Source organism: Colossoma macropomum, unplaced genomic scaffold (genome assembly GCF_904425465.1).
Source record: "Colossoma macropomum unplaced genomic scaffold, Colossoma_macropomum, whole genome shotgun sequence".
NCBI classification, from domain to species: Eukaryota; Metazoa; Chordata; class Actinopteri; order Characiformes; family Serrasalmidae; genus Colossoma; species Colossoma macropomum.
The window spans coordinates 3,491,620-3,563,708 of NW_023496051.1; the positions used below are offsets into that span (position 1 = coordinate 3,491,620).

Genomic DNA, 72,089 nt, shown 5'->3' on the forward strand with positions numbered 1-72,089 from the left:
TAGTTTTTAATCATTTTTTTCTTGATGCCAGGAATTCAATTTACACTTGAAAATTTAATTCTTACTAGTAAAAACTGATTTTTACACATGTAGAAATTTAATATTTGATATCAAAAATTACATTTTTACTAGTAAAAATGTAATTCTTGATATCAAAAATTGAATTTTTACTAGTGAAAAGTGTAATTCTTGACATCAAGAATGTAATTCTTACTAGTTAAAATTTTATTTTTGATGTCATGAATTGAATTTCTACATGTGAAAATAAAATTTTTACTGGTAAAATTTCAATTCTTACTAGTCAAAATTTAATTTTTACTAGTGATAACTCATTTACACACAGTAGCACAGTAACAAAAACAACCTGTTTAACTCCAAAGAGGTAAAGAGAGGTCAAATGAATTATGACTGTTTTATACATAAAATCACACAAATGTCATAAATGGACCTCAGAAAAAAATAAAATGTGGAAAAATGTAGGATATGGGCTCTTTTAACTCAAGTATTGGAGCAATACTTTTATTTCATCAGGATTTTTTTCTCCATGCTATGAAGACATACAGTCAAGCAAACTTTCCCACTGGTTAGGCCTTCAGGAGCTGGACAGGAGGCCTGCAAATTAGATTAACTACCAGCATAATAAGGAAGTGACAGTTTTCCAATGGGTGGAACCAATTTTGTGAGAAAAATCCAGAACTTCTGGAAGTTCTAGATACATCTATAGCCTATCAATAGTCCAAAATTATAATGCTTTCCGCAAAACATACCTTAGTTTTGATAAAATCACTGTATTTTTTCTATTTTCTGCATCTTGTGTCTAACTGCTTCATTCTATTTTGCTACCTGTATGAACAGCTGTATTTACAGGTACCCTGAGTAACATATTCTCGCATTTCGTGTGACGTCACACCGTACAGTGGCCGCCATTTTGAGGACCGAATCAGGGAGTGACTGCGCTGCACGATGCCTTCAATCTGCTTTGTGAATGATTCACCTGCGAGACACGACAGAAGCCGAGAGACGAGAGACACACAGACCTTTAATTCAGTGTTTTCACTCCAGGTTTGGAGCCGCTGCACTGTATAGTTTCAGTGTTTCTCTCTGCTGTTCACCTCGTTCAGCTCAAGAAGGGATTAATTAGCTAATAATATCAGGTATTTTAACCAGGAAACCACAGTTATGCAGTGCAGGGGTTTCAGGACTGGAGCTGAACTCTGAACTAACTGCACTAGCGAACTTACAGAATCACGTCTGTCGAAACACGACGTCGTTTTCAGACCCACGACATTCAGTCTGATATTTAACGTTAATGTTTCTCCATTCGAACGTCATTTAAATCTCCAGAAACAGAGTGTAAAGTTATACCGGCTGTCTGCAGCTCCGTTAGGGGACGACTGTTTATCTCTCGGCTGTTAACGTTAGCTAACGTTATCTACGTTGCATTAACACATCAAGATTCTGATCGTTGGGATTGGTGTGCATTTAGTTGCATTTAAAGGCCTTTACTAAATATGACAGATAAACGACCAATGGAAAGGGAAATGTGGACATTCCTACCTTCTGTGTCTTTGTCTTGTGGCTGGATCTGGACTCTAATCTGGGAAGTAAATGTTATGCAGTCGGGTTTGTCCCATTTCCCCAAATTGCATTAAAATATGAGCCGTGTTGAATGTGATGGCTTTTTATGTGTTAAATGTATTTTAAAGTTATACAGTCAGTCAGTGTCTCTCTCTCTCTCTCTCTGTCTCTCTCTCTCTCTTTCTCTCTCTCTCTCTCTTCTCTCTCTGTCTCTCTCTCTCTCTCTCTCTTCTCTCTCTCTCTCTCTCTCTCTCTCTCTCTCTCTCTCTCTAAGTACACATCACACTAGCTTTTAATGGCTTTGAGGATGATGAGAAACAGCAGGATTAAATCCAAATGTGAACACACTGGAGTCTTCACAAAGAATCGGCCTGTAATCCCTAAATGGTGTGTGTGTGTGTGTGTGTGTGTGTGTGCGTGTGTGTGTGTGTGTAAAATAGGTTGCGGGTGATCGAGGTAGTTATGGAGCGCTGTGGATTACTGCACGCACGAAGAGCAGATCAAGAACACTTACTTTCCTGTTTCTGATAGAGCGGTCCCTCCTCCTCTCTCTCCTTTCTTTATTTCTCTCTGGCCCCAGGCTGTTTGACTGGCAGACACAATCAAACGATCACGGAGAATTCATCAAAAGCACGCCAGTGTATCCTCTCTCTGTACTTCAGAGATATTGGTGTTACATAACAGAAACGAGTGACCAATGACGGTAGGGAAAGGATGGATGGAGGGATGAACAGACAGAAGATTCTTGGATGGATGCATTAACAGGACAGATGAATAGATGGAGGGATAAATGGAACATGAATGGATGGATGGGGTGAATTGAGGGACAGATGGAAGGATGAATGGATGGACAAACTGATACATGGGTGTATGAATGGATGGACGGTCAATGAATGGATGGATGGGTGGGTGGATGGATGGATGGATGGATGGATAAATAGAGGAATAGAGGGAGGATGAATGGATAGATGGGATGAATTAAGGGACAGATGGATGGATGGCTTGGCTTGGATTGATACATGGGTATATGAATGGATGGATGGTCAATGAATGGATGGATGGATGGATGTATGAATGGATGGATCAGTGAATAAATGGACAGATGGATGGATGGATGGATGCACAGGTGAAGAAATGGACGTATGGATGGCTAGATGGATGGAAGGGATGGATGGTCAATGAACAGATGGATGGATACCTAGGTGAAGAACTGGACATGGATGGGTGGACGATTGGGAGGATGGATGAATGGAAGGATAAATAGATGGATATATGGATCAAGTGGAGTGATAGAGGAAGAATGCGCGGATGAATGCACTGACAGACGAATGGATGGAGAAATGGATGGATGAATGTATGGATAACTGAATAAATCGATGGATAGGTGAGTGGATGATGTGTGGATGAAATGTGATTAAATGGATAGAGGGAAGATGGATGGATGGATGGAAGGAAGAATGGATGGAGAGAGGGGGGTGGAAAGCTGGATCAACAGGATGGATACAGTTGTGTGCTAAAGTTTGAACACCCTTGGTCAAACGATGTTTGGTTGACACACCTATACAAACTTAAATATGGCATTTTTCTGCAAATTTTAGTGCACAATTACTATTATTTGCCGAATTTTATAAAATAGAATAAAAACATAAAATATAATTATAATTTTATATTAAAAACATAAATATAATTTTGCTTTAGACCCCATTCCTGACCAGCAGGTCTCCACTATTTTCAATCTGCTTCTCTAGATTTCGACCCTGTCTTGGTGGGTATTAACATGCTCTTCTCTATAATGGCAGGTAAAAGCTACTGCGCTACACCTAACCCAACCCTGACCTCGACCAAAGGTCCACTCAACATCAACACTTCCACGTTTTCCATGCACTTCATTCATCCATCCATACGTCCATTTCTTCACCTGTGCATCCATCGATCCATCCATCTGTCCATTTATTCACTGATCCATCCATTCATTGGCCATCCATCCATTCATATACCCATGTATCAATCTGCTCATCCATCCACTGTCCCTTAATTCATCCCATCCATCCATTCATCCTCCATCTATTCCTCTATTTATCCACTAGTCCATCCATCCATCCATCCAACCATACATTGACCGTTCTTCCATTCATCCATCCCATCTATCCATTAATCTTCCATCTATCCCTCCATTTATTCATCTGTCCCTTAATGCATCCATCCATGGTCCCCACAAAGAGCTAAATACATCGCCATGCTCACTCAGTCCTACACTCATACGCACTAGTGTTCATTCATGAGTGACCACATTCTTTCACACCTGAGCTAAAATCCCCTATTTATCTTCCACAGTCTTTGCTCGAAGCCTCATGCCAGTTTTTCAAGCGCATCTGGATACAGGTTTCAGCTGAACATGTGTAACTGCTTCTTTCTGATTCACTGAGTTGGGCTAAACTTCCTGAGCAGAAACCAAACAGCTTTGTCATACACATGAACCCAGGACCTTTGTGGTGGAACACTCCGGTGGTTTTCAACCTCATCCCCAGGGACGTGAGAAGGTGTTTTAAGTTTGGGACACCAGTCTTGTTGACAGTACAGCTCCAAGTCTTTAGCCTCTAAACTGGTGTTTTCAAGCATCAGTTTCGCTGGAACTGAGTGTGTATTGTGGTGGGAGGCTTGCATTAGCTTAGCCTATTAGGCTACAGCTTTAAACACTACAGAACAGGTTCAATTTCGGATTCCTGTCACTCCAACTCCAATCAGTCAACTTTGCTCTCGCTTAAATAAGTTTTTATCCTCTACACTGTGATAGCAGAGCACAGATTAGTCAAATCTAACCTGCACTGGGGTGTTTGGACCTCTTTAGCTAAGCTAATTTAGCTATGAGAAAGGAGCCAGCTAGCGTGAGTTTAGGTAGGAGGCTACAGCTCAAAACGCCACAGAACAGGTTTAATTTTAGCTTTCTGTCCCTCCAACACCAGCAACTCGACTTAGCCACCTGGGATTCTATAGCAATGACCTAGCAACACCTTAGGAAGCACCTGGGATTCTATAGCAATGGCCTAGCAACACCTTACCAACCACCTGGGATTCTATAGCAATGGCCTAGCAACACCTTAGGAAGCACCTGGGATTCTATAGCAATGGCCTAGCAACACCTTAGCAACCACCTGGGATTCTACAACAATAGCCTAGCAACACCTTACCAACCACCTGGGATTCTATAGCAATGGCCTAGCAACACCTTAGGAAGCACCTGGGATTCCATAGCTGTGGCCTAGCAACACCTTAGCAACCACCTGGGATTCTATAGCAATGGCCTAGCAACACCTTGACAACCACCTGGGATTCCATAGCAATGGCTTAGCAACACCGTAGCAACCCCCTTGGATTCCATAGCAGTGGCCTAACAATACCTTAACAGCCACCTGGGATTCTACAACAATGGCCTAGCAACACCTTGACAACCACCTGGGATTCCATAGCAATGGCTTAGCAACACCGTAGCAACCACCTGGGATTCCATAGCAGTGGCCTAACAATACCTTAACAGCCACCTGGGATTCTACAACAATGGCCTAGCAACACCTTGGCAACCACCTGGGATTTCATAGCAATGGCCTAGCAACACCGTGGCAACCACCTGGGATTCTGTAGTAATGGCCTAGCAACACCTTAGCAGCCACCTGGGATTCTACAACAATAGCCTAGCAACACCTTACCAACCACCTGGGATTCTATAGCAATGGCCTAGCAACACCTTAGGAAGCACCTGGGATTCCATAGCTGTGGCCTAGCAACACCTTAGCAACCACCTGGGATTCTATAGCAATGGCCTAGCAACACCTTGACAACCACCTGGGATTCCATAGCAATGGCTTAGCAACACCGTAGCAACCACCTGGGATTCCATAGCAGTGGCCTAACAATACCTTAACAGCCACCTGGGATTCTACAACAATGGCCTAGCAACACCTTGACAACCACCTGGGATTCCATAGCAATGGCTTAGCAACACCGTAGCAACCCCCTGGGATTCCATAGCAGTGGCCTAACAATACCTTAACAGCCACCTGGGATTCTACAACAATGGCCTAGCAACACCTTGTCAACCACCTGGGATTTCATAGCAATGGCCTAGCAACACCGTGGCAACCACCTGGGATTCTGTAGTAATGGCCTAGCAACACCTTAGCAGCCACCTGGGATTCTACAACAATGGCCTAGCTACACCATGGCAACCACCTGGGATTCTATAGCAATGGCCTAGCAACACTTTAGCAACCACCTGGGATTATATAACAATGGCCTAGCAACACCTTAGCAACCACCTGGGATTCCATAGCAATGGCCTAGCTACACCTTGGCAACCACCTGGGATTCAACAGCACTGGCCTAACAACCACCTGTGGATTCACTTCACTCATCTAGCAGGAGATTAACATTATTATGGTAGTGGGAGGTAATAATAATAATTACTTTGAAAATACCAATTAAGGCCACTTGATAGCATAGAACTAGTCTACAACTTGTGTTTTAGCAGCATGCCCCCCCAAGTGGTCAGCAGCACCTTTTGTTATTTTTCCAATATTTTGTTCTCAAACAATCCTGAAATCTGGGAATGCTGCAGCCTCCTCAGCCCCCTCTACTTCCCGTGTCCCTGCTAATCTCTATCCGCTGCATCATACAGAAGATGTGCATAGAGACTGTTATTGACACAGTTCAATGTACTTAATTAAAAGAACCGAAAACCTGTCAACACACTTAGAAAACAACAGGCAGGTGTTCCATGTTATGGACATGCAGCCCATAAATTCTAACGTGGACACGAAACCGCCTTTCAAATGTATTTTGGTGGAATGCATTTATTGTCCCATGCGAATCGGTCATTAACATTACAGATGTCCTGTCATGTGTCCGGAAAACGTCTTCTGTCCAAATAGTACTGTTTAACAACGGTTTTCCTCTGAAAATCCAAAAAGCTAGTCTGCTGAGTTTATCCCAGGTGACTGTCTGGAACACCACGATCACCTGCTTCCCTGGTTACAGGAAGCAGGCAGGTGTGAGCCACAGAAACAGGAAATGGACTAACCTGCCCTCAGGCAGGGATCGTATGAAACTCACATCAAGCTTTTATTTTATATTCAGCCCAATCCCATCCTGCCTCAACACCTCCAGCACATTCCAAAGGAAATGTGCGATCGTGCCCCTGAGTAAACCCTCTTCTCTGGATGGCTTCTTTTGTAGGGACTACAAGAGCCATATAGCCTTAGCGACATACGCTAGTTCCAGCTGGTTTCCCAACATGGCTAAAGGAGGATGTTGATCATATTTTTACATAAACCGACAGAAATGTAGTCTATAAACAGGCATTAGCTGGAAAACTATTTCATAAAGTATATTTTTCTTCTGCTGTTTTTGTCCAATGCTGTATCAAGCTAGGTGGTTAGCTTTCCATAAAGACTAGCAATGTATTGCTGTAGAGTGTAAGAGTGTAAGATACACTCTTAAAAGGTGGTTCTTCACTGGTTCTTTAGTAAAGTCAATGGTCCTATATTGAACATCACTCAAAGAACCATTTGCATGCTATATAGTTCCAAAAAGGGTATAATAAGTGCATATATAACAATAGAACCCTTTTCGGTGCTATACAGAACCATTTACAAACTGCTAAAACACATTATTGAGGTGCAAATGCAGAGTTGTAGGCCAGCTTTGAGCCTCAAAAAAATATTGTTTTTGAACTTAAAACAAAAGCATCTAACGTTATAATAACGTTTTAACATCAGCGCTCAGTTCATTAACGTTTGTTTGTAAGCTACATGCCAATAACCTGGAACTCCAGCCCATTGGTTTCTACGTGTGTCAGCAGATACACCAATCAGACATAACATTATGACCACCTCCTTGTTTCTACGCTCATTGTCCATTTTATCAGCTCCACTTACTATATAGGGTCACTTTGTAGTTCTACAGTTACAGACTGTAGTCCATCTGTTTCTCTGATACTTTGTTAGCCCCCTTTTACCCTGTTCTTCAGTGGTCAGGCCCCCATGGACCCTCACAGAGCAGGTACTATTTGGGTGGTGGATCATTCTCAGCACTGCAATGATACTGACATGGTGGTGGTGTGTTAGTGTGTGTTGCACTGGTACGAGTGGATCAGACACAGCAGTGCTGCTCGAGTTTTTAAACAATGTGTCCACTCACTGTCCACTTTATTTGACACACCTGCATTGTTGGTCCACCCTGTAAATATAAAGCCAGAAACGATAGCTCATCTCTTGCTGTTGGCTGGATATTTTTGGCTGGTGGACTATTCTCAGTCCAGCAGTGACACTGAAGAACAGGGTAAAAGGGGGCTGACAAAGTCTGCAGAGAAACAAATGGACTACAGTCTGTAACTGTAGAACTACAAAGTGACCCTATATGGTCAGTGGAGCTGATAAAATGGATGATATATGTAGGTGATTTTAATGTTATGGCTCTTGGTGTAAGTTCCACTGTAGTTCTATAAGACAGTTGATACTTCGGGAGTTTTTTGGTTCATTTTTAGTATCTACTTTAAGTCTTTAGTGAACTAAGTAGCTCCTCTGTGGCTACAATACGTCCACTTAAGAGCGGCCGCTAGCTGTGTAGGCTAGCTGACCTTCAGGGCAAGTTTCTCAACAATGCCGTCATTTCTCCTGCTTGTCTTCACTCTGAGGTAAGCGAAGAAAGAAAGGCAGCAAAAGAGTGTCTTGAAACGTGAGTGTGAGAAACAAATTCTCTGTATCCTGCCTTTTGTCCGGCTCTGTCTGAGGTCAGAAACTGATTCCGGCGCTCGGCCCGGCGCTGACTTATTTACACTGTCTGCTGCATCCAAGTAGCTTTGAAAGTGGATTAACCACAGAATTAAGTTACTTTACTGTAACCCTGCACACCCAGTCAATGCAATAGATCTCTCTCTCTCTCTGTCTCTCTCTCTCTCAGACCTGTGCCCAAGGATGAGGGAAAGAGAAAACCTTTGGGAAAAAAACTGTCCTTGGGAAAAACACATAATGAGTCTCACATACTTGTTTTGCTGTCTTTTTGGGGATATTCTATTGGGGAATATTCTGATATGTACACTGTAAAACCTAACGAGTTCAGTGAACTCTGATGGTTTAAGGAAACCGATTACCTTAACCATTTAAGTAATTCAAATCTGATGAGTTAGGCAAACTCAAATGGTTTAAGGAAACCGATTGCCTTAAACCATTTAAGTAACTCAAGTCTGATGAGTCAGGCGAACTCAAATGGTTTAAGGAAACCGATTGCATTAACCATTTAAGTAACTCAAATCTGAGTATTTTTGGACTTATATAATAATGGTACTAACTCAATACAATTAAGTAATTCTAACTTACATTTACTGCCTTTACACGACTGTAGCCGCTCAGGTTCAGCTAACTCAGTTTCTTCCATTAAAAGCTAAACTAGGCTTTAATTTTAACAAATTTATACTGAATGTCAGAACATTTTTGACAATAATGCTTTAAACAGTTTAACTTAATACTGTTCTGGACCATCAATACTGACAGTTCAGCCCAGAATGCAGAAGTGGTCAGCTTACTCAGCACTGATCTACAGTCAGTACCGACTGAGATTAGTTGAGCTCAAATTTTAGAAATTTACAGCCCAAAATTTGGAAAATAAGTAAGCGCCCAAAGGGAAGGTAGGCTGGGTAGAATGACAACACAGAGATGGGAGGTTAAACAAGGTGGAAAGATGCCCAATATGCCACCAAGAGCCAATAGGAATGATACAAATTTTAACCAAGCTTTCATCAAGTAAAGCTGAAAAGTCTTAACAAACTAAACTGCAAGAGGTTGATTCAGCTCAAAGATCCCATTTGAATGTCCAAAGTTGTCAAAAGTTACATGAAATGCATGAGACGTCCAAATCGTCTGAATGTAAACCCAACCCTGCCTGTACCCACCTCTAAAGTCAACTTAAATTAAAATAGTGAACATAAAACACTTGAATAAGGTTACCTTAACTCAAGATATGCTAACAAATGATTTTACTCAAAAAGTTACTATCTCAACAATTCATTTCTGAGTTGGGTCGAATTTGTCAGATTAAGTTACTTCAACTTTCTGTAGTATTTAAGTTGTGTTAATTTACTTAAAATACTCTTCTGTCTGTAGGACTTATGCAAATTAATTGATCTCAACTAACTTTACCTAAGTAACTAAGGATTATACAAGAAATGCTATGTGTTACTAGATTTGCATTAGTAAGTGTAACAGATGAGTAAAGTAAACCCAAAAAAGTTATTTAGTGCAACTGTTTCATTTCAGTGTGTTACAGCCAAATAGTGCAGTGCCCACACTTAAACGTAACCCTAATATTAATACCCAAATTATTTATTTTTCATGGTGTCATGTTTATCGATAAGTCACAGAACTCACATGTACAGCTGAATGCAAACGTTGGAACACCTTGAGCCAAATTACATGTTTTATTGACTTTCTAAGTGACAATAGGTTAACCCCTTAAAGGCCATTGTAAGGCCCAAAGTTTTATTACACACTCCTATAGCCTAAAAATAGCTAGCCAGTTTGCACTGATGTCCCTGTTACTGAATAAGTCTTAGTATGTAATAAGCCTGGGGTTGACATACAGAACTACAGGGAACTTAAATCTGGCATTTTCTGCAACTTTTATAGCGCAATTTCCATTTATTTGCTGAGTTTGACAGGTTTGCACAGACGACATTTTTTGTTTCCTCAGAAAATCGACAAAATGTACTTTTACCAGGGTCGGCTAAACTTTTGCACTCTACTGGATGTTATTTTACACTCTTGGTGCCTGTACTATTTTAATTTGGAGCCGAGATTTAGGTTGTTTGTATGGATAAATTATTGAGTTGGCTTGACAAAAGCAGGCCACTGTTCTTCGTTGCATTATTTTATGTTTTGTCATTATGGGCCACAGTTTTCAAGCTAGAACCACAAAACTTTACAGGATGGTAGAGCATATATGGGTATTGTGCGCTTGTGCTTTTGGGATCAAACGTATGTAAGGTTTTTATACAACATTCAAAAAACATGATTTTTTTTCATGGAGGAAATGAGAAAAGTTGAGAAAATTTACATCTAACTGCCACATCTGATGTGACAAAGGACACCAATCACACTGCCCCTCACACACATACTAGCCAAACAAAAAACTTAGCAACCAACTGGGGTACCATAGCAATGCCCTAGCAACACCTTACCAACCACCTGGGACACCATAGTGATGGCCTAGCAACACCTTAGCAACCACCGGGGATACCATAGTGACGGCCTAGCAACACCTTAGCAACCACCACAGCAATGGCTTGGCAATACCTTAGCAACCACTTGAGATCCCATAGCAATGGCCTGGCAACACCTTAACAACCACCTGGGATACCATAGCAATGGCCTAGCAACACCTTACCAACCATCTGGAATAGCATAACAGTGGCCTAACAACACCTTAGCAACCACCTGGGATACCATAGTAATGGCCAAACAAAAACCCTAGCAACCACCTGGGATAACACAGCAACAGCCTAACAACACCTTACCAACCACTTGGGATACCATAGCAATGACCTTGCAACACCTTAGTAACCATCTGGAATAACAAAGCAGTGGCCTAGCAACACCTTAGCAAGCACCTGGGATACTCTAGTAATGGCTTAGCAACACCTAAGTAACCATCTGGAATAACATAGCAGTGGCATAGCAACACCTTAGTAACCACCTGGGATACCATAGCAGTGGCTTAGCAACACCCTAGCAAGCACCTGAGATAACACAGCAATGGCCTAGCAACACTTTAGTAACCACCTGTGATAACAAACCAACAGCCTATCAACACCTTAGCAACCACCTGGGATACCATATCAATTAGCCAGCAACATCCTAGCAACCACCTTAAATAACATAGCAAAACTTAGCAGCCACTTGGGATATCATAGCAGCAACACCTTAGTAACCTCCTGTGACTTCATAACAGCAGCTTTTTCAAGCCATTGACAAACTTAAAACTTAAATTTGCTGAAATGCTTTAAAAATTGTTTACCTATAAACAAATTAGTTATTGGCTGGTATTATTTTCGGTGTTTTTAGTCAATTTGCCCTCATGGAAAGCTGCTAAAACTCCATGTTTTCATGTTTTCATCATGGGGACATTTGGTTACACACAAAGACATCGCTGTAGACAGTAGGTCACTAATGTGATGCTGCCGGTGGGAGACTGGGCTTCACACACGTCCCCCATACACTGGCTCTATTGTGCCTTTATAAACACACTCCAGAACAGCATGAGAACACTCCAACAAACACTCTCCAGCACATGGAGTGCTCACTAAACCGCTTACACTTGTCTGTCTGGAGAAAGCGCATTACATTATGTAAGTCAACCTCAAACCGACATGAAGCTGCTCCAGCCGTCGGCTGCGTCGCCGCTAAACCGCACCTACACCCATCAGACATAACATTATGACCACCTCCTTGTTTCTACGCTCGTTGTCCATTTTATCAGCTCCACTTACTATATAGGTGCACTTTGTAGTTCTACAGTTACAGACTGTAGTCCATCTGTTTCTCTGCATACTTTGTTAGCCCCCTTTTACCCTGTTCTTCAGTGGTCAGGACCCCCATGGACCCTCACAGAGCAGGTACTATTTGGGTGGTGGATCATTCTCAGCACTGCAGTAACACTGACACAGTGGTGGTGTGTTAGTGTGTGTTGTGCTGGTATGAGCGGATCAGACACAGCAGTGCTGCTGGAGTTTTTAAAACACTGTGTCCACTCACTGTCCACTCTATTAGACACTCCTACCTTGTCAGTCCACCTTGTAGATGTAAAGTCAGAGACGATAGCTCATCTGCTGCTGCACAGTTTGTGTTGCTCATCCTCTAGTCCTTCATCAGTGGTCACAGGACGCTGTTGGCTGGATAGTTTTGATTGGTGGACTATTCTCAGTCCAGCAGCGACACTGAGGTGTTTAAAAACTCCAGCAGCACTGCTGTGTCTGATCCACTCAGACCAGCACAACACACACTAACACACCACCACCACGTTAGTGTTACTGCAGTGCTGAGAATGATCCACCACCCAAATAGTACCTGCTCTGTGAGGGTCCATGGGGGTCCTGACCACTGAAGAACAGGGTAAAAGGGGGCTAACAAAGTATCAGAGAAACAGATGGACTACAGTCTGTAACTGTAGAACTACAAAGTGCACCTATATAGTAAGTGGAGCTGATAAAATGGACAATGAGTGTAGAAACAAGGAGGTGGTCATAATGTTACGCCTGATTGGTGGAGGCTTTGCTGTAACAGGAATTGGCTGGTGGTGATGTAATAATTGCACTATAATAGGAGTTTTCACTACAAGCTACTGTGTGTGGCTGCAAATATACAGTTCTCATCTTTGTCTTCATGGATCATAAGCCTCGCTGTGTAGCTTCACTGTCGGCAGGCTGTTTTCCCCCTTACCCCAAAAGTCTCTCGGGGTCTGAATTTTGCTTTTTTGGTTTTGCTGTGGAGCTACTAAGCTAACAACTAACACAAGCTTAAACTCCACCAATTAGCATCAGGCAAACTGTAGTTCTACTGTAGTCCATCTGTTTCTCTGCATACTTTGTCAGCCCCCTTTTACCCTGTTCTTTAAAGGTCAGAGCAGGTACTATTTGGGTGGTGGGTCATTCTCAGTACTGCAGTGACAGTGAGTAGAAACAAAGAGGTGCACATTTTGACACATATTTTGAAAACTGTATACATAGTTAGATTAGCTTATGTGTTTTCTGACACTGTATGACAGACAGACAAAATTCAGGCCTCAAAACACCATTTTTTCCCATTTTGGAGGCTGAAAGTTCCGAGCGCTGACCCCACTTCCAAACTAAGCTGCAGCCTAAGCATTAACACTGTAGCTCCAGTACATTATTTCTACATCTACTCTTCAGACAAAGTTAATCGACCTGAAAATGGCAGTAAAAGACCAACACGGCACTGCATTTATAAATAGTTTATTAGTAGCGGTTACTGTTGAGAGTTTGGCTGCTTGTTCTACTGTACATACCAGAGCAAATCAGTCTCGATAGAAAACGGGGCTACAAAAATAAAGTATATACTGAAAAAAGTTTGTTGGAAAGACGAAATCTTGTTACAGAAGTGAAACGTTGAGTTATAGGCTCCATTATCGCAGACAGATCCGACACGAGCGGAAATGAGATGTACCAGATATATCAGATATGACCGTCCATTATGAGTCCATGCTGAGGCTGTGCCATGGAATCCCATCAATGAGGCAAACTCCTATGAGTCCATTGTCCATTCGCCTCTGTTCATGGCACACGTCCAAAGTCCAAAAAAAAAATGTCCAGTCCAAAAATCCAAACCTTTACAGCGGTCCACATCAAACCACAGCCAGTGAGTCAGTTATAGATTGTTTTCGCCGGCTGATGTCAGATAGAACCAGTGATTCTGATTGGATGAGGCATTCGGTCCTCTTTATCGCCCTCTCGCTCGCCTTAATCGAGTCACGCTCACCTTATATCTGTAAAGAAAACATACACAGGAACACATTTAGCATCCATTCCCAGATTCCTGCAAATGATTCCTCAAAACCCACAGATTAAAGTGATAGTTTGGCCAAAAATGAACTTCACACAATTTTTCACTCAGCCCCATGTAGTCAAGATGTGCCAGAAAATGTTCAAAATCCAAAAAAAGATTTTTTTTAAGATTAACAGACTAAACTAGACTTGTATAAGATTAATCAGCTAATTATCTTATTTAGACAAATGAGATAATTACACAGATTGTTTGAGAGAACTGAAAGTTTCGAAGTTCTCCACCATGAAAGAAGAAATTTTTATTTATTTAAGTACTTAACTGAACAAAAGTCTTTCTTTATAAGCTCAAAAAACATTCCAACACATTGCATTCATAAAATAAATTGTCTTGAAATTTCTTCTTTCATAGTAGAGAACATTAAGCCCACTGATTAATCTCATACATACGATCTAGTCTGGTAATCTTAAACTGAAAAAGCTAAATCTGTTGTTCATTTTCAGGATTTTCTGGCTTGTTTAGATTCCAGTGTTTGCAGCGACTCCATATGAGCATCTGAATTACTTGTTTCTGCCGTTTCTAAGCCAGTGTGTTCATGTTTTTGGACTTTTCATGCCTCATTTTGAGAAGCACTTTCCAAAATCTTAATTTAAGCATTTTTAAGACCATTTTAAAGACATTCTTGTTTCTTTAAAAGCAAAGTTTTGACAATAATGAGCTTGAAGCTTGTTCTGGCATTCACATTACCAGACATTGTGTCCCAAACAAAACAAGATTAATATGCTAGTTTTTGCTCATTTTAGATTATTTTTGATTATAATTTTGCTCGATTTGCTGCTTTTTCTTGCTGTTTACATTCTCTTATATTTTGACACATATTTCTTATATTTTGTTGTTCTGCAGTGTTTAGTATTTCGCTAATGTAGCTAATAGGTACAGAAAGCTTCAACCTCATCAATTATCATCATGCCAACTGCATGACGACATCGTCACACGCCTCAAACCATGTCAAGCTGTCCACTCAAACAAACTTTCTTATATGCTTTTTGATGTTATCTATAAAAATACTGCCTCTGTTGGAACAAAAACTCCAATCTTTACAAGAGAAGACATTTAACTTTGAATGGACGGCATCAGACCAACGTCTTACTCTTTTTGGATCATTTCTTATGGTCCAATAATTTCACAAAATTTTGACAGAATATAAAGGCCAACTGGCATTTTTAAATCATGTGAAATAATTAAAAACAACAATGGAGATGTAAGGTTTTGTTCCAACAGTGACAATTTATAAAAAACAGCAGCATCAGGCTGTGGTTCAAATCTTGTAGCCTGAATAGACCTTTTTCACACTTCAGTGTTCGTTCGTGGAAGAGTAAATAGTAGTGTTAAACAGCTTCCGTCATGCTGTAAACAATGGCTGATTATGCCTGAAATCATTGCTGCGTCCATAATGCACCAGTATTTCAACCAAACAGCCTCACTTAAGTTTCCACTTGATCAAGTTTAAAAATGTTCAGCTTCAGCTGAAAAGCTCCGCTCATCATGTGTCACTTTTAACGAGGTAATGAATCAAAAAAGAGGGTAAAACTGAACTGAAGAGCGAATGTGGGCTCCACAGCAAGACGGATTTAATCACATTTCTGATTAAAAATGCTTCACTGGTGTATTTACAGTCCTAGGGAGATGGTCGTCACGGACGTTTGATTAAAAACCCGGAGAAACTGACTCCTCTCCACTGTAGCTCGGTGATCAGTAACTGTAATGTAGAAATATGACGCTGTGTCCCTGTGCTGGTTGTGTTCAGGGCACTTGCTAATGTTGCAAATGTTTACATGGACTGAGTAGGAAAAACTAAACCTGGTGGACTTTTTCTCCAAAATAAAGCGCAGTGAGAGCAGATCTGTTGAGGGATGTGTGATGTGGTGTTGAACATAATAATCCACTCCTCTCCTTCTCCCGCTTTGCAAAACCTGTTTCAGCCAAATTTCTCACAGTTCTGATGCAGTCAAACATGGGACACGCGGCACAGACGTCTGCCGCAGGGTACTCCGTTTACCACAGTCCGCTTTAGCCATGTCAGACTAGCCTTTCCACCCATGTTGGAGGAACTATCAGACATGCCAACTGCTGTACTGTTAACCGCGCTGAGGCCGATATAAGATTTTTGAGGGAGGCTGAAAATCGTCGACCCTTCATTGCCGCTCTGTTAAACGGTGCAGGCGGCAGTTCAATAACGCTGCTACTTACAGCCGGATGTGACGACGCAGAACCTACATCTGTGTTCTTTGATTTCATTTGTAATAGTAATAATGGTCCAATTATTTTGCCTCCCTGCATGTACCTCTCCATCATTTATGTATTTAAAAAATATATTTCAGGCCAAAACTATTTAAAAATATCATATTGAGACATCATGCGGTGTATTCATGACAGTTTTATGTTCTGTAAGTGAGCTTTCAGAGGCATTACATTCTTCAGACGTCTGGTTCCTATCACCGCCACTGTGAACAATCCTGGCTCAGTAAGTTTCTCCAGAACGGAGCATTTCCAATCAATCCATTTTAACTGACATTACTTTTTGATGCTTTTTGATCTGTGGCCGGGAGTCCAAGAGAGCACAGTTGGCCTCGTTCTCTGTGTGGGTAGGATGGCCCCCCCGTCTTCCCCATCACTCAAACACGATGCTAGTCAGCGCAGGAAATCTGATGTGTCATCAAACTTTCGCTTTAACGAGTTTCCATCCACCCACAGCGCACTCCATGATCAGTGGAGGACGAAGTACACAAACCATGTACTTGAGTTAAAGTAGAGAGACCCAAGGTAAAATAAAAGTTCCTCCCTTTAGACCTCCACTGAGTATTTCCCTTTAAATGTACTTAAGTATCGAAAGTAAAAGTACTAAAAGATTAATTATGGCTCTGATGTCCTATTATCATTTTTGTAACAAGACTCTGCTTCATTAACTCATTTTAGGTGAAAATACTCCAGTGTCGCTCTTGATAAACCAGTCTTTTAATAGAATGTCATTAATTAGTGACGCTGATGTCTATTAATATTATCATTAAGCACAAAACACTGAAGGCAAACAGTTTCCATCAGGTAGAACTGAGTGGCTCTGAAATCACTTTGCGAACAAGCAAAGTTTCAGTTTAAGATTTATTTACAACTTAGTTTAAATAAAAATTAGTTTAAATTTAAACAAGTTTAAGTTTAATAAAACTTGCTTTAAACTCAGATTCACAAATGAGTTTCCTTTACTATATTACATCTGTAGGTCTCTGTTCATAAACATAAACTAGCTAAAACAAATTTACTATAAAATAAATTCGTATAAATTCAGAAAAAACAAACATGCCAGTCACAACTGCATATGTGTACATATTTCTATATTGTGGTTTATTTACACAAAGTTAGGTTAGTTCATCATTTATGTTGAATAGACTCTGCCAAAATTTTACGCTGCTGCACTGACGCTGAACCGTGTGCTGCACTGGGTCGGTATGACCAACAGGTCAAAACAAGCTCAAAACAAAGTGCGCGCTGTGCCCTGATTGGTGTTCTTGCTTCGCGCTTCTTTCGTTTTGACGTGTTACATTTTTATACACACATAAACCAAAAGGAACAACGGATTTCTCATCATGTAGACCCAAAATGGAAATACTTCAGTAAAGTTAACATACACAAAAAAACTACTTAAGTACAGAAACGAATTACATTTACTTAGTTACTGTCCACCACTGTCCATGATTAGTATCACCGCTCTCTAAAAACATTAATCTAGTACTCTGCCTAATGTATATAACTGTATTCACTAGGATATGAATGTTAAAAGCTAATGCCAGATCAGTAACCTTACATTGCGACTGACACTCAGTCACTGATCTGATATCTCTGCAAACAGCAGTGATCAGAACAGTCCCTCCACCTCAGCTGATCAGGACCAATAACCACGGACTGGTTGTGGCTTTGACTAGCAGATGCGCTTGGCTGGGCTCGGTTACAGGGACGTCTCCTACCTTTGGACTTACTCAGACAGCAACCTTTGACTACGGATAGAATGCTTCTGAACTTTTCACACATCCTTTTCCTTTCTTTAGATCTCACCCTAGAGTGGGCTGGAAATGGAGGGATTGAAGGAAAGTAAAGGAAAGAGAGAGATTTGGAACTGGGGCACATAAAAATGTAAAGGAAGGTAGGGAAGCGACAGACAGCACGTCATGAAAAAAGTGAAATGTTGGACGACGCAGGAGGGAGAGATCAAAACATTCGAGTCGGGTGGGGGGGCGGGGGGGGGTCTGCACGTGGAAGTGTGTGTACCTGAGTGTAAGCGAGACTCTGTGTGGTGTTTGGACACGCAGACACACTCCAGATGATCCTCCAGCTGCACCTGCACCTCCCGCAGCTTCGGCCTCCTGCGCACGTACTCTACCTTCGCCACCTGAGAGAGAGAGAGAGAGAGAGAGAGAAAGAGAGAGAGAGAGAGAGAGAAAGAGAGAGTGAGAGAGAGAAAGAGTGAGAATGAGAGAGAGAAAAAGAGAGTGAGATGAGAGAGAGAGAGAGAAAGAGTGAGAGAAAGTGAGAGAGAAAGAGAGTGAGTGAGAGAGAAAGAATGTAAATAAGTTAACATCTTAACTTTAATGTTTACGTACAAGATTTTATTCCAAGTAATTTTGTTGGTGCATTCAACATGACATGTTCAAACAGCAGGGCAGCTGGTGTTTTCTGAGATATGGGTTTTATGGACAGATGAGTGTAGATTTCTGTTTGGAACTGCCTGAATTGTGAAAAGCCAAAAATGCAACCGACTTCTAAGACTGAACTTTGGAGGTGTGGAAAAATATTCTGGAATATTTCTGAAAAACTGAGAGCAGGTTTCCCTAAAAGAATGAAAGCTATAATACAGACGAGAGGTAGACATACAAAATCCTGAAAAATCCGATATAATGATACAATATAAAATACATAATATATATTTTATATAATATATATCTAGTTGATGCTTCTGTGTGATTTTCTGTTGAACTTTTTCGCCGATTTTGTGATGAAAATATGAGTTTCTACTAAACGGCTGTTTTAACTGGAACTTTTTTAAATGAAACTGTGGCCTCTGACTTTTGCACAGTTCTGTATGTACAAACCTATATGTAATAGTAATATATCCTGTTTCTGTTATATCTGCAGTCGTATGCAAAAGTTTGGTGAAAGTATGATTTCTGCAATACACGTATATCTCGCATCTCCATTTTTGACATAATTTGAAAATGGACTAAAGGAAATGACCTAAAATGACTCTAAAAAAAGTCTGGTTCCATTGACTTACATTAAAAGTAAAATAGGTTTTTTCTTTCTCTTGTAAAGTTACCGTTTTGCACAAAGTCTGGACCATTTTGAACCCTGTTTTCTCTGGTTTTGCTGGTAAATCAGGGCAATTTCGACCTAAAAATGCACAAAAACACCCCTACACACACAAACACACACACAAACACACACACACACACACTTCTATTCAGCTATCGATTGCAGAAAGGTGAGGTCAGGTAAAAGAAGCAGTTGGCTCACACTGTGATGTACCTCAGGTGAGTCTCTCATCTGTTTGATTCTTTCGGCAAACACACATCACACACACACACACACACACACACTCCTTGTACTAACGCACTCCTTTCCCACTCGTGCCAACCCCCTGAAGGCCTGATTATACAACACTCCATTCAGGTCTCAACACACAGACGCTCACACACACAAACGCACACAGCTCCAGAACCACAGAGATAATTGGATGGCGGAGAAACAGCTCCAGCAGTTCGTGCCAGGTTACGCTACTGAACCCTCCCGTGGGGAAGTTTTGGGCTGAAACCCTGTAAGTTCACTAGCCATGAAACCCTTGTGCTCCTCCCTTACACTGCCAGCCAAATAAAGCCTTTTCCAATTGAAATTAAAAATGTTTATACAATGGTACAAGTTGACAAATGAGCATCAACATATTAGCAGCCAAGAGCATCACTGCTGTCAGGACCGTGACCGAACTCACTCTAGGCCCCAAAATGCGTTGTTATCACAACACTCAGCCATGATACGACTTTCCTGTGATTTGAAATTTTTACATGCTAAGTATCGTGACATGACGCACTGCCAGTCAGACGTCTTTAAACACCTCCATTTTCCAGTTTCTATGGACTAAATGTCCATAGAAACTGGGTTAGAAACTAGGTAGGTAGTTAGGTAAGCAGTAAAATCATTGGTTAAGACCATATAGCTGTTCTGCAGCAATGGAAGGAATTCATCTTTGAAAGCTGATGCAAATAATTCCTACAGGTGTCACAACTTTTGTTGATTACTTACAAACCTCTGTCTGTATAAAAGCAAGTGTTGGAATCACTATACCCTCAGGGCAGTATTTGGACAATACTGCACTGCAGGGTGTGGTATATTGCCTGGAGTAATGATGAGAAAAAGCAATTAACAAAGGAAAACAAACAGACCATTATAAATTATAACCCTTTAAGGTGTCGGCTTTTCCTTTAGACAAACTGCGAAGAAAAGCCAGGGTGTCAGTGAGTACACTTTCCTACATACATCATCAAAAGGCACTTGGAAACTGGAGGAAACTCTGACAGGAAGAGGTCTGGCAGGCCTAAAGCCCCAACAGAATCAGGAGACAAGTTTCTGAGAGTCAATGGCTTGGCTCACAGGACGACACCTAAACACTGGTCGAAGTAAACACGGGTCTCAGTTTCAACTGCAAAGACTTTGAACTGCGAAGGTTTGACCAGCCGAGTGGCCGCAATGGTGCCATTGCTACGATGGCAGAGGCCTTCCCAGGTCATGCAGCACCGCCAGTGCACTAATGAAGACTGGAAGAAGGTCTTATGGACCAATGAATAAAAATTTCAAATCCATGCAGGCTTTTTGTTCGGCGTCGAGTAGTTTTCTTGAAATCTTGATTTCTTTTTTTATCACCAATTGTTTATTTGTTGTTTGCTTTAATTCCAGAATACACAGAAGCATTAAACTGGGCTAAAATTCATAGACCTGGAAAAATGGGGGTGTTCTTAAACTTTTAATAATAATTTTTATTTATATAGCACTTTTCATGCCGGTGGAACCTCAAAGTGCTTTACAGACAGGTATCTATTTAGAATCAGAAGAAAATGACACAGATCAAATTAGAAGATAAAAACCACAAGACGTTTTAATTAAATGCTGAGTTAAAGAGAGACGGTTTTAGATGGTTCTTCAAAGTGAGCTCTGAGCTTGACTGTCTAATAAATGTGAATTGAGCTCCACAGTTTAGAAGCAGAATAACTGAACGAGTCTCTATGTTTTCTGTATTTTAGGGAAGATGTTTGCAGAAGATCAGTATCTGCAGATCTAAGATCATAAACAGACAGACACTCTGTGATGTAAACGGTGCTTTTAGGTAATTTAGAGCCTTAAAACTAGTAGCAGAGCTTTGAAAAATCTATCCTGAACGATACAGGCAGCCAGTGCAGCTCTTTTAAAGCGGGAGTGATCTGATCTCTCTGTTTGGTTTTTGTTAGGATGCTGACAGCATTTTGTACGAGTTGTAAAAAGATGTATTGTTTTCTTAGGAAGTCCAGCAAGGAGAGCATTACAGTGATCAACTCTGACTGTAACAAATGATTGAACTAATTTCTCTGCGTCGCTCTGAGAGAGAAAAGGCAGAACTTTAGCGATATTTCTCAAATGATATTAAGCTAACAGAGTACAAAGAGAAAAGCAAAAGCCCTAACACTGAAACTTGAGGGACTCCACAAGAAATGCTGAATCTTTTTGAGGAATGATTTCCAATTGAAACCATGAACTGTCTGACTGCAAATGATGCCTCCGAAAGAAATCATTCGCTCTTTTATGTAATGAATTGTTGACTTTGTTAACTTTACTTGCAAAGCAGAATTGAGAAGCTGATACAGCAGCTTTCACAATCCCTCCTCCTAAATTTATATATTTGTGCAATCCAGAGTGACTTATACTAGGAATACTGCCCAAAGACTTAATTAGGTATAGCAGTGGCATTTCTGCTAGAACGTAGAATCAAACCTTCAATTTTCCATGTGCAGGACAATGGAGTTATCCATCAACTGCTCCTACCAATGCCACCCCTAAAAGAGGCCTTGGTATCTCCCTAAAAACAGAACTCTCAGCAACATATTGTAGACAGTGAATTTTGGTATGCTATTAGTCTACTTATAGACTAATGAAAATGAAAATTCTTAACCAAAACTGAAAGGTTATTTTTTTGCTCCAATAACAATAATCTGTGTGTTGGGTAAGAGAACTGACAGAGAACTACAGGAGACTAATTTTGTTTAAAACAGCTTTCAGAACAGTGCTAAATAGTATGTGCATGTTTTTCCCTGTAACTGTTTAAACAGTGGATTATTAAGGTGTATAAATAAGCCATTAGGTTACCATCTCTGTAGTTGCAGTTTCCATGCATGTAGCTTTGAAACTCACTACTGATGTCTTACGTTTAGCAAACAAGTCTATTTTTGGTTTGTCAATTAAAGAGAAGAAACAGCTATAAAATCCAGTTGGATCTAACGAACACACAAAACTTTGCAGTAAGAACCTTTAAAATGAAATGTGAAATAGTTGATTACCAAAAGTCATTTCCATTAAAGAATTGTTTAAATCAGTTAATGCTAAATACAAACTGTGGCAGTTCTAAGCTGTAGTGGGCCGTGTTTGTGATTCACTGTTGATTTGCTGCCACTCAAACAGTCTGAATGGCGTAGGAGAGCAAAGGAAACAAATAGCACTTTTAATCACTATTTCTCATTTTCATTATCATTTAAATTATAAATATTATATTTATTTTGATGCTAATATATTGGATTTTTTTAGCCTTTTCTAATAATCTAATAATCTGTCACTTGAAACCATTTTTATACAAAAATTATCAGTGAAATGTCAAAACACAATAAAATGATTATTAACTGAACGATAAAACATCCACACGTCACATTTCAATACTAGTTTTTCATGTAAAATAGAACAATGATAAATAGACCTTTTTCTGGTAATCAAACTAATTCTGTCCCTATTAAAGGAAAACTACCATCAGTTCTGTTAAAAAACAAATACATTGTGGCTGTTTAAAAAACTGCGGTGCACTACCACCATTTACGCAACCAAATGAAAGCCTTCCTTGTCATTACCAATGGGGCATGAAGTCCCACAAGAAAATGATACTCAATGTTTCTGGGAAATTTTCAACATATTAATGGGGGGTCATTATGTGGGGGTCTTCACTTGCAATATATATATCAGTGAACATGAAATATCAGCAGAATATTGGTGCGAGTGGACAACTGAAAGATCAGGTGTTTCTAGAGGCAAATGAACTGACGAAGTTGCCTTTGTGCACTGTCATTGTGGGGCTTGTATTAATGTTGTTAACTATTTAAAAACATTTAATGTTTCTTTTTCATTGTTAAGTCAATTATTTTTTCACTTATTTTTATGACAAAGTGCCGTCACAGGCCCACTACAGGCCACTGGCTCCCCTCAGTACAGAGCCAAGGTCCACCAAGGGCTGCTTTGCAACCCACTTGTGGTCCTCAACCCTGGCTGAGTAATCCTGCTGTAACCAACCTGAATTTGTCTGTATCAAATGAGAAGTACTGTTAGTACCGTAACCAAACTAATGGCTCATATGAGAAGCCTCACTGTCGTCTGCGCTACACAAACTAATAGCTTCGGTTTCTGTCAAAAATACATAAAAACAGAACATCCTACGGCAGCAAATCAGGTTACGTAAGAGTAATAGTGAGCGGGGTGACTAGATGGAGAGATAGTCCATGTACGATGGGATGAGACACTCTCTCTTTTGTTTCCTCTTGCATAAAAGCGTGTCGGGTTCTTCCTCTATCTGTTGCTGCTCTTTCACTGTCCTGACCTTTACCAAAAAATCTTTACTGGACAAGACTGGGAACAGTGTGTCTGTGTGTGTGTTTCTTTATGCGCTGGTAAATTGAGCACTGTGCAGCTGCAGAGCAGAGCTGGTGTTTCTGGAATATTCTGGTGTGCCATACACTGTTCTTGGTCCAGGGTTTGTCTCAATGGTGCAGAGGCCCTTGAGCAGAGCCTGGCCACAGTCTGGAGCTTCTGGCACTGATCACACAGAGAGCTTTTACTGAGCGAGGCAGAGAGGAGAAAGGAGAGAAGAGGGGAGTCGATGGGAGCGAAAGAGGATGAGAGGAGTTTATGTTTCTAAGCAGCTGTGTGGCAGTGCATGTTGCCACTTCTACCGTAATGATGTGAAGGTTTGTTTTATGTGTGTGCAAAGGATGGAAATGTCATAGTGGATCTTTCTTCTTGCATGTCAAGCTCAGCTGAGGTGTATTAAGCTTTTCCGCAAACAGCTGCAGTAGCAAGAAGGATGTTAGCGCCAGGTACAATCAGCATCTTCGCAAAAATATACAGGTTATAAATACTGTTTGAGACTGTTTGAAATACTGGTTGAGAAGTGTTCTCACTGTGCTGTTATTTCACCATAACATCACAGGTTTTTCACAAACACTGTATCACTCCGCTGAGATGCCGTTGCTAAGCAACGACTTTGACGGCTGTAGGAGACACTCAAACCATTTGAATGTTTTCACTTCTTACTTTGCCACAAACAGAAAATGGACACTTTTAAGATCACATTTGACCGACAGCTGATTTGGTCAGACTCTGAAGATGAGACGACACTAAATTCCCAAACTGTCATCACCACTGAGCAGCTTTTCAGTCGGCAGCTGTGACAGAAGAACAGCTGAACAACCTGGAATCAGCCAGAAATGAACCCAACACCATTCGCCAAACTAAACGGGCTGTAAGATGCTTTACAGACTGGCTGGAACAAAACAACATTAATATTGATCTGGCAAAAACTGACAAAACTGAGCTGAACTTGATATTGTGGCAGTTTTATGGCTCAGTCTGATTTGATCAGACTCTGAAGATCAGACTACATGTTTGGCAAATGGTGTTTGGTTCATTTCTGGCTGATTCCAGGTTGTTTAGCTGTTTTTCTGTCACAGCTGCCGACTGAAAAGCTGCTCAGTGGTGATGACAGTTTGGGAATTTAGTGTGAGGAGCTGGAGAACGAACTGCCAGCTGTGCAGCGAGTGGGCGGAGCTCGTTACTCTGATGTAGCAACAAGCTGCTTGTTAAGGAACTATAATTTGGTGAAGGAACTGCGAACATTAAAACATATTAAACGCCGCGTTCACGGCCCAGTTTATTAATTTATTACTTTATTTATTTAACTGTTGTATAAAAGCAACAGAACAGTCGAGGTTGTGTGTTATTGCGAAGAACATCACGGCTGTGTTGATCTACGGCGACCAAATCACAGCTGTGATGTTATTCGCGATAGCACACTCCCTCTCGGGCTCTATTGCCTAATTAGAACTCTCAGCAGAGTCATCAAGCAACACTAAAGGCCTCAGCGTACTTCCTGAGGGTTCTCGAGGGTTGCGTGAAGCTGAAACGCCTACGCGAGCTTACAAGCACGCAGACTTTCTGTGGTTTTGTGTTGCCTGTTGCGTACGCTCCACTAATACAGGTGACACTGTAACATTTTATGATAAATAAAATTGTGGAAAACGATTCCATCACAGTTCTAACTATGGCGACGTGCGAGTCCAGAATGCTGCCACCATTTAAGGTGGAACGGGAAAATTCAAACAAGAAGCCGGCGAATACAAGGCCAACAAAGTTACTTAGTACTAGTTAGTACTAGAATAGATCAGAATAGAATAATAGAATAGGAGGTTTCCATTGTTTATTTAACAAAAGCACAGTGAAACACTGGTGTCTCTGCCAAAGCGCTCAGCAGACTTCTTGCGAAACAAAGCTTCTCAAAGTCAGTATTTTATTGTTTTTTGCTAAATGTTATGACGACACGTGTTGTGCTTTTCTGATCATATCGTGGATATTGTATTTAAAGAATGCTGAGCAACTGTATGATTAAAAGGAGAACCTAACTAGTCCTGTTTAACTGGATTTAGTACCGTATAGTGTGTGAAATGCTGAATACAAAATCATTGTGCCAAAAGTTTTTGATGGCTGGTTTTTAAATGTGTCACTTGTCTGGGAATCAAAATAGTGTAATACTTTTTGTGTAATGTGAATGAGTATCGTGATATAATATTCCTGGTACATACTACTACTACTACTACTATGCGATGATAATTAATAATAGCTAGTAATAAGAACAACAATAACAATAAGAACAACAATAACAACTAAAAAGATTTTCAAGATTAATTTTTGATACAATATAAAAAAAAATACTATAGTCGCAGTTTAGTTTTCTGTGTGCTTTCCTACCTTGACAGTCCTGTGTGTCTTTTTGATGGGGTGGCAGCGCATGTTGCTGGTGTTGCAGCAGCCGGAGCAGCGGGTCACCTCCACGCACGGAGGCCAGATAAAGAAGTTTGCTGCCGTGGAGTCCACCTGACTGCGTGGAATTTCATACACCACCGTCCGAGTCTTACACGCTGCTGGGACTGCCTCCTCTACACAAACACACACACACACACACAGAGATACACACCGAGTTGTCAGTTTAAATGTTCACCTGCCTCGTACCTAAACTCAGCAGCTATTTCATCATGTAGGGCAGAGCGCGTATTTGAGAACTAAAGAATTAAAATGTTTCATACAAATCGCTGCTACAAATGATAACATAAGCTCTGTTTCCAGTTTCTACAGTTTGTCAATGATTCAATGAGTGCAAATGGTACAACTTACTCCATAGGTGGGATTGACTTTTCTGTTTGCACAAGCATTTTGCTAATATCAGTTGTTTGCACTACTAACTCACTAATATCTCTCCATAAACAGACCTGTCCTCTTAATCAATTTCTCTCTCTCTCTCTCGCTTTCTCTCCCTTTATAGCGACGTTTGCCTGAGTCACCACATGGGAGCCACCAGAGCTGCTAGAGTTACCACCAGAGCTTTAACCACCTCACCTGCATGAACTGACCCTCCTGCTGCTGCTGCATAAACTCAAACTATCTAATTAACCATTGCTCCACCTGTTTTTCCCCGTTTTGTATTCTAATATTTTATACTAACGCTGTTTGCTACCGGTGTCGACCAGAGGAGGATGGGTTCCCCTTTTGAGTCTTGGTTCCTCTCAAGGTTTCGTCCTCTTGCTCTTAGGGAGTTTTTCCTTGCCCCTGTCGCCACTGGCGACGCTCATGGGGGCTTGGACCTGGATTTTTCTGTAAAGCTGCTTTGTGACAACACCTGTTGTAAAAAGCGCTATATAAATAAACTTTGACTTGACTGTAACTGTAACAGACGGCTGTAACAGTCACTATACGCTGTTAGAAATAAAGGTTCTCTGCAGGTACGTTTTTCGTTCATCAAGGTACAAACAATGTAAATGTTCCCTCAAAGGTACAGCAGTGGTTTTAAGGTCCAGTTGTGCACCTTAAACAAGTTATCTTTTGTAACAGAACAATAAAATAAAAAGCCTGGAGGCGAGACGGGGTGTGTGGAGTCAGTACAGCTTAGAAAATATAATTTCAATGGATTATGGTACAATTATGTTCCCTGACTGAAGGTACTGAGATGTACCCTTGAGGGTCCCACCCCAGTGACAAGAGGGGCACTGACCCAGTGACAGTTACTACCTTTATGTCTGAGAGTGTAAAGTCTGGTAAACACAATTATTCAGTACAAGTCTATGATTTTTGAAGCAGATGAACTTTCTGACCTAAATAAATATGATGAGTCGAGAAGTGAGTGTCAAATGTGGCAAATATCAGTTTTCAATGAATCTGTGCATAAAAACTGTTAACCCTTGTGTGGTGTTGATGTGTTTGTTACTCAGTGGTCTATTGGACCCACCACATTATTGGTGTTTTAAATCAATACAGCCACAACAATTTATGTAAAATCACCAGATGTTTAAAATATCAAGTGTCCAGTGTAGGGTTCTCCTTTAGCAGCTGTAGCCAGTCAGCAGCCTGTCCATGTTGTCCACCCTCACACACACACACACACACACACACACATACATATACAAACACATACACACAGACATACACACACACACACACACACATCCAACAGCAGGCCATGTAGGAGGAGAACAGAGTGAAGGACACAGAACCTCCACACTTTTACCCCCCCCAGGTTCAGCCCAACACCACATGTGTAATATAAATGTGTGGGGGGTGAACAGAGTGAAGACACTGAAAATGGGTTATTTTATATGTTCTTCACAGAAAATGAGCAAAAACCAAGAATCTGAGGTTGAAATAATAATAAATCATATTTTTTCGTTTGGTAAACAGTGAAAATGGGTCCCACAGACCTGAACACTACACAAGTGTTAAAAACAGTTTAGAAATTATATGGGAAAATATAGTCTCCTCTCATTGTTTACTTCAGGAGTCTTATTTTTAACACTGTGTTAAAACTAACCCCTCTGTGTGGAAGCTGTACTTTAGCCTGGTTAGCTTTCACTATGAGTCTATTTTATTTTTATATGCTTCAAAAAATGGGCTACATTACAGCCGCCAAGAGATTAAAATGAAATAGGGTTGTATTCTGTGATTTACATTCTCAACTCTGTAATCAAAAAAAACGCAGTGAATCTCGAGAAACACATAAAGCTTTCTCTCTCTGACTGCTGTCAAATTTTTAAGATGATGCTATTATGGGACGAGGGGACCAAAAGCACATTGTACTCAAACCTGTTTAACCGTGACGTCACGTGCACATGCACTCTCTGCCACATTGGTAGAAACGGCCCAAAGGCACGTCAACTTTTGGCTGCTGCTGCTTAGCGACCTCATCACTTAATCCATTTTTCAGCCATAACACGGCGAGAGGTTTATATTGAATGTACCTCCCTGTTGAAAAAAGTCATGCAACCCATTAAAAGTGTCTGTTGGTTCCTGGTGGTTTTCATTAGTCACTATGGTGTTCTGTTTTTTCCTGATGGGCTGATATCACAGTGTAAAGGATTCTGATCGTTTAATCAGGTGTGACTGATTCCTCATCCATTTGATCGTTTCCAAATGGCCTCTAATGGCCAATTCCTGTTAGGAAGCAAAACCCTCAGCTTGGCTTTCGTGAGTTTCAGCAGTAGCCTGTTTGTTGTTTCTGTGAATAAACCCGGCATTCTTATCGTCGTGCTTTTATTTTGAAAGTTTCCATATTTAATTATCTTATTATCAGTATGACAACGTTAATATACAGTCAGTGTAGCTCTTGTTGCCCAGCAGTTCGTGTTTCGCTGTTTTTGCTCATAAAACCGACAAAAACACTGTCGTGGCAGAGCGGCACTGACGTCATTAATAGGCTGGCAGGGCATGTCAGGCTGAGAGAGCATGTCTGCAGCCAGACCTTCTCCTTTAACTACATACGTTTAAACTGCGTGAAGTTGTGCCCCACTCTCCCCAACACCTACCATGTAGGCAAACATTTCAGGTTTACAGTTACAGCTCATCTGTCTGTCTGTTTGGATCATTTCCAACACCGTAGATACGTAAACATGGTACAGGCATGGTAGCATGTTTGCCACTGTTTATGAGTTTATCAGGGACAGTGGTGGTCCTGGGGTTCTTCAAAAGCACCAGGCAACACACATCTATGTCAGTGTCTCTGCTGTGCTGAAAATGACCCCAAACCATATCTGGTAAGTAGTGGTCCTGTGGTGGTCCCTTTCCATTGATGGATGGTGCAAAAGCAAAACCTACACAAAAACATGGTTTGTTGATTTGAACGTAAGTTAAGAACCTTAAATACAGCATTTTCTGTGAATTCTAGTGCTTGATTTCTGTTTATTTGTTGAGTTTAACATATTGTAAAAAAATAAACATAAAATGTAAAATGTACCATAACTTTTGCACAGTCCACGATTGATGTTTTATTTATTCTAGTAGGTTAAATTCAACAAATGATTGCCATTTTTAATTAATTTGTGTATTAACTTGTGCAGAACTGTCTTCTCTGTATATATATATATATATATTACAACCTCAATTCCAAAAAAGTTGGGACGCTGTGTAAAATGTAAATAACTGTAAATAAAAACAGAATGCAATGATTTGCAAATCTTATAGACCCAAATGTTATTCACAATATAACATAGAACACATATCAGATGTTGAAAGTGAGATGTTTTACCATTTCATGAAAACTCATTTAGAACTTGATGGCATCAACATATCTCTAAAAAGTTGGGACAGGGCCGCGTCTACCATTGTGTAGCATCCCCTCTTCAGTCTGTGAACGTCTGGGAAGTGAGGAAACCAACTGCTGGAGTTTTGGGAGAGGAATGTTGTCCCATTCTTGTCTGATGTGGGATTCTACCTGCTCAGCAGTTCCTGGGTCTTCTTTGCCGGATTTTTCATTTCAGGATGCGGCAAATGTTTTCTATTGTTGAGAAGTCTGGCTCGCAGACAGGCCAGTTCAGCACCCAGACTCTTCTTCTTTGGCCCAGAGAAGACGGCGGCGTTTCTGGATCGTGCTGACATATGGATTCTTCTTTGCATGATACAGCTTTAACTTGTGTTTGTGGATTGCACGGTGAACAGTGTTCACAGACGATTACTTCTGGAAGTGTTTCTGAGCCCATGCAGTGATTTACAGTACAGAATCAGGCCTGTTTTTAATGCAGTGCTGCCTGAGGGCCTGAAGATCACGAGCATCCAATATTGACCGTCGGCCTTGTCCCTTGCATACAGGGATTTCTCCAGATTCTCTGAATCTTCTGATGATACTATGTACTGTAGACGGTGGGATATCAAAAGTTATCACAAGTTTACAGTGAGGAACATTTTTCTGAAATTGTTCCACAATTTTTAGACAAAGTTTTTCGCAGATTGGTGAATCTCTGCCCCTCTTTGCTTCTGAGAAACTCTCCAAAATGCTCTTTTTGTCCTCATGTAAGTTAGCTGCAAATTGCTCCTCCAAGTACCACTTACTTCTCCAGCCTTTTGTTGCCCCTGTCCCAACTTTGAGATGCGTTGCTGCCATCAAGTTCTACATGAGTTCATGTTTTTCATGAAATAGTAAAATGTCTCACTTTCAACATCTGATATGTGTTCTGTGTTCTATTGTGAATAAAATATGGGTCTATAAGATTTGCAAATCATTGCATTCTGCTTTTACTTACATTTATTTACATTTTACACAGCGTCCCAACTTTTTGGGAATTGAGGTTGTACTTTTGCTCATCCTCACCTAGTAAATGTTTGCCGGGGTGCCCAAACTTTTGCCTACGGCTGTTTATGGCATAGGTTCGAGGCAGGTGTACCTAAGAACGCGTCTATGGTTTGCACAGACAAGCAGAATCTCCATCAGTTCACACAGAGCCTGGATCAGGTGTGGTTCTGAAGTGAGCAGTAAGCGTTGCTATGATACAAGGAGTAGAAAGTGAGCAAACAAGCATGACAGAGACAACACACACACACACACACACACGTTTGTCTTGCTATACATATGAGGACGTCCATAGGTTTCTATTGATTTTTGTGTTACTAAATAGCTAAGTAATACTACACCTAAACCTAAACCTAACCTTAACCTTAACCTCAGTATCCAAAAGGCAGTTTTTCTGCTCTTTTAGTTTTCAAATAAAAAAGTAATTGTGGTGAAAACAACACATGCTCAAGTGGGTACCAGGAAAATGTCCTCACTTGGGCAAAAATTTCATGTAGTCCTATCGTAGTGAGGACAATACAAGAACAGACACACACATAAGACACACTGTCTTGCTATACATATGAGGACATCCATAGGTTTCTATTGATTTTTGAGTTACTGTAGCTAAATAATACCACACATAAACCTAAACCTAACCTAAACCTCAGTATCCAAAAAGCAATTTTTCTGCTCTTTCAGTTTTCAAAAAATTTCATGTAGTCCTATCACAGTGATGGCAGTGGGGTCCTCGCAAGTATAGTAATACACACACACACACACACACACACACACACACACACGCACACAACCTGCGATAACATACAGCAGTATGTAGGAGAGACTGTGTGCTGATCTAAGCAGGTTACTCAGTTCAGACTCCGGCAGGCCGCAGCACGATCCCTGACACGTATGGAATCCCTCCCTATTAAACCCCAATGTGTGTATGCACGTCTTACCGATGCTCCTCTTGCGTCTGGGGTGCGTGTACGAGCTCTTGAGGTCGGTGCCGTCGTAGAAACCCTCTTTAAGGTACTGCCATTTAGTCTCCTGAACTGCCTCATTCTCTGCACCAATCAGAACAACAGAACTCAGTTGAAACACCAATCAGCTCGGCTTCCAAAAGCACGGTTGCAGAAAAACGAACACATGAGGAAGTTCTGCAAAAAAACAAATAAATGTGCACTGTTTTCTGATTAGCATAAAGGGAACTACACGGCTACATTCATCACACTCGCTTATACAGTTTCGAAGCACAGAATAGCTAGAAACTAGCAGCAGCAGCCATCGTGAAACCTGAATTTCATCCATAGTTTCTGTCTGACTCTGCAGGTAACAGTACATCATGGAGTATTTTGTTTAAACAATAGAACACAGAGGGAGTGTTACCGCGAAATAACATCACGGCTGTGATTTGGTTGCTGTAGATCATCACAGCTGTGATGTTATTCGCGATAAAACACTCCTCGACTGTTCTATTGCTTTTATACAACAGTTAAATAAATAAAGTAATAAATTAATAAACTGGGCCGTGAACGCGGCGTTTAATATGTTTTAATGTTCGCAGTTCCTTCACCAAATTATAGTTCCTTAACAAGCAGCTTGTTGCTACGTCAGAGTAACGAGCTCCGCCCACTCGCTGCACAGCCGGCAGTTCGTTCTCTAGCTCCTTACACTAAATTCCCAAACTGTCACCACTGAGCAGCTTTTTTAGTTTTTCATTGCGTCAGTTTTATGGTTTAGTCTGATTTGGTCAGACTCTAAAGATCAGACTACACATTTGGCGAATGGTACTGGGTTCATTTCTGGCTGATTCCAGGTCGTTTAGCTGTTCTTCTGTCACGTTCAAATGGCTTGAGCGTCTCCGACAGCTGTCAAACTCAGCGTCTCAGTGGAGTGATGCAATGTTTGTGAAAAACCCGTGATGCCATGGTGAAATATCAGCACGGTTAGAATGCTTCTCAACCAATCAGCTTGTGTGGCCGGAACTAACTGTTGTACAAACATATTTATAGATATTTCAACACCAATATTCATAAACTTCTATTCATAAATAATATTTATACCCGGGCTGCCCAATTTTGTGCCCACAGGCTTATAGCCCACCAAGTACTACTGCCACATGATTGGCTGATTAGATAATTGCAGGAATGCACAGGTGTACAGCGTTTCCTAATGAAGTGCTGGGTGAGTGTATATTGTTTCGGTGCTTCTGCCGTAAATTTATGGCAATTCTTTACAGTACAAACATCTTTACTACAACGGTTCCTTTAAATCGCCTTCAGGGAGTCATGAAGGCTCAATCACAGAACCAGACCTTTACCGCTGCACCAATATGGCTACATCGTCAACGTGCAAATGCGATTTGTATGATAACCTTTTCAGCTGAGGTGTCAGTAACTCCATCATCACACCAGCTATTCCCACATCATGAATGAGGCTTAAGGCTATCGTGTAAAGATTAAGCTGGCTAAAATAAGACATGCATTTCTGTAACCTGATCAGACATGATCGGGGAGCTCAGACAAGCTTCCAGCTTGTGATCACTGACTAAAAACCATACAAATAAGCTCTCAATCCTGGTGTTTGGTCTTCAGGAAGAACAATCCGAGTCTTGGAAAAATCAGACTAAAGGAAGCTTGAGTCTAAACCTGGACTGTCATATACTGTAGCTGTCATAAGCTAATGCATACTCCAGTCATAGAGCTTGGCTTAGCACTGGGGACTAATGGAGCTCCAGAGTGTATTTGTTGAGTCTGGTAGAGGAGATTATGAATGCTTGAGGAGTTTCGAATGCTTGCAGAGTCTGGCTGTTCTTAAACACCATGGCTTGTGATCTAGATACAGATTATAGTTCGACTCAGGCGAAGAAGGGGTTTCAGTGGAGAATCTCCATTAAACAGTGCAGCAAGACAAACACTAGCCACGTTACATGCAGGCTATATTAATAATCAGACTAATAGCTCAATTGGATTAGAATACGTCCATGTATGCACTTCAATCGGAATAGACTAGTCCGATTGAGGCCATTCAGAATACAGTTTCTGATTGATCAAGGTTGGTATTCCTGTAAATAATCTGTTAAATAGAAGAATAATATCCGTGTAAACGCCTGTATCTGATTACATTCCCTATCGGAAAGTTTAAGTCCGTTCTGATCATGTTTGTCACGTCATAGTGAAAGTTTATACTGTTCAACATGGCGGAGCAGAAACTGGTCTGCAGAGGAGACGAAGTTTATGCTCTGATCTTTAAAAGACGGCGGTGGGACGGACGTCCAGTTTATGTGTCTCAGAACACGACGTCTTCCTCTCGGCCTTCTTTAATAAGGACATGTGAAGGACGTTTTCCTGAGTCTGACATCATTTTAAAGCAATTAAAAACACATGCGCTGCTCACTGCTGCTCGTCTCACTCTGACTGGACTCACGTGAACGCACGTCGTCATATTCTTTACTTCATAACTTTCATATTTCATAAGCTACATTCTAAAGGTGGGGGTCATATGAGAGCTGTAAGTGTCTTCTTTCCAGTCAAATAGATGAGGAATGTAATTTTAAAACTTTATAATAAAATTCTACTGAAAGTCGACCCATTTTTCCACAAATCTGAGCTACAAACTGGATCTCAGATGGCGTCTCTTCAGTGATCTGCACTGTAAAAAAACGTTTTTAGAAAAAAATACAAAGAGCGTCTACGATTTTTGGCTTTCAGCAGTAAATTGTAAGCATATGACATTATGTTTATCATCATAAAACACATTTTCTGTTAATTTGAGGGGAACTTTAAAAAAAAAAAAACAACAATTTACAATTATTTCATGCAGTTACTGAATAATTTGCCTTACCATTTGTTGATGTAAATTCAGATGGGAAAACTGAAATATACCCAGGAGAATGAGAGGTTTAAATACAGTAGAAATTGTTAAATACACTAATTTCCTATTTAAGTTTCCCACAACAACAGCATTTAAAATCATATGGTTTATTTGCGAGTTTGAACTGTGCCTTCAATGTATGGTTTTAGTATGAGGGAAGACTGTGTGATTGAGGGCAGTGAGAACAGTAACACTTGATGGGTGTCTACATAACACATTCATAACATCTTACATAAACACTTCATAACATGTTCATGAATGTTTAAATCAACATTTATAAAGTATACAAGTTTTACATTATATTAATATGGGCTACTATGCCATTTTACTGAGTTTTTTTTTCAAAATAAAGGTCCTCTTTTTTATTTTATTATTTCCAGTAAAACATCTCATTGCTGGACAGTCAAAATAAAAATGAGCTCGCTTTATCCCTTTGGTTATTAAGTGCTTTGACACTTAGGGATGTTTCACCTACTTTTGACCCCTTATTAATCATTTATTTTTCTTTAGTATATGGACAGAAAATTACTCATAAATATGCATGAACTTTTGACTGATTCTTAGCATGGTGGTGGGACCATAATACTCATCACATCCCTGTAGCAATTAAAAAATTCACATAACATGCATTTCAGACTGGTTCAACCACTTTTGAGGTAAAGGCAAAACAGGATTAATTCATCCTTTGGGATAACAGTGCTAGCATTTAACCCAAGGAGAGTTAAACTTGGAATAAATAACATTTTCCTCAACAATATACACAATAAAATTTTAAAGAAGACGAAGTTAAACGGATAAAGAATAACAAAGTGCAAAATAAAAATGCTTAAGAGGAAACAAATAATTAAAAAGAAGCTGAAGGTGTCAAATCACTTAATGACTTGATGAAATGAGGCATTTCACTGAAATTAGTACAGGTTTTCAAAAGAAAAAGAGGACTTTCATTTTGAAAAATGTCTCTCAGTTAAATGACATAATAGTCCATGTTAATATCATGTGAAATATGTTGATTTAAACATTCGCAAATGTGTTATGAAGTGTTTATGTAAGATGCTATGAATGTGTTATGTACACACCCTTCAAGAAAAGTGCTTCCGTGAGAACTTGGGCTAGAGATCTGGACGGCTTCTGCTTTTGGCTAGAAGGCCAGACCCCCCACCTTCTGATGAACGGAGGTAGCACTGACAGACAGAACTGAGGAAAAGAGAGGAAATGGGTGGGATGTGAAAACTTCATCACAGGAAACAGAAGGTAGAAACCGGAAACGTATAAGCCATTTCAATAAGAAACAGGAGTACAGGTGTTCATTTCTGTTGCAAAATCCTCCAAATATGCTGTAATTACAATAACTTGGATATCATGGAGATTAAAGGGAAGAGGGAGCAGGTAACTGCCATGGCAGTTACATTTTGAAATGACCAGTCAAGAATTTTAAGAAAGCATTTTGATTAGGCATTATTAGCAAATACAACCCCATTTCCAAAAAAGTTGGGACGCTGTGCAAAATGTAAATAAAGTGAAATGTTTTCCCATTCTTGTTTGATATAGGATTTCCACTTGCGCAACAGTTCAGGGTCTCCTTTGTCATATTTTTCATTTCAAAATGCACCAAATGTTTTCAGTGGTGACAGGTCTGGACTGCAGGCAGGTCAGTTTAGCACTCAGAGTCTTTTAATACGGAGCCATGCTGAATGTGGTTTGATATTGTCTTGCTGAAATAATCAAGGCCTTCCCTGAAAAAGACGTCGTCTGGATGGCAGCATATGTTGCCAAACATGTATATATCATTCAGCATTAATGGTGCCTTCACAGATGTGCATGTCACCCATGCCATGTGCACTAATACCCCCTATACCATCATGAATACTGGCTTTTGAACTGTGCACTGAAAACAAGCTGAGTGGTCTTTAGCCCGGAGGACACAGCATCCATGATTTCCAAAAAGAATTTCAAATGTTGATTCGTCAGATTCCCCTATATTGCCCACTGCCCTAGAATTCGACTGCTAGCTACATTCAGAGACACACATGGAACTCATAAATGTGCCATTCCAATCAAAACAGTGTGACAGCTTGCATCTAAACAGGATTAAACAGCAAATTCAGTGAAGATCCATCACTGGAAATCCTATTTCGTGCAGGACTAGCCTCATGGCATGTGTGGTGAGTAAGCACCAGCAGTGGTGCAGAAATGCTCTTCAGCACAGTCACCCAGCCGAGCCACTCTAGAGGGGGCTACATGCCCCTGTTGTTGCCCCCGGAAACCACCCCAGCATGTAAGGGGAGGGTGGCTTCAATTCAGGCCCGAGCAGCGTAGCTTGCTCATCAAGCCTTTCACACACTCGTTAGAGGACCCCAGAAACCCGGTCCCTCGGGCACACACACACGTTAGGAATTCAACATGAATAATACATTACAGCGCTGGCATTCAGCCCCACTAAGCTCATAAAGGCAGCATGACAACGGCATAATGGAGAGAGCCTCTTGACCTCCCTCGAGCACCAGCAGCTCTACACATGCAGCTGTTTGCATTTCAATTACACGACCAGAGGGGAAATCTGATCTGAGGCGCGGACCCTTATGGAGCTCCTGTTGCACTTTTCTCTATCAAGACCCTCCCGGAGATTTGGGAAGCTTCTGGCAGAGAGGACGGCTTCTTGCTTTGCCATCAAAAACGCAACTACTTCCCAAAGACTTTAAGACGATGCAACCGCTTATCAAAACATCAGGTTTTCCCGGGAGCTACGAGGCTTATGTAGATTAAAAGTAATGGAAGTCTATGTGCACTGAATAGCATTGTGCAATCTGCACGCCGGAATAATTACACTTCCCTCAAATTGCGTTGAGTTGTTAAGTAATCCTAAATAGACTTTCCTATGTGGTTTTGTAGCATAGCATAAAAACAGCAGTAGCAGCAATCTAATCTGAATTTATTTGACTTGTTTTGTCTGATTCTGTAGATAACAGTTTGTCTTGGAGTATTTTGTCCACAATATCTATAAATTTCTACCTATAGATAATGTCTAAACCAGGGTTGAGCAAACTGGGGCTTGCATGCCAAAGTTCAGGCCCACCAGAGTTATTCTAACCCCACCCACTCAATTAGGGTAACCATATTTTTGGTTTTCAAAAAGGAGAACGCTGGGGGCAGAAGGGCAGACTGCAGAACGCAAATGTCAACATGAAAGCAAAACCAAATCCTGGACATTTTGGGTACATTTTAGGACACGTCCTGGAAAAAGAGGACTCGTACAGCTACCCTAGCTTATCCTAATATACAGGGTGATTCAAAAAGATTTCGTCCGATTTCAAAGTGCCATATTTGTACAACCGTGAGGCGCCTAGGAACCAATCACAATCCAATTGAAAGAGGGGGTCATAGAGTTTCTGACTGTCAGTGGAAGATGGCTCCCTTCAGTCTGCGAGGAGATGGGACCCCTGAGCAGAAAGCGTTCTGCGGTCTCCACTTCAATAAGACTGAATCCATCATAACTGTGCAGAGTGATTTTCGTGGGCAGTGAAGCTCCAACAGCTCAGAGCGTTCGTCGTTGGTTCCACAACACTGGATGATCTCCGAAATCGCACTGAAAGAGCCGTGAGTGCAGCGACACCCGACATGCTCAATCCAGTATGGGATGAGTATGAGCACTGTATTTCTATAGTATACAATGGGGTCCAAAATCTGAGAGCACATTAAAAATCTGAGATTCTTTTTATTTAAGCTTGGAAATAAACAAAGGAAAGTTCTTTAATTTTGATCAATTTTAAACAAAGCAAAGTTATGATAATTAAAATGAAGAAATATTCAAGATTCTGCAGTATTTGTAGGTCACTATTCAGATTTAAGTCTCGTTCCTTCCATTGAAGCTCATATTCAGACCATATTCAGATTCTGCTTGAGGGTCATTAAAGCAAAATCTATGTTAAAATGTCAATGTTTCTACTTTTCGTTCAAAATGTTATGCCGATAGAAGAATTTGTAATGAATGTCTTCCTATTAAATTGCAAAAAGCATTTTTGCTAGCGGTCTCAGACTTTTAGATCTCACTGTACATAACTTATTCAGTTTATTTTAGTTTTAATATAGTTTTTAAGTGTTTCAGTAACATATTGAAGTTTAATGTTATAAAACATTCATTAAGAACTCCAAAAGCTACCTACCTTCCATATTTGTATACTGTATTGCCTTTTTGGCTCCTGGCCAGAACCCCAAAGACGAGCACTTTGGCCTCCCAAGACAAAAATTTTGGGCGCCTCTGATCTACACATGCATATTCCCAGAGTAAAGAAAGCTTTCGCATCTGTCTCATCTCACGCCAGTCTTAGCTGAATAATATTTACGTAAGAAAAGTGTAAGAGCTCATCATTTTCTATATTCTATATCACGGAACTCGACATTCAGAAGATCATGAACCTCATGTTTTTCTCATACATCACCAGAACTTCTAACAATCTCTGAAACGCTTAAATGAATCTCCTCTGTTCTCCCAAGAGGAGCTCAGGAGAAAGAATTCAGAAACCAGTGATCCTCCATTAATACAGTATTATGGCCACGTTTACACAGCAGGTAAAAGTGGCCCAAATCTGATTTTCTCACCAAATCTGACTTTTTTGTTTGGCTGTTCACATTATCTTTTAAATGTGATCTGTATGCGACATCAGTCTGAACAGATCAGCTCCTAAACTGACCCACAGGCGCAAAAGAGCTGCTTCACATTGCTTCACGTGGCTCATCCAGAGGTAAAAAATGACTGAATGAAGACAAAAATCTGATTTGGGACACTTTTACCTGCTGTGCGAACACAGCCTAAGAGATGCCTTATTTCTCTTGAGAATTTTTTCGATATAAATACCAATATCTACAAATACCGTCTCAGAAACCACACATGCAAGTCTGTTTGAGATTGAGTCAGCACAGTTTGAGGCAAGTATTTGATGACTGAGGCATACAGTTTGCACAGTGCTAATTGGTGGGTTACTTGTTAGCTATGTTAGCTTTGTAGCTTCATGGTAAAACTAAAGAAGCAAACCTCAGATACCAAAGATGTCTTAGACAATCTACTACGTTCGGGGTACATCATTTCAACACACCAGTTGTCCTTTACGCTGTGTGAAAATTTCATGATGAATGGACCAATAGAAATGCTCTAAAATCACTTGGAATAAAATCTCTTTACATTAACTTACATTAAAAGATAAGAGTGTTTTTGCCCTCTCCTGTAAAGTTACTGTTTTGGAGATGCTAGTTTTTCCTTGGACAGCGACGATAAGCAAAAACTGAAAAAAGCTAACTCAGGTCCTTCTTTGTCGCTTTTTCTTGGCCTTCTTTCTCCAACACGGACTAATCTTGAGCGACAGCAGAGTTCACGCCAGAAAAAGTGACATCAGTCACCCAAGTTCACACACACAGGCGCCTCGTGAGCCGAGACAGAGCTGCTGTCTCCGAGGCAACCGTCGCCGAGGCGTTCAGTATAAAAAGGCGACTTGGACGGTGACTTCTGTGAACTTCTGAGAGAGATTAAAGAGCACGTCCTTCTCAGAGACCACATTCTCACAGTCTTTGAGTTGTGTGATGTCCCGACACAGGTTACCACATCTACTAAATCCCAGCATGAGGTCAGAGTCAGTGGCTGTTTTCGTTGTTGTTTTGTTTATGACCAAGTTGGCAGACTCTAAGGCCCTGGGGCCACAAAAGAGGCTTTTGCTAGGTGGCAAAGGGGCTTTTGGATAGAGTATGTAATCTGGCTAATTAGCGCATAAACAAAGATCTCGCCATTTCAGAACTGGAAGGGTTGGAAAGGGTGTTCGAGTCTCTGGAACTCCATCATTCCGCTTGAGCCACCACTCAGTGGAAAAGTTCAGTTCACACCGCTGCAACCCGTCTCTGTGACACAGGACTTTGGTTTGAATGATGGGCTGACAGTGTCGGGTTGATGTTGGGTTGATATTGTCTTTTTGTGAAATGCTTCTAAAGGACATTGCAGGATTTAACACTGACATACATAGGCTTCCTTTACCTCCCATACCTCTCATAGGCTTCCATTACCTCTCAAATCTCCCATAGGTTTCCATTACCTCCCATAGGCTTCCAATACCTCCCAAATCTCCCATAGGCTTCCAATACCTTCCACACCTCCCATAGGCTTCCAATACCTCCCAAATCTCCCATAGGCTTCCAATACCTTCCACACCTCCCATAGGCTTCCACTACCTCCCATAGGCTTCCATTACCTCCATGACCTCCCATACCTCCCACAGGCTTCCATTACCTTCCATAGGCTTCCATTACCTCCCATACCTCCCACAGGCATCCATGACCTCTCATATCTCCCATAGGCATCCATTACCTCCATGACCTCCCATAGGCTTCCATTACCTTCCATACCTCCCATAGGCTTCCATGACCTCCCATACCTCCCACAGGCTTCCATTACCTCACATACCTCCCACAGGCTTCCATTACCTTCCATACCTCTCATACCTCCCATAGGCTTCCATTACCTTCCATACCTCCCATACCTCTCATAGGCCTCCTTGACCTCCCATACCTCCCACAGGCTTCCATTACCTCCCATACCTCCCACAGGCTTTCACAGGACATTGCATCAAATTCTGTGTTCAAAGTTTTGTACAAGAAAGAGAATAAACGCAAAGACATCACGATTTATGTATGTTAGTGTTAAATCCTGTTATTCACTTATTGCCATGTAGCCAACAGGTGTACGGCTGTATATACCAGTATATTTGACATATCGCAATAACGATAATATACCATCATATTCCCCACCCCAAGCTTATGAGACTATTGTGCTGCTTAAATGTCATGGGTTGTGAGGCCTTTCTATATGTCATTGCTTTCTGAGACAGAGGAACACAGGAACCCAAAGCTAGTATGGCCACAAAACTAGCTATAAGTAATACTTTTATGCTAAAATATATATGTAAATATGTTAAAATGTTCATTCACAGTTCTTGAAACATCCCAAAGACGTGACATTGTTGAAGGCATATGCTATTTAAGCAACAGAACACGAGAGGGAGTGTGTTATCGCGAAACAACATCACGTGATGTTCTTCGCGATAAAAAGCAACCTCGAGTGTTCTATTGCTTTTATACAACAGTTAAATAAATAAAGTAATAAATTAATAAACTGGGCCGTGAACGCGGCGTTTACTATGTTTTAATGTTCGCAGTTCCTTCACCAAATTATAGTTCCTTAACAAGCAGCTTGTTGCTGCGTCAGAGTAACGAACTCCGCCCACTCGCTGCACAGCCGGCAGTTCGTTCTCCAGCTCCTTACACTAAATTCCCTAACTGTCATCACCACTGAGCAGCTTTTCAGTCGGCAGCTGTGACAGAAGAACAGCTAAACAACCTGGAATCAGCCAGAAATGAACCCAATACCATTCACTAACCGTGTAGTCTGATCAGTATTAATGTTGTTTTGTTCCAGCCAGTCTGTAAAGCATCTTACAGCCCATTTAGTTTGGCGAATGGTGTTGGGTTCATTTCTGGCTGATTCCAGGTTGTTCAGCTGTTCTTCTGTCACAGCTGCCGACTGAAAAGCTGCTCAGTGGTGATGACAGTTTGGGAATTTAGTGTCGTCTCATCTTCAGAGTCTGACCAAATTGGCTGTCAGTCAAATATGATCTTAAAAGTGTCCATTTTCTTTTTGTGGCAAAGTAAGAAGTAAAAACGTTCAAATGGCTTGAGCGTCTCCTACAGCTGTCAAAGTCGTTGCTTAGTGTTTACAGTGTTTGTGAAAAAACCGTGATGTTATGGAGAAATATCAGCACGGTTAGAACACTTCTCAACCAATCAGCTTGCGCGGCTAAAACTAACTGTTGTATAATTTTTATTATTTGTTTATATGCCTGCAATTGTACAGCACTATTCTGAACCTGAACCATGATGTTGCAGGTCTGTGACGCGTAGCAGCCCGTGGGTGACCGTCTGGATTTGGTGGAAAAGTGTTAAACTAGTCCTTTAAGACGTCTGGGTGCTGAGTGAAGGTCCTTACCCAGGGAGTCTGACTCCAGGAGCCGCTGGAGGTCGCTAATGCTGCGGATCTCGCTGCTGGAGAGTCTCTCGATCAGCTCTCGGGGAATCGACTCAGCCTTGAGGAGCAACATGTTCAGCATGAATGCAGGTTAAAGAATGACTGAACTTACACATCGCTTTTATCACAAGGCAAAGTAAATAAAGCTCTCAAAACGAAGGGCGAGTTCTGAGGAAGGTCCTCAGTTCAGTGCTACTGAAATACTGCTGATGTACATAAAATACATTTTGAGCTGGATTTGTGAGACAAATCTGACACAAAAGTCACTCAGATGTGAATCTGTCACGTGTTTTTAAAGGAGAACTCTGCCGATTTTGGAAACTTTCTATTTAATTAAATGGTTAACATGTCAACAGAGTCGTTCAGAGCAGTTTGGTGTGAAACGCTCTGTTCTAGAGAAACTTACAGTCAGAGCTGTTCACAGTGGTGGTGATAGGAACCAGACGTCCACCTCTAAAAGCTCCCTCACAGAAAGTTACTACATGAAATGGTTATGAATTCACTGCCTGATGACTGAGGCATTATTTTGTGATAAAACGTATTTTAAATCTATTTATTTCGATCCATTCATGGCAGAGAGATACATGCAGTGTGTTGTGAAGCAAAATAGCAAAGAAAATTACATTTTTTTAGATTTATGACTTCAAGATTTGACCACCATAGATTTTTTCTAGATTTTTAGATTTGACCATCATCAACATTGCGTATAAAATCTCAGAAGGCACGTGTGGGTTCACTGGTGGGTTTGGATGGTAAATAAAATGGCTATATTCGTGTCATAGACACTGTGAACCCTGGTTCCTATCACCACCACTGTACAGACATCTGAGTCGGTAAGTTTCTCTTCAGTGAACCATTTCACACCAAACCACTCTGAATGGCTCTGTTTGCATCTCAAGGACTGAATTATTCAGACATTTTGAAAAACTGGTGGAATTCCCTTTGAACAGAGGTGAGCAGAGCAGCTTAAACTCATCCTCAGGTAGAAGCTCAACTCATTTAATAGTCTAAAGCTTCATGCAGTCGCCAAATTTCAACTACAGTAAAAAAGTAATGGATGAAAAAACTAGAAAAGTCGTTAAGTTCCCTACAGAACTGCAGTGGAACTTCAAGTTAAGTTTGTTAGGCGCTTTTCTTCTCTTTTTGGGGTTGTTTTGCTTTGGAAGAAAAGGCTAAATCTCAAAGCAAACAGCAGCCCAGCTGAGCCAACAGAACAGAAACAGAAAGAAGCCCAAATTTTAGCAAATTCAGGTCATTAACTACTGAAACTGAGGTAAAGTTTACTTATTTTCTACAAAAGAATATTTCTGAGGACAAATTCTGTCTAAAACTAGTAAGAAAAGTTTAAATCCATCAAATTTTTACCTCAGCAAAGAAAAATTAACCTATTAGGCCAACGTTACTAGCCTGGCTTGTTTAGCACCAGCATCGCGTTTTCCTCCTGAGCGTTCATGTATTTAGCACTTTGTGGGGACTCTAGGCGGCATAAAAGCAACGGTGTGGGGACTTTAAGCAGGTCCTCACGAACAAAAAAGGGGCAAATTTTATAAGTAATAGTCAAAAGCGTTTGGTTCCTGAGGTTAAAGAGAGCACTGAGTTAACCAGGTGCAGCACAGCAGCGTGTAGCTGCAAAAGGACCTGAAAAGCGGCCCGCAAAGACAGCAATACAGGCGTGCGTGTGTTTACCTCAGCAGCAGCAGCGCTGGTGTGTAAGACAGAGAGGCAGCAGGCAAGTAGGCAGCAAAGCGCTCCTCTCATCGCCTCTCTCCGCTACCGGACCGCCAAACCGAAAGCGATGCGCCCGTCAGAACCGGAGAGCATCCCCGGAGCAGGTGTGGGAGTGTGTGGGGGGGCGTTCCAGTGGTCGGGGTTCGGCTCGGTCCGGCTGTTTTAGTCCTCAGCGTCCAGGCTCAACACGCAAAGTCCAAACGGCCAAAACGGGCTCGAGACTCTCATTTCAGACAAAACAGTGGCTGCAACGGCAGCAGTGCATCTTCTTGTGACACGTGCGCACGAAATAAAGATATCAATCCTTCAGTCAATGAAAAAACGGTGTAGGATTCCGCAGAAGTGACTCTGAACAGTTCGCAGATGTTTCTGTCCTCTGTGAGGCTCCGACTCCGCGCGGAGCGCCGCTGCTCTCTGAATGAACTCTGAACGCCTCGCGTCTCTGAAGAAAACTCCGGCGAGGCGCGCGCTCCCGGTGTGCGCGCGTGCGCGTGTGTGCGCGCGCGCCTCCCAGCACTCGCTCAGCTCGGTTTGTGTTTTCTCCATGCGCGAGCCCCTAAGGTGACATGGCGAGTATTTTTAAGCCACACATTGCTATATTAAGGCCACAAATTAATATATTGAGGCCACGAGTTAAGTGTCTGGTGCCCATGAATTAACATATTGAGACCACGTGGCCACGAGCAACGTAACTGGCATTAATATATCAATTCACGACCTCAGTGTATTAATTTGTGGCCACACCTTATTAAAAAATAATCACCACATAGGTGATTTTTTAACTGTTTTTCCGTGATAAGTTATCTTTATTTGTTTTCTCAAGATCTCATGACATTTATGCCATTATCATGGGAAAACGATGTTTGTTTCTCAAGATCTCCAGTTATTTATATCAATATCACAACATAAGACAGTGTTTCACTGAGAGAACATTCATTATGTCATGATAATGGCATAAATATCTCGAAATCTCTAGAAAACAACGTTCATGGCCTCAATATATTTATTTGTGGTCACACTTTATTACAATATAATCACCATTTAGGGGCTTTGCTTTTCTTTAACTGTTTTTCCGCGATAACAAGGTATCTTTGTTTGTTTTCTCAAGATCTCGTGATATTTATGCCATTATCATGGGAAAAACCAGTGCTGGTTTCTCAGGATCTCCAGTTATTTATACCATTATCACAACATAACAGACAGTGTTTCACTGAGAGAACATCTATTAGGTCATGATAATGGCATAAATATCTTGAGATCTCTAGAAAACAACATTTGTTGTGCTGTGAGAATGATAGAAATAATTTCTCGAGTAAATACACCGATCAGACATAACATTATGACCACCTCCTTGTTTCTACGCTCATTGTCCAGTTTATCAGCTCCACTTACTGTATAGGTGCACTTTGTAGTTCTACAGTTACAGACTGTAGTCCATCTGTTTCTCTGCATACTTTGTTAGCCCCCTTTTACCCTGTTCTTCAGTGGTCAGGACCCCCATGGACCACCACAGAGCAGGTACTATTTGGGTGGTGGATCATTCTCAGCACTGCAGTAACACTGACACAGTGGTGGTGTGTTAGTGTGTGTTGTGCTGGTATGAGCAGATCAGACACAGCAGTGCTGCTGGAGTTTTTAAACACCTCAGTGTTGCTGCTGGACTGAGAATAGTCCACCAACCATAAATATCCAGCCAACAGCATCCAACACCACCACCATGTCAGTGTTAATGCAGTGCTGAGAATGATCCACCACCCAAATAGTATCTGCTCTGTGAGGGTCCATGGGGGTCCTGACCACTGAAGAACAGGGTAAAAGGGGGCTAACAAAGTATGCAGAGAAACAGAGAATACAGTCTGTAACTGTAGAACTACAAAGTGCACCTATATAGTAAGCGGAGCTGATAAAATGGACAATGAGTGTAGAAACAAGGAGTTGGTCATAATGTTATGCCTGATCAGTGTATATGAAAATGACTTGTTATGACAGAAAAACATGCAAATCCATGGCCCTAAAAGGCTTTTATATTATTATTATTATTATTATTATTATTATTATTATTTACAGCTTTACTTTGGGGTTTTAGATTCTGTCTTTTTTTATTATTATTCTATCTACTTAAATCTCCTTAAACTCTCAAGAAGTGACATAAAGCTCCTTGAGTTGGTGAAATGGTGGCGCTTTTAATCAGCTTAAATCTCTTCAGCCTTTAAAGGCGTGATAGGGACTTCTTTCCAAATCATTAATTTATTTTATTTATTTTATTAACTTAAATCTCCTCAGCCTTTAAAGACCTTATATGGAAATTTTTAAGCCCTTTATTTATTTATTTATTTTTATTTTGTTTTGTTTTATCCACTTAAATCTCCACAGTCTCTGAAGACCTGATATGGAATTTTTTTCAAATCTTTTATTTATTTATTTTATCAACTCTGAGATCTCCTCAGACTTTGAAGAAGTGATATGGAAGTGAGGGTAATGCTGATTAGCTGTTTCTGACTCATACTCTTTGTTACGAAAGCCTGTCCCAATGCCTGCAGCTAGCGTGATGTTATGGTCTGTGTTTGACTTCGGGGCACTGATATGAGCGCACCGTCGAGAATGTTCGATTTCCACCCACGTGTGCGAAATTTCTTCCCCATGAGAACTGAGCTTACGGGCACTGGCAGGATCCCTGAGGTTAGCATGGAGAGTTAATAGGTAACACTTTTAGCCGAGATTCGAGCTGGTGTTTACATTAGAGACGCCCCCAGCAGACTAATGTCTAACGGGAAATAAGGGGGAGCAGGGTCCAGGGTCAGCTTCTTTCACCATTCATCCTTCCTCCCTCTCCCTCTCCCTCTCTCTCTGTCTGTCTTAGATGGGCGAATCCTTAATTAGTCCCCTTCTGTCCAGACAGGAAGGCCCACCGCCATGCAGTCACTGGAGAGAGGTGATGTGAGAAAAGGAAAGAGTGCTCAAACAAGAGAAAGGGAGCAAGGCGGGTGAGGAAAGGCCGTGAGAGGTGAGCCGAGTGTCCCAGGGCTGAAATAACAGCAGATAAAGTAGGTCAGGTGTACACACACCCACACATTACTCCAGACACTGGGTTTAGTGAGCTGTGAGACGGCTCTTGACTGTCGTCTCTGGATGCCCCCATGCTCCTTAGGTACACTCGCCAAACTCAAAACAATTCTCAAACATGTTCTGGCTAAACCCAGTGCTGAACAACACTAACCAGATCTACATTAACCATGTCTACAAAGTTCTAATTAGCCCTGAATACAACTAACCAAATGCTAAAAATACTAACCAGGTCTAAAAAGGTCTAACTAGCTCTTAATAACTAACCTATTGCTAAACAACACTAACCAGATCTACACTAACCAGGTCCAAAGAGTTCTAACTAGCCCTGAATCACTAACACAGTGCTAAACAGAACTAATCATGTCTAAAAAGTTCTAATTTGCCCTGAATATAACTAAACAAATCCAAAAATACTAACCAGGTCTAAAAAGTTCTAACTAGCCTTTAATATAACTAAGAAAATGCTAAAAATACTAACCAGGTCTAAAAAGTTCTAACTAGCCTTTAATATAACTAACAAAATGCTAAAAATACTAACCAGGTCTAAAAAGTTCTAACTAGCCCTTAATATACCTAACCAAATGCTAAAAATACTAACCAAGTCTAAAAAGTTCTAACTAGCTCTTAATAACTAACCCATTGCTAAACAACACTAACCAGATCTACACTAACCAGGTCAAAAGAGTTCTAACTAACCCTGCATCACTAACACAGTGCTAAACAGAACTAAATGGGTCTAAAAAGTTCTAACTAGCCCTGAATCACTAACCCAGTGCTAAACACCACTGACCAGATCTACACTAACCAGGTGTAAAAAGTTCTAACTAGCCCTGAGTAACTAAACTAGTGCTAAACAACACTATCCAGGTCTAAAAAGTCCTAACTAGCCCTGAATCACTAACACAGTGCTAAACAGCATTAACCAGGTCTTAAAGGTTCTAACTAGCCCTGAATAACTACCCAGTGCTAAACAATACTAACTAGGTATAAAAAGTTCTAACTAGCCCTGATAACTAAACTAGTGCTAAACAACACTAAGCAGGTGTAAAAAGTTCTAACTAGCCCTGAATAACTACCCAGTGCTAAACAGCACTAAGCAGGTGTAAAAAGTTCTAACTAGCCCTGAATCACAAACACAGGGCTAAACAACACTAACCAGATCTAAAAAGTTTAACTAGCCCTGTATAACTAACCCAGTCTAAACAACTCTATTGTTTCTTAAACAGCTTTGGCCAGTGTAAACTGAGAAGCCAACATCATATCTACCAGCCATAAATAATTAACTCAGGTAAGCAGTACTACCTAGGGTTAACATGTTGTAACTAAACCTAATATACTAATACATAAATATTATATATGACCCACTTCTAAACAACATTAACAAGTTCTAACGTTCTAGCATGCTCAAGATAAGTAACAGCCTCATATATTCTTACTAACCCTGGCCTTAAAAAAACTAACCCATTCTAATCAATCCTTTTATTTCTTAATCAGCCTTGATCAGTTGTAAACTCACTTAGTTAAGAAGCTAACACCAGGCAAAACATGTACTAATTAACCCTGAATAACTAACGCAAGTCTAAACAACATTAGGCAGTTCTAACAGGTTCCAACAACCTCAACATGCATAACACAGGTCCAAATGGTCCTACATATTCTAACTAACTTTAACTATATAGACCACTAACCCTAAGTAGCTAACCCTGATTTGAACTAAATTAACTATAATCTAAACAACACTAACTAGGTTTAACAGGTTCTAAGTAACCCTAAATAACTGACCCAGGTCTAAATACCACTAACCCTGAAAAGCTAACTCGGCTCTAAAAAATTCTAACCAAGTCTAAAAAATTCTAGCTAACCCTAAATAACTAACTCAGGCCTAAACAAGTCTAATTAGGTCTACTCTGAATAGGTTTAATTAGGATCCTTCCTAACTAACCCAGGTTTAAAAACCCTTAACAAGTTTTAACTAACTCTGAATAACTTACTGAGGTCTAAACAACTCTAACCAAGTCTAACACGTTTTAACCAACTCTGAAGGTCTGAACAACATTAATCAGATCTAATAAGCTCAAACTAATCTAGGTCTAAATACCACTAATCCTAAATGACTAACTCAGGGCTAAACAACTCTAAACACTTCTAACAATTCATAACTTCAACTAATCTAGGTCTAAACAACAGTAAACAGTTTTAACCAGTTCTAACACACTTGAAGTAATGAGCTCAGGTCAGAATGATCTCACATATTCTAATGAATCTCAATAACTAACCTTGTTTAGTTGTATATTGATCTAATGGAGAAGCTAACCTGTATTACAACTAACCAGGTGAACCATTATAGCCAATTCTAAATAACTAACTCAGGTTTAAACAACTCGAAACATGTCTGACAAGTTCTAACTTACCCTGAATAACTAACTCAGGTCTAAACAGCACTAACCAGGTCTAACACATTCAAGCTAATCCTAAATCACTAATCCAGGCCAAAAAGCTCCAACAAAGTCTAACAAGTTCTAATTAACCCTAAATAACCTGGTCTAAAAACAATCAAGCCTAAATGACTCAGCTCTAAACAACTTTAACCAAGTCTAACAAGTTCTGGCTAACCCTGAATAACGCACTCGTGTGTAAACAACTCTAATTAGATCTTACTGGCTATAGTTAACCCTAAATAACTAACCCGGATCTAAACAACTATAACCAAGTCTAAGAAGTTCTAGCAAACACTAAGTAATTCAGGTCTAAACAAATCTAATTTGGTCCAACAGGTTCTAGCTAACCCTAAATAACCCAGGTGAAAACAGCTCCAGCGAAGTCTAACAGGTTCTAGCTTACCCTAAATAACTCACTCAGGTCTAAACAATTCTAATAAGGTCTAACAGGTTCTAGGTAACCCTAAATAATTAACCCAGATCTAATTGACTATAACCAAGTCCAAGAAATTCTAGCAAACACTAAGTAATTTACTCAGGTCTAAACAAATCTAATAAGGCTTAACAGGTTCTAGGTAACCCTAAAAACCAACCCAGATCTAAACGACTCTAACCAAGTCTAACAAGTTCTATCAAACACTAAATAACTCACTCAGGTCTAAACAACTCTAACCAAGTCTAACAAGTTCTAGCTAACGCTAATCAAGTAACATGGGTCTAAATGAGTCTGTTTAGTTCTGACAAGGTCTAGCCAACCCTAAATAACTTACTCGGGTCTAAACAACTCTGATTAGGTGTAACTGTTTCTGGTTAACCTTAATTAACTGACTTTGGTCTAAATAACTCTAACCATGTCTAACAAGTTCTAGCTAACCCTAAATAACTACCTTGGGTCTATACAACACTAATTAGGTATAACAGGTTCTAGGTAACCCTAAAAACAACCCAGGTATAAATGACTCTAACCAAGTCTAAGAAGCTCTAGCAAACACTAAGTAACTTACTCAGGTGTAAACAAATCTAATTAGGTCCAACAGGTTCTAGCTAACCCTAAATAACCCAGGTCTGAACATCTCCAGCGAAGTCTAACAGGTTCTAGCTAACTCTAAATAACTTACCCAGGTCTAAACAACTCTAATTAAGTCTAACTAGTTCTGGTTAACCAAAATTAACTAAGTTGGTTCTAAACAACTCTAACCACGTCTAACAAGTTCTAGCTAACCCTAAATAAGTAACTTGGGTCTAAACAACACTAATTAGGTTTAACAGGTTTTAGTTAACCCTAAAAAACCAACCCAGGTATAAATGACTCTAACCAAGTCTAAGAAGTTCTAGCAAACACTAAGCAACTTACTCAGGTGTAAACAAATCTAATTAGGTCTAACAGGTTCTAGCTAACCCTAAATAATGCATGAGGGTCCAAACAACAATAATTAGGTCTAATAGATTTTAGTAAACCTGGTCTTAACATGTTCTGAGTAACTGGAAGCTGGAACCTTTAGCTGTTTTAATCTGTCTAATGAAAGCTATACTTCACATATAAAAAGGCATTTTTATATGAATTGAAAGTCAATAGTATTTGATCATCATGACTTTGAATGTTAATGTCAACTTCTTTCTTTGATAACCAACCCTGGTATCAGGTCAGTGGAGGACAGCAGTGGACATCACCATTTTAATCTCATACTGAACTTGTTTCCCTCTTATCCACTGTGTGTGTGACTCAGGCAGGAGCTACATTCCTTCGTCTGGCTTTAGCTGTAAGTTGGAGAGGAATGTGTGTGGACCAAGAAAGACATGCACACAGTCTCACACGAACACAAGCTAGAGCAGGTGAAATACCTGGAAACGCAGCTTGGCTACGCAGCGTCTGTATGAGACATGACTGACATTTGAATGGGAAGGGGCGGAGTTAAGCACCTGAAGGGAAGCAGAGTGTTTACATATAAAAGCATGGCTGGAAAGTGTGTGTAATATTGGAGAGTGATAGAGAGCTGAAGGGCCTTCATTATGGCTGTGGCAAAAATAGCCAGAGACTAGAGGACTATGGGAGTTGGAGTCCCCAGAGATTCAGCACTGCCAAAGAGAATGAACCACAGAGCACAACCACAACCAGCTCGACTGTGGGAAACCAGGAAACACACACACACACACACACATACACACACACGCCAGTCACACATGCCAAGCTCTTTGGGAATTATGCCAAAACCTAAAACTTTGCTCTCCTTCCCAACTCTCTGAGCATGAGAATGTCACACTGCACTCGTTTACTCGCTCACTCATTCCCTCGTTCACTCTCTCATGCAGTTGTGCTGACTCGTTAACTTTCTCATGCACAAATAGATATAATAATAGTAATAATAATAAGCTGAATTTATGTAGTACTAATAAGTAGCCTTTCTTAAACTCAATGATGCCTTACCATTCCAAATAACAGCAAACAAAACATTCACCGCTCCCCAGCTGGCAGGGAGAAAAACTCTCCTGACCAGTTGCAGTTTCCTGGCTCGTGACCAAGTCAGAATCCACTGATGCAGTGCAATGTCCTCACCTCACAGCAGCTCATCTCCACTGTCTCGGTATGAAGTCTCAAGCTCATGGCCTAGTCAAACTCAGCTGTCATTATGCAAAGTCCCTGGCTCCGGTGTTACAGTGTGAAGTCCCCTGCTCGCGGCCCAATCAAACTGCACTGTTGTGGTGCAAAGTCCCTGGCTCGCGGCCCAGTCAGACTCCACCGTCACGATGCAATTGCCTGGCTTGTGGCCTAGTCAAACTCCATTGTCACAATACTAATTTCCCAGCTCAGTTCGTTCAAACTCTGCTGTGGCAGTGCAAAGTCCCAGGTTTGCGGCCACTCAAACTTTGCTGTTGCAGTGCGAAGTCCCCAGCTCGAAGCCCAGTCAAACTCTGCTGTCACGACTCATGACTCATTAGTCCGTGACTCACTCAAACTCTGCTTTCACAATGCAAAGTCTGACACCTGCAGCAACTCATCTCCACTGTCGCAGTGCTAGTGCCAGGCCCAAAGCCTAGTGAAACTTCACTGTTGTGGTACAAAGTCCCCAGCTTGCGACCACCAAAACTCCACTGTCACAGTTAGAAATGTCCCGGCTCACGGCCTAGTCACACTCTGGTACCGCAGTTAGAAGTGTCCCAGCTCATGGCCTAGTCAAATTCTGGAATCGCATTTAGAAATGTCCCGGCTCACAGCCAAATCAAACTCTGGTATCGCAGTTAGACATGTCTCGGCTCACCACCTATTCAAACTCTGGTACCGCAGTTAAAAGTGTCCCAGCTCATGGCCTAGTCAAACCGTGTTACCGCGGTTAGGAATGTCCGGTTCAGAGCCTTGTCAAAAAAACCTAGGCTCAGGAACACTTCCAAAAACCACTGCCTGTGAACAGGTCGTTGCTGCATCCACAAATGCAAGTTAAAACTCTATGATGACTCTACCACAAATGCAAGTTAAAACTCTACCAAAGACAAAACCATATATAAACAGGATCACAGAAACGCTGCCGCCTTCTCTGGGCCTGAGCTCATTTAAGATGGACTGAGGTGAAGCCGAAAAGTGGCTATCGGGAGGCACCGGGATCGCAGTAAGGAAGTCTTTTATTGTATATAAGTTGTTGTTAGCTTAATGATGCGTGCATGTGTTGTTTGTGTCATTCTATGCTGGGCTGTGAGGTGGTTGGTGCAGTGTTAGTGTCTACCATGAAGGACAACTGTAAAGTTAGAAGTGACCTACTTGGTATTCTGTCTGCTTGGTTAGCACTGAGCAGCGGTTCTCCCTCACTGCCTGTTCACTAAAAGAGCACTCACCTGTAAAGTGCAATGTTTCCTCTGACCTCTTCTTCGCTGACGCCACAATATGTATTCTGCTTTTTTTCCTAATGCTGAAAAATGACGATTAAAATGTAAAATGAAAATGGCCCAGGATATTTTTGTGATGAAAAACTAATGAATTCATGCTCACACACATTAGTCACAACGTGCCTCTCACACACACATTCACTCTCTTGCTTACTCACTCATTCATTCTCCCCTCCTGCACAAACAATTTACTTGCTTACTCATTCACTGCTTTCTTGAGACATAGACTCATTCGCTCGCTCATTCACTCTCACACAAATGAGACAGATGAACGAGTACAAGCGAGGGTGGAGTGGAACTCTGTTAAACTCATCACACCTTTGAAACTGTGTATGTGTGTATGTGTGTGTGGAGGTAAGCGAGGGTTGTCGTTTTCTGCAGCCAAACAGCAGAAGCCTAATATGGGCATGTTTAATGAAGCAGCCCACTGCACTGAGCTTTATTTGAGCACGTGCCAAATAACACGCCATTACTATCATAACACAAGCCACTACACACTGTGCAGGCCGAGGAGGAGATGAAGAAGCAGAATGCAGGGCCACGGTTCAAATGAAGAAGTGCTAAATAGACCCTGTTTCTCTATCTACACCCAGAATAATGCACAGTTTGGCAAGAAATCAAATTTCCACAATTATTATGAATGTAGTTGATCTGCCGAGGCATGTCTGGTGTCAGGTAATGGAAGCTTATAGCCCGCCAATCAACATTGTGCAAACTGCATGCCTTAGGGGGCACTCAGTCGACGCCTATTTAAAAGCAAAGCGCTCTAATTTTTCTACATAATTAAGTGGTTAAGAAGTAAACAGAGACATTCAGAGTCGTTTGATGTGAAACGCTCCACTGTAGAGGAGCCAGATTTGTTCACAGTGGTGCTGATAGGAACCAGACATCTAATAGCTCTAAAGCTCCCTCAGAGAAAGTTATTACATGAAATGTTTATGAATATGCTGCCTGATCCCTGATTGATTGATTGTTTTATGATAGTATTGAGGTAAAGGTCTGTGCTAAAACGTACAAGCACCTTTTCAAACAAGTTGTAAAGGAAAACAGAATGCAATGATGTGCAAATGGTTTAAACCGTATATTTAATTGAAAAAAGGACAAAGACAACATATCAAGTGTTGAGAGTGAGAAACTGTTTTTTGAAAAATATGTAAATTTTGAATTTGATGCCAGCGACTCATTTCCAAAAAGTTGGGACAGGGGCAACAGAAGACGGGTAAAGTTGTGTAATGCTAAAAAAAAAAGAAAACATCTGGTGGAACATCTCACAACTAATTAGTTTAATTGGCAGCAGGTCAGTAACATGACTGGGTATAAAAAGAGCATCACAGAAAGAGTCTTGCAGAAGTAAAGATGAGGAGGGGTTCACCACTCTGTGAAAGACTGTACGGGCAAATAGTGCAACAATTCAAGAATAATATTTCTCAACGTAAAATAGCAAAGAACTCATCATCTATGATACATAATATCATTAAAAGATTCAGAGAATCTGGAGAAATCTCTGTATGCAAGGGACAAGGCTGAAAACCAGTACTGACTGGCCATCATCTTTAGGTGGCACTGCATTAAAAACAGACATGATTCTGTAGTGGAAATCACTGCATGGGCATAGAAACACTTCCGAAAACCACTGTCTGTGAACATAGTTCATCACTGCATCCACAAATGCAAGTTAAAACTCTAAAATGCAAAGAAGAAACCACAAATAAACGGGATCTAGAAACGCTGCTGGCTTCTCTGGGCCTGAGCTCATTTAAAATGGACTCAGGTGAAGTTGAAAAGTGGATTTTGGAGCAACATATGCTGCCATCCAGATTAACATCTTTCTCAGGGAAGGTCTTACTGCCAAACCACATTTTCCACATATAACAACAGTATGCCTTAATAGTAAAAAAAAATTGGGTGCTTAACTGGCCTGCCTGCAGTCCAGACCTGTCACAATTTTCTCAGTTTTAACATTTGACATGTTGTCTTTGTACTATAGTCAATTCTATATCAGGTTTAAATTATTTGCACACCATTGCATTTTGTTTTTATTTCCATTTTAGCACTGCGCCCCACCTTTTTCGGAAATAGGGTTGCATTTTTCACGGCCTTTCATGGTGTAAAGGTACATGCAGGGTGTTGTAAGGCAAAGTTTTTTAGATTCATCACTGTTGTACCACACTCAACATTACATACAAGACTCAGAAGACGTGGGGTTCACAGGTCATTTTGGATAGAAAAAAAATGACTATATTTGTGTTGTAGACATTGCAAATTTTCCTGTTCCACCTTAAATGGTGCAGCTTCAGGCAAAAGAAAGTGACTGCTGGACTATTTAAGGTGGAACGGGAAAACTCGAACAAGAAGCTGGCGAATAGGAAGCCAAACTTCAGCTTCGTCCTTCTGTGTATAAAGATTAGTGATGATTCTCACTTTGATGGATCTGCTGATGTGTGAGTTTGTGTTTCTCGCGCTAAACTCAGTTTTTAACGTCAGGTTCAGACTGAATACTTTCCTGCTGGTCTGGACGGCTAATTATCATGATCAGTTATTAAAGTAATAAAAGCTACCGAGAGCAGATCCATGGGCCTAGATTAATCTGTGTCTGATGATTAGAACAAAACAAATTAGGTGAAAATCGGTTGAGTTATAATGAAGTTGTGGCTGATTTAATCCTGAGACTCTTCGTCTCTCAATACAAGTTAATCTGTTCACAAGCGGATCTTGACCTCTCCAACATGGCGGACGCTCAGACGTATCGCCTCAGACAGAGAACAACAGGCAATGCGGCATCTAGGAATGTAGATCTATGGCATTACTTTACTACATTGAGCTCATAAAGAAGCAAACTTAAGACAACGAACATGTCTTGGCTAACTCAGGGGCTGATTGTGTGGCATTTCACTGAGCTATTCCTTTAAGAAGACAAAACCTCCACACAGACACACAGATTCCTGTAGTCATCCCACGGGGACAGATGTCAACAGACTGTGTCGTTTCGGGGGAAAATTCCCAAATAACGTTACGATTGTTTGGACACGGCCTGAGACCTTGTTTGGACAGAGACCTTTCTCATCACAACGGCGCGTACATCTTTTTTTTATGCTCGTGTGATCATTCGGCCGTCTGGTAGCCAGGGGGTCCGACTCCCTTTAACATGAATAATTTGGCAATAAATCAAATTTCCACATCCTCCTACGCCCAGATGTTGTCAGTCAGCCAAGACTATTCAGTGTTTTAACTGGAGCTACGAGGCTAATGTGACTAACAAGTAATGGAAACTTATGTATATTAGCATTACATGAACGTTGGGCTTAAATCATCGCATCGTTCAGTAATATCAAACCAATGGTGGACGAAGTACACAAATCATGTACTTGAGTTAAAGTAGAGATACCCAAGGTAAAATATCACTCCAGTAAAAGTAGAAGTTCCTCCCTTTAGACCTCCACTTGAGTAAAAGTACAAAAGTATTTGCCTTCAATAGTAAAAGTACTAAAAGATTAATTATGGCTCTGATGTCCTATTATGATTTTCACATGGTAATGGATTCATTAACTCATTTTAGGTGAAAGTACTCCAGTGTCACTCTTGGTAAACCAGTCTTTTAATAGAATGTCATTAATTAGTGACGCTGATGTCTATTAATATTATCATTAAGCACAAAACACTGAAGGCAAACAGTTTCCATTAGGTAGAACTGAGTGGCTCTGAAATCACTTTTTACAAACAAGCAAAGTTTCAGTTTAAGATTTATTTACACTCAGTTACAAGTTTAAGTTCAATAAAAACTTTAAACTCAGGTTCACAAATGAGTTTCCTTTACTAAACTGCATCTGTAGGTCTCTGTTCATAAACATAAACTAGCAAAAACTAATTTACTATAAAATGAAATGTGTTTGTATAAATTCAGAATAAAGACCCGTCAGTCACAACTGCATATGTGTACATATTTCTATATTGTGGTCTATTTACACAAAGTTAGGTTAGTTCATCATTTATGTTGAATAGACTCTCCCAAAATTTTACGCTGCTGCACTGACGTTGAACTGTGTGCTGCACTGGGTCGGTATGACCAACAGGTCAAAACAAGCTCAAAACAGAGTGTGCGCTGTGCCCTGATTGGTGTTCTTGCTTTGTGCTTCTTTCGTTTTGCCATGTTACGTTTTTATACACACATAAACCAAAAGGAACGACAGATTTCTCATAATGTAGTGGAGTAAAAAGTACGATATTTGACTCTGAAATGTAGTGGAGTGAAAGTAAAAAGTCGCCCAAAATGGGAATACTTCAATAAAGTAAAGATACACAAAAAAACTACTTAAGTACAGTAATGAATTACATTTACTTCGTTACTGTCCACCATTTCTGATACTGTATAACACACTGATATGTCTGAAAAGTCACAAAGGTATGTTGCAGTGCTAAAAACATTAGCAGCCATCTTGAAGCCTAAACTTAGTCAGTACTTTTGTCCATGTTTACAGGTAACTGTGTCAAACAGTGCCAGAAACCTCATTAGTAAGTCTTACTTCATCAACTTGACACAGTTTGAGCAGTTTACATGATGCTAATCACTAACATTGCTTGTTAGCAACATTAGCCTCATAGCTCCAGTTCAAAACTAAAGAAGTAAACTCCAGACACCAAACATGTCTGGACTAGTCGACTACATTTGGGCCCAGAGAGCAACTGTACAATTATTTTTGTTAATTTATTTATTTTTTGAAGAGATTTGAGTTGTGAACAGACAGCTAGACCACACACACCCAGCAGGTGAGAGATAAGTGTTAGCAAGGTGGATAAGAGTGTGGTCGAGAGTGTGTAATACGTGATATGTGATGAGCGGTGTGTGTGTGTGTGGTCGGTCCCGGAGGTCACGGGGACATGCCCAATCCTCTTCAAAGCAGCAGATAAAGATTTTTTATCCATCTTTTCCTCCCTGGACAATAATTACAACCTCTCTCTTTCTCGCTCTAGACAGAAAAGCTTTAAAGCCTCGCTTGGCCGCTGACCAAAAGCCATTGTGCTGCGCGGGGCCTTGCACTTGGACACTGGCCAAGCAAATCCTTATCCCAGATTATATTCTGACATGGTTAAATATGGCACGGTTTACTCGTAGGTACAGAGATCACATCTCACACACCATCTGGTCAGGCCTCTGTGTGTGTGTGTGTGTGTGTGTGTGTGTGTGTGTGTGTGTGTGTTGGTGGGAGAGGAGGATATTTATTGCATTACAGATGATACAGCTGTAGTGTGACAGTGGATCCATACTGTGTCATCCAGAGGGTCAAACAGATCAACTGTGCTCTCATGTGTTTAATGAGATGTAACACATAGACTTGTATTACTATTCTTTATGGTGGTTTTCCATTGAATAAATAATTACTGGGAGATATCAGTTATCATGCGTCTCTCTATCTACCTTCTATTCATCCACCTATCTATATTTCTATCCATCCTTTCACCCACCCATCTATCTATCTATCTATCTATCTATCTATCTATCTATCTATCTATCTATCCATTCCTTTATCTACCCTTCTATCCATCCACATATCCAAATTTCTATCATTCACCCACCTGTTTCTATCGATGTCTATCTATCTATCTATCTATCTATCTATCTATCTATCTATATTTCTGTTCGTATATCTATGTATCCATCCATGCGTCACTCTATCTACACGTCTATCTAATCACCTATCCATATTTCTATATATCTATCTACCTATCGACCCACCTGTCTATCTGTCTATATATCTGTCCACCCATTCATCTATCTATCTATCTATCTATCTATCTATCTATGTGTCCCTCCATCTATCTACCCTTTTATCCATCCAGCTATTCATATTTCTATCTATCCATCCATCCTTCCATCCACATATCTATCTATCTATCTATCTATCTATCTATCTATCTATCTATCTATCTTTCTGTTCATATATCTATGTATCAATTCATGCGTCACTCTATCTATCTATGCGTCTATCCAATCACCTATCCATATTTCTATCTATCAATAGATTTGTGTGGCTTACACAAATTAGCATCAGCAGATGAGCTATAGTCTCTAAATATACACTAGAAAGGGGGCGGGGGGGTTTACAAGGGAGGGGATTCTAATAAAGTGGCACGACAGTTTATACAAAATTTTCCATATCACCATGGGTCACTTGGTCTCTATAAACACAAGTACTTAGAGAGTCATTCACTCTTATTTCAATATACTATCACACACTCATTTCCGGTGCACTGGAGCCAGTGGTTGACCTAATGATCTGTCCCATGCTCTTTTGTCTAAAGCTGCTGTCTGACTCACGACAGAGTTATTTCACTCCTCTCTTATCTGGGCCTGTCAGGCCCTTCAATAAAAGTGCTAATCTGGCACTAATCCTTTTCAATTGAATGTAAAAAGCAACCTAAACCTGTCTATTGATAACATTGAGATGTACACTCAAGGGTGCAGTTTTAGGTTCAGAAGTGAGGGCAACAATATGAAGTTGGAGGCTAGAAAACTTGAAAGTTATTTTTTTTTGGTTGTTTTGTTCTATATGGTAACAACTAATGTTAAGGTTAACATCAGCTAACGCTGGTCGACTTCAAACCATGTTGTAATTCAGTTCATGAAATGGATAACTCTAGTTCTTAAACCTGGTCTGGCTGTGCCACATTCAGAAGCTGTTGTACTAACCTCAATGCAACTGAAAACAGAAGGCAGAAGGCCACTTTGACCTGTATTTAAACAAAACCAGTACAAAGATGAGACATTTAATGCTTTAAAAGACATGCATGTGTTGTTTGTGGTTTTCTGTGCTGGGTGTTTCTTGCCTTTCATCATGTAGAGTTGTATGGCCAAGGATGACCTGCCTGCTACCCCTGGCAATTCAGTGGCACTGAGTGCTGGGTCTTAAAACGTTATATTTCCTTCCTCTTGTTCTTCTACGCTGATGGCACACTGGTGTCAGACGTGGGATTACCCCCAGTGGTGAACTGGCGGAAGACATCCGACTCACTGGGGAGGAGGACGCAGTGCTCAGTCTCTCTGTTCTGGTCCCCCGCAGAAAAGGATGAGGCTCAGAGGGAAAACTCTGGTGGCGTGTGTGGCCGAGAGCAGGTGGTCATGGTGTGAGTGTTTACTGGGACAGTGGACATTCTGAAAACCTTGCTGGGAGAGACTGCGATATGCCCCCATGCACCCCAGGGACTAATTGTTCAATGTCCTTTGTTCGGACATTGCTCGGACTTTGTGAGCTTGCTGAGAGGGCTCCTCTGACAGGACGAGCTACATCGTGACCCGCTACTGGTTGTGGACATGCGGAGCACCATGGGAATCACCAGAATAGCAGTAGAGAGACTTAAAACATGTAAATAAGTTGCTGTTCAGGCACAACTAAAAAGACTTTGCTTTAGGTGGAAAGAACCGACTGATGAAAAATCTGTGCTGATTCTGATTGTAGGCTAGCCTGCACGTAGATAAAGAGTAAGATTCTTTAGGAAATGATTCAGTGTACGTTGAAAATCATCTTGAAATCTCACATTTTATCATAATTTGATTCAATTATCATTCTTTAGGAAGTTATCAAATGTACCATGAAATCTAAACATTTCACCATGATCCTTTAGGAAACAATTCAATGTATCATAAAATCTCAAATTTCTCCACAATCCCATTTGATTCTTTAGGAAATGATTCGATGCACTATGAATTTTCAAATTTCCCCACAATTCAGTTGATTATGATTGTTTAGAAAATGATTCAGTGTAGTGTGAAATTACAAATTTCCCCACCATTCAATTTGAATATGATTTTTTAGTATTTGATTCTGTGTAGTGAGATTACAAATTTCCTTTCAATTCAATTTGATTATGATTCTTTAGGAATTTATTCAGTGTACTGTGAAATTACACATTTTCCCACAATTCAATTCGATTATCAATCTTTAGGAATTGCTTCAGTGCAGACTGAGATTACACATTTCCTTTCAATTCAATTGATTATGATTCTGTAGGAATTGATTCAGTGCAGACTGAGATTACACACTTCCTTTCAATTCAGTAGATTATGATTCTGTAGGAATTGATTCTGTGCAGACTGAGATTACAAATTTCCTTTCAATTCAATTTGATTATGATTCTTTAGGACATGATTCAGTGTACAGTGAAATGTTCAAATTTCACCATAATTAAATTTGACTCTTTAGGAAACAATTTAATGCGTCACGAAATCTAAAAATGTGTCACAATTCTATTATTTGTTAGGAAATAGTAAAAATGCATTGATAAATCTTACATTTCACCTCAGTTCAATTTAATTGAATTTTTTGTTTTTTGGAATCACTCAGAATCATACAAAAAAAAATACACCAAACAGGCCTAGAATATGAACAATTAATACAGCACATCAAGCTTTTTTACATTTTATTTATTTTTTTTGCCAAAAAGCAATTCACTTATATTATAACATTGTCATCAATTAGTATTGATTGTACTTTTGAAAATCAATGAAGTTAAATCAATGAATCACCATCTTCAGATGCTTTTTTACCCCCCTAGTTTATACGGGTGCACACAGCAGTGCCGGTTTATCGGGCCTGTGCGTTGTGTGTGTATGTGTGGTGCTACACACAGGTGCCAGCTGTGAGAGGAAATGGAAACGCTCGCTGGGTCTATATATAGATTGTATAGAGTCTGTTTAAAAGTGCCGCAGGGCACCAAATGGTGTTCCTCTCTGCTTTCCTGTGCGTGTATGTGTGAGTACATCATCTGCTTTAGGAAGGCCAAAGGACAACTGCTATTTTCAAATCAGTCACAATGAAGGAAATGAATGAATCCCTGTTGATTTAACTTCAACTTTGGGTTCAGTAGTAAGACACCTACATATCGTCACTGTCCAAAGAAAAACAAGTATCTCCAAAATACTAACTTCACAGGAGAGGGTAAAAACGTTCTTTACTTTCAATGTAAGTCAATGAAAAGAGATTTTATCCTAAGCAATTTTGGAGCATTTCTATTGGCCCAATCATCATGAAATTTTCACACAATGTAAAGAGCGGCTGCTGAGCTCAAGTGATACAGAAAAGTAAAAAAGTTCCATCGCTTCAGTTCGATAAACATGGCGGATGGAGCGGCCGTTTCTGCTGACCGAGGAGTTTAGAAAAGTTATTTCTTCACTTCTTTCTTCACTTTTTTGATTGGTTGTTGTATTTGTGTAAAGTATTTAACATATTTGTGTTTGTAGATCTCTAGAAATTGTTCCTGTGGTGAAATTTTGGCAGTTCGCTTGTCTAACATGATCTGACAGGCTGCATTTGTAACTTGTTAGGTGAAGCTAACGTTAGTTAGCTTAGCTAGCGGGCTAGCTTTGTAAACGTGCTGGCTCTTCAAAATGAGAGAGGGTCCAGTTTAAAATACTGGCTGTTCACTATTTATTAGCGCTTTTTGTATGTAAATATCGGTTTGATTCTGTACTCAGTGATTTTTTTCTGTCCTCAGGAACTGTTACAGCAGCGGAGAGGTGCTGCCTGAGGGGCTAAGGAAGAGAAATGGTTATGGGGAGAAAACTACGCAGAATGACTGAAAGCAGCTGACTTGCCGAGCGTATTTGGGGAAAACATGGCAGAACCAGCGCTGAAGACTCAAAGACTAAGTTCTCCCTGAATGATGAAAAATACTTTAACTTACTGGACGAAGTAGAAATTCACTAATAAAATGTTTTTTAAAAATAAATACCAGAAATGCTTATTTTTGCCTGCTCTGCTTGTCTTGTATTGCTGTGCTCACAGGCACATCAGTGTGAGGTGAACGTTGATGGCTAAATATCAGACTAGGAGCTCATAAATCAAATGAGAATGCATAAAGTAAAATGCATATTAGCAGCTTAGCAGATTGTGTGTGATCCTTTTTTCTGAGTGCATTTTGTACAAAATTATACGTAGTTTTTATCCACTCAGACCAGCACAACACACACTAACACACCACCACATCAGTGTTACTGCAGTGCTGAGAATGATCCACCACCCAAATAGTACCTGCTCTGTGAGGGTCCATGGGGGTCCTGACCACTGAAGAACAGGGTAAAAGGGGGCTAACAAAGTATGCAGAGAAACAGATGGACTACAGTCTGTAACTGTAGAACTACAAAGTGCACCTATATAGTAAGTGGAGCTGATAAAGTGGACAATGAGCGTGGAAACAAGGAGGTGGTCATAATGTTATGCCTGATCGGTGTATGACGTAATTATGACAGTCAATATGCTACAAATGAACACAGCTTGAGCTAAAGTCAGCATTTCATGCTGCCCACCTGCTCGGATATGTCCTCATCCTCCATATGTAGCTGGAAATCATTTGAGGGATCTTATATCTTTAGATGCTAAAGAAAAGCTCTTATTTCATCCCTCACAGAGCCATCTCACCACATACACAGACTCTGGAGCTACTTTTCGCAGCTAATGGCATTCAGAGGCTCTTTTATGGTCAGAAAGGAGAGATTAGCTTAGCTTAATTAGCAAAGCACTCACGAGCAGGCTAGCTTCAGATCAAGAGCATTGTCTCCCTGTCATATCGCTTAGTCTTAGCGTCTTATAAGGAGTGTGAGAGTGTGTGAAAGCCCCGTGTTGCTCAGTGTGTACCGGGTTAGCCTAAATGAGGTAATTTTAGCCATAGTGCACAATGCCTCCGCCTCTGTCTCTGCTTTTATTTGAGCCAAATCCTTGAAGCGGGGGGGTAACTGCATTGTTCTTGAGTAAGTGTGAGGAGTGTGTGTGTGTGTGTGTGTGTGTGTGTGTGTGTGTGTGTGTGTGTGTGCGCGTGTCGCGGCCCAGAAACACACTCCAATGACATCATGCCGGGTGTGCAGAAAACCCCTCATTACTCAGTGAATCAATCCGCTAACGGCAGTACAAAAACACGACAGGGTGGTTCCCAATGACACACTCACACTCACACCCACACACACACACACACACACACACACACACACACACACACAGACACACACACACACACTCACGATGACCTTCTTCTGAACCCCCCACCTACATACACACACCTGCACAGGTGGACATAAAGCTTCATTTGATGTTCACTCCAGTGGAAAGTCATAGCAATAATGGATCAAAAGCCACACTGGCCTTTACAAGCTGGATAAAAGACACACACACACACACACACACACACACACACACACACACAGACACGCACACACACATTGTGAATGGTGTGTCCGTGCAGGTGTTGTGAGCTTTTAAGTACAAACCAACTAAGATGCACAAAGAGAGAAGCCATGGGATTGAACAAGTGTGTGTGCATGTGTGTGTGTTTTCATCCATTTTGAGGACCCTTGTAAAATTACATATATATATATATATATATATATATATATATATATATATATATATATATATATATATATCGCTGTTGTCAGAAGAAAACCTCATAACAACACTTTATAAACATCTGGGGACTCAAGACATCAAATGATCCAGTTTACATTTTTGCCATTCTTCTGGTATGCAAGTCTTCAGCTTTGCAACCATACAGGCCTTTGTTGTCATATTTTCAGCTTAATAAGAAACACATTTTCAGTGGGAGATCAGATCAGATGCAGCTAGGCAGTCATGTTGTATTAATACGTGCAGCCTTCGCCGATCAGGCGTAACATTATGACCACCTCCTTGTTTCTACACTCATTGTCCATTTTATCAGCTCCACTTACTATATAGGTGCACTTTGTAGTTCTACAGTTACAGACTGTAGTCCATCTGTTTCTCTGCATACTTTGTTAGCCCCCTTTTACCCTGTTCTTCAGTGGTCAGGACCCCCATGGACCCTCACAGAGCAGGAACTATTTGGGTGGTGGATCATTCTCAGCACTGCAGTAACACTGACATGGTGGTGGTGTGTTAGTGTGTGTTGTGCTGGTCTGAGTGGATCAGACTCAGCAGTGCTGCTGGAGTTTTTAAAACACTGTGTCCACTCACTGTCCACTCTATTAAACACTCCTACCTTGTCAGCCCGCCTTGTAGATGTAAAGTCAGAGATGATAGCTCATCTGCTGCTGCACAGTTTGTGTTGGTCATCCTCTAGTCCTTCATCAGTGGTCACAGGACGCTGCCCACAGGACGCTGTTGGCTGGATATGTTTGGTTGGTGGACTATTCTCAGTCCAGCAGTGACACTGAGGTGTTTAAAAACTCCAGCAGCACTGCTGTGTCTGATCCACTCACACCAGCGCAACACACACTAACACACCACCACCACATCAGTGTTACTGCAGTGCTGAGAATGATCCACCACCCAAATAGTACCTGCTCTGTGAGGGTCCATGGGGGTCCTGACCACTGAAGAACAGGGTAAAAGGGGGCTAACAAAGTATCAGAGAAACAGATGGACTACAGTCTGTAACTGTAGAACTACAAAGTGCACCTATATAGTAAGTGGAGCGGTCCCACTTTATATTAAGTGTCTCTAATAAATGTGTAGTTACATGTGAACAACATATGCAACAACACTGTAACTACTAATGATTTAGTCAATGTTACAGATGGATTACAGAAGTACACCTTATGTAGTTACACTACATAACTTCAGTTTTCCCTCACGTAATTACACAAGTGTATCTTAATAGTTGTAACAGCCTATTCTCTCTCATGTAATTACACAAGTGTAATAACATAAATGTAATTACCTTTGTAATCAGACTGGAACAGCAGTTTTTTTCAGCAGTAAAAGGAAGTGTGTAATAACTTACATTAAGACATTACTAACACTGTATCTGCTAGCTTTCCTAACATTTAGCTAGCATTTATGTTGCTAGTGCTGTGCCACTGTAACCAGTTTCAGCTTTAAACCATTCTGTATGTATATGTGACGGTACAGCAGACAACCCTTATCTTAAAATGTGACTTTTATGAGATTGTGTTGCATTTCCCCCAAAGGAATTTGTATTTTAGCACTCCTTTATTACACAGTACCTACATAGCAACTACACAGGAACTGTCCACCTATTTTAAAGTGTATCTTCTACACAGGAAAGTTCTTTTGCAGAAGATACACTTGTGTAATTACATGAGGCAAAATTGAAGTTGATACCTGTGTATAATTACATAGGCTGTACCTCTGTCATCCATCTGTAACATTGACAAAATCACCAGTAGTTACAGTGTTGTTGCATATGTTATTCATGTGTAACTACACAGTTATTAGAGACACAATATAAAGCAGGACCAGTGGAGCTGATAAAACAGACAATGAGCATAGAAATAAGGAGGTGGTCATAATGTTATGCCAGTCATAGGACGCCACCTTTGCCCCAAGTCAGTTTGTGAAATTTCTGCCCTGCTAGATCTGCCCTAGACAACTGTAAGTGCTATTATTTTGAAACGAAAGTATGAAGGAGCAACAATAGCTCAGCCATTAAGTGGTAGACCACACAAACTGGTAAATATCACCTATCCTCTGTCACATCACTCACTACAGGGTTCCAAACTGCCTCTGGACACAACATCAGCACAAGCACTGTGAGTTGGGAGCTTCATGAAATTGGTTTCTATGGCTGAGCAGCTGCTAACAAGCCTAAGGTCGCTATGCGCAACGCCAGGCGCCGGATGGAGTGGTGTAAAGCGCTGCCGCCACTGAATTCTGGAGCAGTGGAAGCGTGTTATCTGGAGTAAAAGAATCACTTCTCACTATCTGGCAATAGGATGGATAATTCTGGGTTTAGCAGATGCCAGGAGAACGTTACCTTCCAGAATGCCAAGTGCCAACAATAAAGTTTGGTGGAGGGGGGATAATGGGCTGGGGCTGTGTTTCAGGGTTCAGCCCCTTAGATTCAGTGAAGGGTGATGTTAATGCTGCAGCGTACAAAGACATTTAAAACAATCATATGCTTCCAACTTTGTATCAGCAGTTTGAGGAAGACCCTTTCCTGCTCCAGCGTGACTGTGCATCTGTGCACAAAGCAGCTCCATAAAAGCATGGCTTGACGGGTTTGGTGTGTAGGAAATCCACTGGCCTGCAGAGAGCCCTGACCTCAACCCCACTAAACACCTTTGGGATGAACTGGAATGCTGAATTCGAGCCAGTCCTTCACAAGCTGTTTAAAAGACAAAGACACACGCACACACACACACACACACACACACACACACACACACACACACACACACACACTGTGTATGGTGTGTCCATGCAGGTGTTGCACGCTTTTAAGTACTAACCAACAGAAATGATTATATATATATATATATATATATATATATATATATATATACATATATATACATATATATATATATATATATGTATATAAAACATGGGATATGTTATTATTTCACATTCGATTTACCGACCCGAACTGTAATACGTTGAAAACGGTACAAAAACACAATGAGTGCATTTACATGCATTTAATAATCCAATAACTGCAGAAAATGAGACTTCGTCGTTAATCCGATCAATGCGTTCATATGTATTTGAGAAATCAGATATTGGGGAAACTTCAGGTCTACAGTTAGACAGTAATCAGATTTCTGCCTTGCAACCAGCCAATAAACGCACAGAAGGAGGCGTGATGTAAACGTGACGTAAAATCAAACTTCATGCCGCAGCTTTTTTTAAACATCACCCCACTTTACCTACAAATATAAACATACATCATTTAGAAGATGAAGAATATTTAAATCCTTTATTTTGTCAAGCATGTATTTGGTTTCAGTGTCGCTCCAAAAGTGTTTTGCTGCGTCTCGTGGTGACTCTGCTCGCTTATTTCCGGTACCGCTGTCTGTTTTCATGCATGTGCAGACTGAGAAATCTGAAAGAAATCAGAGTAAGAGTTTACAGCACTGAGAAATCTGATTACTGAGCTCAAATCCAGCATGACCATTTGAATAATCTGATAACTGCAGAAATCCGATTACGATCGGATTATTGAGTGCATGAAAACGTAATCAGTTTTATATTTTACCAGGCCTTCTTGACCAGTGTAACCTTCTGACCTTGCAAATGCTCTTTTGACTGAGTGGGCAAAAATTCTTACACACTCTCCAAAATCTTGTGGAAAGTTGCCCAGAAGAGTGGAGGCTGTTATAGCCACAAAGAGGGGCAACTCCATATTAACACCCATGGTGTTGGAATTGGATGTCTAATAATCTCATACAGATGTGGTGGCCATGTGTCCACAGACTTTTGGCAATATAGCATATATTAAGTTAAATGGGTACCTTTATTGTCATTTGACTTGCACAGTATAACTATAGTCCTTTCTTTGCACATCCCAGCTTAGAGAGTTGGGATCAGAGCGGAAAGTCAGCCATGAAACAGCACCCCTTGAGTAGAGGGGGTTAAGCGCCTGGCTCAGGGTCCCAACAGTAGCAGACCTGGGTAGTGAACCCACAACCCTGTGATAAACCGCCTAGAGCTCTACCCACTAACTCTAAGAACTAATATATATATAATATATATATATATATATATATATATATATAATATATATATATAGCGCTGTTGCGGAAGAAAACCTCGTAACCTCAGTTTTTGACATAATTTGAAAATGCCTGTTACCCTTTACATTGCATGTAAATTTCATGAAGAATGGACCAAAAGAAACGGCCCAAAATTACTTGCAAAAAATTCTGGTTCCATTGACTTACATTAAAAGTAAAGTAGCTTTTTCCTTCTCCTGTAAAGTTACTATCTTGGAGATATGAGGTTTTCTTCCGACAACAGTGAACCCACATCATATACATAAAAACAAGTGTGTGTTTGAAAGAAAAAGAAAGAAGAAAGAAGAGACAAATCAAAAAAGGAGTGCGTGTGTGTGTTGGAGAGAGAGAGAAGTATGCTGGTATGAGAGGGATAAACGGGCTGTAGATGAGGGAGCGTATGTATATGTGTGTGTGTGTGTGTGTGTGTGTGTGTGTACAAGTGTATGTGGGTGCTGGCAAGCATAAGGGGAACACCTCCAAATTTAGCAGAAAAAAAAACACATTTAGCGGAGCTTCAGTCGGCTGGAAAACGCTCCCACACGCCTGCACATATGCTCTCTCTCACACATACACACATATAGGTTTATATACCTCATCAGGACATGTGGTCATAAATATGTAATAATCCTAACAGTTTTCCAAATCCCAAGTTGTAAACAAACGTGGTTTTTGCACACTTCACATGTAACATGTATGCGACTTTTCTGTAAGAGATGTTTTGAATAAATGTAAAAATCTACATCTAATAATAATAATAATATGTCTCATATGCGTTTTATATACACACCCATTGAGCACTTTATTAGGAACACTATATTAATACTGTGTAGTATTAGTAATAGTGTGGCCTCTCTTTGCTCTCCAAACAGCCTTGGTTCTTCGTGGCATAGATTCCACAAGATAGATAGATAGATAGATAGACAGATAGACAGATTCAACTCTATTGTCATTGCTCGGTACAAGTACAAGGCAACGAAATGCAGTTAGCGTCTACCAGAAGTGCAAACAGTAGCAAAAGTGCAAAATGGACTGTGCAAATGTGCAAAAACAGGCATAAATATGACGAATCTATGAAATATAAAACTATATGAACAGTATATCACTGTTGTCGGAAGAAAACCTTGTATCTCCAAAATGGTAACTTTACAGGAGAAGGAAAAAACCTGCTTTACTTTTAATGTAAGTCAATGGAACCAGAATCTTTTCCAAGTTATTTTGGGCCGTTTCTTTTAGTTCATTCATCATGAAATTTACATACAATATAAAGGACAACAGACATTTTCAGACTATGTCGAAAACAGAAAAACGACAAAAATGGACATACGAGGTTTTCTTCTAACAGCAGCGATATACACAATTATACATATATGTAGATGTTAGAAACATTCCTGAGATTCTGGTCCATGTTGACATGACCGCATCATGCAGTTCCTGCAGATTTTCGGGTGAACTTTCACGCTGTGAATCTCCCGTTCTACCACATCCCAAAGGTGTTCTGTTGGATTCAGATCTGGTGACTGGGAAGGCCACTGAAGAACACTGAGCTCGATGTCATGTTAATGAAACCAGTTTGAGATGATTGCTGCTTTGTGACGTGGGGCATTATCATGCTGGAAGTAGCCATTAGAAGCTGGTAAATTGTGGCCATGAAGGGACGCACAGGGTCAGCAACAATACTCAAACAGGCTGTGGCGTTCAAGCGATGATTCATTGGTAATAATGTGTGAAGAAAACATCCCCCACACCTTTACACCACCTCCATCAGCCTGGACTGTCGGCTGATTAGGTAACTGCATGAATGAGTAAGTGTACAGGTGTTCCTAATAATGTGCTCGGTGAGTGTACAGTGGACTCCAAAAGTCTGAGACCACATAGAAAATCTGGGATTTTTTCATTTAAACCTGGAAATGAACAGAACATCTTAGAATTTAGATTTTTTTTTAAACAGTATCAACAATTAAAATAAAAAAAAATTGTTCAAGTTTCTATTTATAGGTCACTTCAAATTTAGGAAAATTTGTGTCACTGACCATGATATTTGTACAAAAAGGTCAGATTTTTTTAGTCTGATCACTTCCATTGAAACACATTTTCAGACGACTCTCAGGTGGATTTGATCTACTCGTAAATCAAAGTAAAGCAAATCCTAAGAAATTCTTAAACTGACATTAAAAGTTCAAAGATTCGACCTTCCGTTCAAACTGTTCTGCAGATAAAAAATTAGTAATGAAAAACTTTCTAT

The 72,089-nt window shown here is 40.6% G+C and overlaps 1 protein-coding gene across 1 annotated transcript; it reads right to left on the minus strand.

The window, feature by feature from the left end:
* Positions 1-13,134: 13,134 nt before the first annotated feature.
* Positions 13,135-46,357, minus strand: LOC118804610 (platelet-derived growth factor subunit A). Its single transcript, XM_036565160.1, has 6 exons — positions 44,948-46,357; positions 43,223-43,319; positions 32,286-32,393; positions 26,490-26,677; positions 18,462-18,582; positions 13,135-14,124 (listed from the first exon to the last, which is right to left on the minus strand). The coding sequence occupies exons 1-6, from the start codon at positions 45,017-45,019 to the stop codon at positions 14,114-14,116; spliced, it is 597 nt and encodes a 198-aa protein (XP_036421053.1). The 5' UTR covers positions 45,020-46,357; the 3' UTR covers positions 13,135-14,113.
* Positions 46,358-72,089: the final 25,732 nt, after the last annotated feature.

Coding starts and splice junctions, on each gene's coding strand:
- LOC118804610 (XM_036565160.1), bottom strand. CDS start 45,019: ATGAGAGGAGCGCTTTGCTGCCTACTTGCCTGCTGCCTCTCTGTCTTA. Junction 26,678..32,285: donor CAGACGCAAGAGGAGCATCG/GTAAGACGTGCA, acceptor GTGTTTGTGTAG/AGGAGGCAGTCCCAGCAGCG. Junction 18,583..26,489: donor AGACACACAGGACTGTCAAG/GTAGGAAAGCAC, acceptor TCTCTCTCTCAG/GTGGCGAAGGTAGAGTACGT.